This window comes from Typopeltis vanoorti, chromosome 15 (genome assembly GCF_054136105.1).
Source record: "Typopeltis vanoorti isolate ZY-2024b chromosome 15, IOZ_Tvanoo_1.0, whole genome shotgun sequence".
Lineage (NCBI taxonomy): Eukaryota > Metazoa > Arthropoda > Arachnida > Uropygi > Thelyphonidae > Typopeltis > Typopeltis vanoorti.
Genome location: NC_143563.1, coordinates 40,347,069 through 40,419,157, shown reverse-complemented (window position 1 = coordinate 40,419,157; position 72,089 = coordinate 40,347,069). Strand labels below are relative to the sequence as shown.

Genomic DNA, 72,089 nt, shown 5'->3' with positions numbered 1-72,089 from the left:
TTTCATTTGTGTTGTATCCATAAAAATTAGGCAAGATACAAATGGGCTAATGTACTCTTTAGAGATGAGAGTAGTTTTAGATTTTCCTGCTATTTTAGATCATATGTGATCTGGCATAAAAGTGGTACTGCTTACCATCGCGAGAATTTTGTTGAAAGGATCACATGCGAAGGTGCTCATGTCATGGGGTTGGGAAACATTATGCTTAATAGGCGCACTGAGGTAAAAGTGCTAGAAAAAGGGACAATGACTGGTGATCAATATTGCACCGAAGTTGCTCAACGTCATGTTCGATTGTTCCGTGGTTCTGTAGGCAAAGAATTCATTTTATGGAAGACAGTGCTACATCACATCGTACGCGAATAGTGGAAATACTTCTGAAACGAGGATATTAATGGTATCTAGTGGCCAGCACGGTCCCCAGATCTCAGCCCAATAGAAGACGATTGTGAGGCAATAGATAGATAGATAGATGCAATGTTGTTCGAAATTCCTCTCAAGAAAACAAAGAAGGCCTTATCCATGCTCTGAAGGAGGACTGGGCCTGTTTGCCTCAAGAACTCCTGCATCACTCTGTGCTAAGAACGGTACCAATTGTGAGAGCTGCATTACAGTTTGGGGTGGACATATTCCATACTGAAATGTCTCTACGCATAGTTTTCTGTAAGCATTGTACATTTTTTGCTTAACCATATCCTTACGAAATTGGTATCTTTTGCCAAAAACAAAATACAGTCTAATTTTTAAGAAATGTATGACACAGGTTTGTGTAATATAATTTATTAGTATACTGGTAATCTCCACATTTGATTGTATTCATGAAAATATTTTCATATACAGATAAGAATGTAGTTTGTCCTTTGCTTTTGGACACCAGTTTAGCTTATCTATGAACCCATTTCTGTATGTGCGTTCTTATCAACTTCTCTAAAATCATCACCACCACTCCAGAGATACTAGTAGGTGTGTAGTTAGGAATATCGGTATTTCCACCATCCTTATACATTGTTTCCAAACCTGTGGTATGTTTCCAGTACTGAGATTCAAGTTATAAAAAAATGTCAAGGTCTAGCCAATTTGGCTGTACATTCTTTTAGGGGATGTACTGATCTTTCTATTTCTGAATTCTTATACATGAACTTTTACATACAGGGCATTCAAAAGCTCTTGAACTTTTTTTCTCATGCACCCCAATCTCTTCATCCACTGTGCGCGACATTACATACTCTTGAATGTAACGTCGATAACTCCTTATTGATAGATTTTAGCAAAATCAGCAGTAATTATTTGTTCAATCGCTTCAGATTCTGACATAAGGGTATCAAATATATTAAGCAAAGTTATTCTTCCATATTCATTCCCCCCCCCCCTCTCTCTCTTAATTAAGGCATAACGATAAAATTCTTTTGGACTGGCTTTACACCTGCACAGATATCCAAGGAAATGTTTTACCATACCAGAATTTGAGCATGTGATCTTTTGCAAAAAAAAAAAAAAAAAATAATAATAAATATCTATGGCATTATAAAAGTCTTCTTGTCCTCACGTTTTCTCTGTATTTGTACTCAAATACAGAGATTTGTACTCAAGGATTGTTGAGAGAACCAACACCTGTTTTGTGTTCTCTCTACAATGTTTTACACTTAGCTAGTGATTATCCAAAGGCATGGAAGCAATCGCATATCCAGAGAGAGAGAGAGAGAATTCTACCTTCAAACTACAGGCCAGTCGCTATCAACTCTATCCCCTCCAAATTATCGAAAGACAACAACTCACAATCTAGTGTCCGAAGAATTAATCACTGATTATTAGTATTGATTCCGAGATTCGAAATCCACAGCTGACATCTTCGCCCAAAATTATCACAATTCGACAAGTGGGATGGAGAAGTTTCGAGAAAAGTGCTGTTGCTCCTGACATTTTGAGAGCTTTTCAACACGTATAGTACATATTTTCCACTTACTAAAATGACACTCCAGCCATGCAGTGTCATTCACTCTTTATATAAGTGACCTATAAAAATAGTTTTAATTCAGTTTAATATAGTTTTGTTATAGTGGTGATTGTGAGTATAGTTTTTTTTAAGTCGATATCACCAGTAATCCTAATATCAACTGTGCTCTCACGGTATACTGCAATTGACAAATTTTTGAAATTCCACTCATTTGACAAATGTTTGTATGAATTTGTTCATACATTGTTCAACTGAATGAAAGTTTGACAACCTGATACACAGGTAGCAGGATATTTCTGCTGGAAACTTCTAAAAATATATATAAATTATTTAAAAAATTCCATTTGTGGATGTTAGATGGTGTTTTGAATGGATTGTGAATAGTGGTACTGTGTGCTAAGACATTTGAAGGATTGTGTGGTGATGATAAAGGTGTCAATAATAATAATAATAATATGAGTATATGTTCTGTTATGTTATGTGGAAAAGGAACGTCTACGCTGATAAAAATACACCAACAAAGTTTCGACATGACAGAAATGATATATTTTTATAAAAATAAAATTGGAACAAAACGAGATATGTAAAAGAAATTTTACAGAAAACCAGCAAACACAATATATAATTAAACACCCCAATAGAGCAATTTGAGAACAAGGGAACATTGCGTCCTTCGACTGGAAGACACCCTGAGTTCGAATCTTCTTACGAGGAGAGAAATCTTTAGGTATTTTATGGAGGTTCGATGATAAGAGGGGTACTAATGAGAAACAGAAGAAAGCATGTTTTCCACATGATATCATCAAGGATATTCGTGAAACTTAATTTGTAGAAGGGAGAGGTGAAAGCGTTAACTGTTTTGGTAAGAACTAATATTAAAGTTGAGAAATATACAATCAGAGAGAGAGAATATCAGAGTTACTCAAGGAGGCGAAAATGAAGAGTGAGAAAACAATTGCTAATAAATTTGACTAGGTGAGATAGGACAGAAATGAGCAGAAGGGTTAGGATTGGTAATGAGTCAATGAGAAGATTGTAGAGGAAGAATGGTGTTTATTTTATAGATTTATGGAGTGAATTTCATACACGAATCGACATATGTATGCCGATGGAGTGCATTTAATTGTTTGGGTGTTAGATGTTTGAGGTAAGTGTTCATTGAGAGGATGGAAATGCAAATCAGCGAAACTAGACACCTCTAAGAAAAATAGTGTGAATTCAAAAATTGTCACCCATGGGATAAATGAATGTGAGTGCAAAAATGACAGCGAACAGCTGGGTACAGTTTCCCAGGTGTCATATCTGAATAGGCTAGTAATGTCATTATGAAAAGGTGAGTGTGGCCATCCAAGATAAGGTTGAAATGTATGCATATAAATTGGGAGATATATCAGAAATAAAGGAGAGGAGTTCTGGGGATTATCAGCTCGACGTGCCCAAAAATTATCCCCATAAACGAGATTTGGATGACACAGAATGATGTAGTTACAGGAATAGAATGTAAGGAAAATTGTAATTTCATAGAAGATAGACAGAATAGAGCAGGAAGGGAGGTATTATTAGTGATAGCTGAAGAACTAATGGAACACTGTACCCTCCCACGATGAGGTCTTCTATTCCTTGGAGGTGGCACTTCAATAATAATAATAACTTCGACCAACAAAAATTATAAGTTACAGGATTTGGAACTTAGGGAAATGGTTCATTTGATGCTTTTTTCCGTGAGAGATAGAGGACAATAGGACAAAATATATTGTTGGTTGTTACCATAAATCCGGGATTCAAAATAAGATGTGTATGCCATATATTGGGAGATTGGCACAATGAATGCATGCCAAGCAATTTTCTTCGGTGACTTCAACCATGGGTTGAAGTCACCCGTAGTTGATATGGATTCAAATAGATTGGAAGGTGGAAAGAACATATGGCATGTTGAAAATGGATTTCTACAGTTACACATAAATAATTATCTGAAACAGAATGTGATGGAGTGGAGCAGAGTCAGAGGGGATTAATCTGGTAACTCATCAGAAGATCTATCCATAATTACAGGAGTAGAACTATCTCTGATCAGGAAAAAGTGTCTATACAATCTTGTTCCAGAAGGTTGCTTAACATGCGGAATTTTCAATGAAGAAATGCTTTATGCGGAACTACAAAGCTGGTTTATGATGACAAACTTAGGTGTGGTTGGAGCAGTCCCATAGAATAAGAAGCTGCAAGTAAAAATGTCAGCTGTATATGGGAAATAGTCAGAGATTTTAAGAGAAAAAGCATTGCACTGTCGAAGGTCAGAAGGACAAGTGGAGTAAAGATTAAGTGGATGAGTAGAAATATAAAGCAGGAGATTTAAATTCTAGAAAGCATTTGGAAAGAATAAAAACAAAAAGGTGATCATCATGCTCACTAGCAGCACAAGGTGTAGGTAAGAAAGACGTCTAGTATGGGAAAGAAGACTGAATAAGATTGAGAGAAAATTGACTAACCAGATCGTAGTAAATCCAAAAGAGTTTTTAGTTATGTTGTTGTTGGTACGAGAAAGAATTATTACGAAAGGAAAACTTAATTCAATGCAAATGGTAGAAAAGTGATAGTCCCAGAAGAAAAAGCAACTTGTAATCACTTCGCAACAATGTATTATCCAAGTGAGAATTAAGGTTCAGAACTGTAGGTGCTCAGCACCTTGAAAAATATCAATGTGAATATAGCATTTAAACTGGATAGCCTGTGTGCTATGAAAATGCGCAAAAGAATGTACCGCAGTCAAAGTTGTTTAACCAAATCTGAGTTTTTGAAATTTCGTCCTCGTTGGATCTACGTACACCTTTCCATAAAAATACCGAATGTGGTATACTCCAGGATGTTCATAAAATGGAACGTTTTATTTAGGGAAACTTTCTAAGTTGTTTATTTTTATATTGTCTGATATTGGCAGGCTATGTATAAGTAAATTTTTCCTTTCGAAGTGAGGACCGAAAATTTTGATGCAAAAGACCTGTGATATCAGAAGAAAATAGGTCCTCAATAATCTATTGGTTCTTCCACAGAGACGTTTATAAACATGAAACTACTTGTATACTGGCTAATAGTTCTGATGAAGAAATTTGTGTCTTTGAAAGTTTATCTACACAATCTGTTGACTTTTTCAATTAGCACTTACTCATTCGTAGTTTCATATAAGACATTCAAAATGAAGCTTCGAATGATGAAGTGCCACATATGGTCAAGTTTCCTATATGGAGTTGAAACATGGTTTCAACTCCATATAGGTTGAAATACAATTAAAAAGGAAGTCTTTGAAATGTGGATATTTAGGACATGCTCAAGATCCAATTGAAAGAAAAAATGAAGATTCAAGAGGTACTGAGAAGAATAAATAAAAATCGAGAATTAATCAGTGTTGTGAAAAGAAGAAAATTGGCTCCTCAGAACATCTAATGAGAAACCATAAATATAACATTCTCCAAGTGATATACTAGACGGTAAAATCAGTCGAAAGAGAAAACCTGGAAGAAGAAGAAGAAAAATATCATGCTATACGATATATATAAAAAAAAATACTTGACTATGCTGAACAGAGAGATCTTCATCAGAGCCACTAAAGACAGTAGGAAATTTGTAAAGGTGGTCGCTGAACTCCGGTCGCTGGACATAACACTTAAAGAAAATGATATGAAGACTGAGGAGGTTTGATAAGTATTTAGAAAGAAATATTTGTATTAGCGCAAGGGGAAGATTAAGCGGGCTGGAGGCCCATTGGGGTAAAATTTAAGGCCCCAATTTTTTTATACATTTAAAAATAGTAAAAACTGTTCCAATTCATCATCAAAATGGATAATATCTATATCGTTCTTATATAATCTCTTAATTTTTCCACATTGCTCGGGGTTTCGGAAAGCCGCCAGGTCCGATACCCGCTTGATCAGACTCTGATTAGAGCTTCAGCCATCCACTGCAGGACGCAGGGATATGGCCCTTTCATGTTCTCAAGCACTCCATATGATTTCAGCGTGATAGTTTTTTTTTTTTTTAAGATCTGTAAAATTAAAAACATATTAGAGACTATATCATTAGTTTATTATACCTGACAATCAAGTGGTATCAGGGTCAATGTCTGAATATGTGGACAAATTTAGTAAAATGTAGACGAGCAGGTTGTCATAATCCACACTATTTAAAATGACTGTTGAATTCCCTTTACCAGTTTTTAAATAATGATTTCACTATTGTCACTTAAATTTCTTAAAGCATCTTTCTCCAATGCTGTTATATTTTTCAACGGATGAATTTTTAATAAAACCGAAGTGCTAAGTAATATTCTGAATAATGCTTCTTCACGTAATGATAGAAACTGGGTAGCTTTTTCAACAGTGTCCATGATGTCAACCTTTGGGATGCATCTTGGAGTAATGGCATAACTAAAGTCTTTATTTAAAGCCGAACCCTGCATATTATTACGATTATAGTTCGCAAAAATTTACAATAGCTGTTTTCGCAAATAAAACAAAATAGCAACTTGATAGTTAATTCTTCCATCCGATCTTAACTCAAGACAGGTGATGTGTGATCCACGCGACTGTTCCAAAACGTTCCACGTCAATTATGGATCCGATTCATTCCCTTGACAAAGATAACGGAGTTTGGTTTGCTGCTTTCCAGAACAGAAGCCAACAAGAGAAAAACAGTAGTGGTCCAAAATAGGAAAGAACACTACTCGATAGTTATCTTTCTTCTCGAGTGTTTCACAAGTCATTCACTTTTCTACCTTAAATCATATGAACACAGCGAATCAAAATAAAGGGATTTCAAAAGATATAAATATCCACTGTACGTACCTTCCTAGGTTGTATATTTTTCCCAAGATTATGTATCCCATGATGATTCGTTAACTCACATCAAGCCAAACATTTTCATCTTAATATCTGCCTTCATAGGAAAATCTTATATATTAAAAAAAAATCCAGATTTTAAAGCAAGATCTCAGAGCTTCGTCCTGGTGAATAAGTACGGTATATTTCAAAGGTATGTTAATAAACAACGAGACGGTGTCGAATGGCCTTCGTCCTTCAGGCTGAGCAGCATCTCAGGAGTAGTTTAAGGTGTTGGAGAAATTGGTGAAAAACAGAATCCAAATCCAAGACTGGGTGAATATGAATATAATACTCTATAAGGGACAACATAGCATTTTGAAAGGTTGCTATGGCCTTAGTAATTTGCTTATTTTTTATAATCAAGTGACAATGGAGTTGGATAAGAAAAATGGCTACTTAGTGATATTGCTAGACTTTGCAAAAGCATTTGACAAAATTCAACATAAAGCTCTCTTCCATAAATTGAAGCAAATGTGGATTGGTATAAATGTGGTAATTTGAGGAAGAGGAAGAGAGTGGATGTAATAAAGGGCCTTCAGAATTACCTGCATTAGTAGAAAATCTGTAGACAGAACATACCATTACAAGCAGTGTACGATCTAATCGAAAATTAGCAGTCTAAAAAGGATGGAAAACAGACACGAGATGCAGTTTGCTGAGTAGCACTGGATTTCAGCTTTAAGAAATGTTTTGGAATTATTAACTGCAAAAGAACAAGTTTCTTCACGTTTTTACACGATAATTGTCGATTCGGAGGATGCCAGAAGTTTTGACATTCAAATTGTTTTAGATTCCTTTGATGTCTTTCTGACGGAATTTCACAGGAGGCATATGGTGCAATTCTCCAGATATATTTGGAAGCCATTTGGATATTTTTAGGAAATTTGCCTTAGTCATCTATATCGAAGCTAACCTCCTGACAAAATAATGTCAGGAGGTTAGCTTTATTTGTAGCTGATATTGCAGACTAAGTTTTAACCTTTGGCTTTTAAGAGTTTGGTTCAGTTTTTTTTCTTTCTTTCTTTCTTTTCTTTTTTTTAATGCTATGGCTTCTTCAATTTAGGCTCAAATGACTCTGAAGTTCATGCCACGAGTCATTTCAAAATATGCTGTTTTTCCATAATTGGACTGCCTTGATGCATCTTGGAAAATAATGATTTAATTATGCTGAGCAGAAATTCTGAACAAAGTAAGAAATGAATGTATGAATTTAAACCTGGGTAATTTCTGCATCATTATCATCATGAGTATCTCGATCTGGAGGGGAAGGATCAGTAATCTAATAATCGAAAAGAGTAAAGTCAACTTCCCACTTAACATTGTCGCTGTATTGCCAAAGAACGAGTTTCTGAATGACTAAAAAAACAGACTTCCTTGAGATGAGATGTATAATATTTTTATCTGAATTATCAGTATGAAAAGCCAACAGTATACTTGAAAGGAGAACTCTCCTTCTTTTGATTCCGAATATCTCTCTTGAATGGTTCCCCATGTCACCATTCTCCAGCCATCTCTACTAGGTCATTATTCCAATTTCTCTTTGCTCGTTCAGGCATTCGTCTTCTTTCATATTAATGCCACCAAGTGATTGCTTTTCTTCATCTATCTTAATCATCCGAAAACTATGTCCTGCCCATATCGATTTTAGTTTTAACATCTTTCCCCTATATTCAACACTTTTGTTTCTCTTGTTATGTTTTCATTTATTATTTTATCTTTAAGTTTGATGCTTCGTATGTCTATTTCCATTCTATGCTGTTTTCCTCATTCTGTCCAGTTTTATTTTTTTTTATTGCTTTGGTTATTGACCATGTCCCTGATCCATATGTTCATAATTGGCAAGATGCACCTGTTGAAAAGTTAAGCTTCTTTTCTGGTTTAATTTTACTGGAATTTTTTCAGTTTTCTAAAAGCCGTCCAGCCTAGATGGATCTTCCTTTACGTTTCTTAACAAATGCTTCTTATCTAATTCATTCAGGACATATTCAAATACTGCATTGAATAATTTGGGTGAAAGAGTATCTCCATGGAGCAATCATTTATTTATTTAGAATTGGCTGCTGTGTTAATTTATAAGGATACTAGCAGTTGCTTTTTCGTATGTTTTGTTTATTAGTTGAATATAATTTTGGCTTTCTCCATGTTTCTTCGTTGCTATTAGGATTGCATGTTTTTCAACTGAGCAGAAATCTTCTTTTATCAAAAAAACCATCTAACGCCTTTATTCCCTTATAGAGAATAGGCGAGGTCTTTATTCCCTATCTAGCTTTTGGAGACTGAGTGGGCAGTTCAATCTCCATCGGTAGCCAATGTCTATCACTAATCATAGGCAGCCACCGATGAAGATGCTTGCAAACAAGTGCTGCCATCTCTTGGTACCTAACCCTAGCAAGATGTGTCACTGTCTGAAATAATATGAGTATTACGGTCGATTATCTTGAGTTTACGGAATGAAAACCCCGAGTTTCCGTGAGGAAAAAACCCCCGCTTTTCTGTGCCAGAAATCGACTAACTCGGGAATCGGTCGAAGAAAGGCTTAGAAAACGTTCCTCCTTGAACATAAGTCTGACTGCGAGCGACCAAGCGCAGAGCACACAAGCGTCACTTCCACTGAGCTACACAGGCATAACTTCATATATACATATGTATAATCTATAAAAACTTGAGGCAATGGTAAGTTGTATTCTCTGCATTTTTCTCTTAGGTGATACAATGGTTGCAGATGGTCGATTGTGCTATTCCCCTTTCTGAATCCGTCTTCCTCATTAGCCTGAGTTACCCTGCTCTCCAATAATCCCGTCATTCTGACTGTTATTTTTATAAATAGTTTATAAACTTGTAACAAAAAGCTTATAGGTCTGTAATTTTCATGTTTTTCTATTACTTTTTTTGTACAAGAGTATTGTGATAGCATTAATCCAGCTGTTTTGTATATCTTTTTTTGTTTGTTTTAGGGATTTATTAGACAGATTATTTAGTTATTAATATTATTATTTATTATTGGACCCAAGTTAACTATTATACATGCAAATCATCAAAGAACTTACAACCAATTCTGGCAATCCATTCCACTCATTCATCACTCTGCATGCAAAAAATATGGTCCGCACACCCTTGCTAACCACACTCTTACAGCAACTACATAGAGTCTGGACACTCATCATAGGAGACCCAAGTTAACTATTATGCATACAAATCATCAAAAAACTTACAACCAATTCTGTTAATCAATTCCACTCATTCATCACTCTCCATGCAAACAATATGGTCCGCACACTCCTGCTTTAATATTTTGAAAGTTTCCATCATGTCCCCTCTTCTCTGTCTATCAACTAAACTTTGTATCTCACAAACCTTCAACCTATCCTCGTGGGAATTCATCATATGCAACCTTTTCAACCCCAGGTTGAAAAGGTTGCGTATGGTATTGGCAACCATACATTTTGCAACGTTAAATTGACAATCATTATCCTTTACCCAGAATAACAATTTATTTAAATCATCCTACAACATATCTACATGACGTTTATGAACTATTGCTCTCTCATCAGCAATCATCCAAATATCCCTTCTTTAATATTTTTCTAAGTCGATGATATACAAATTAAAGAGTACTGACACTCGTACCGAATGATGGTGATTAGTGGAGTACCCTGAGGTACTCCACTAATCACCATCATTCTCCTAGATTCCATTGCACCATATACTGCTGTCTGGTGTCAGTCCGTCGGCCATCTCCTGTCCAAGCTACTAGCTTCATATCCATTCCCATTTACTCTATTTTTTGTGAGTGGTATTCTGTCAAATGCCTTCTTCTACAAGTTATTGTGTTAATATTTCTCTTGTTGCGTTCGACATTTCTATTGTAATTCCATCCTCTCCTAACATTTTATTTATTATTTTTTAATATCTTTCATTGCTTGATCAATTTCAATTTTTTTTTATTTCTGGAAGGCCTTCTTTATGTTCTTCTTGGGTTCCTTTATAATGTGTTCGACAATGATCGTGGAGTCATACAATCCTGAAAGGAAGGAGAACAGGTTAAGAAAAGATGTAAACATTTTTTATGACAGGGAGAGGTTGAGTATTCTAATGAACAGTTGCTTTTAATTTAGCCTCTACTCCAGCTTGGTCAAGAGAATTCGAAAGAGGGAGACATTTGGAGCTGTGGACATTAAGTCACTAGAAAGGATTGTGTAACGGAAAGTCAGGTTTCAGAAACGAGAAGTCAAAGAGGTTACAGTGATTTTCAGAATTCCAAGTGTTGTAGAGAACTTGAATTACATATAATAAGACATGGAAATCATAAGCCACGCAATGTTAAAAGAGAAACGCATACACTTCTTGGAAAGAAGTCAATGGGGACCATAGTGTGAGGAACAGGCAGTCAAGATGCAGGGCCTTCTTTCGTTCCGATGACTGCAGCAATCGTATTGGCCATATCAATGGGAGTTTTGAATCATTCCTATGGCAGGCATGTAAGTGGTCCTGAACTGTTGAAGGGCAGACGTTTCTTGACTTCACCCGACACTCTATTCATTCAAGTGGGTACCTTATTAATTATGGTTCAGAACAGCATTCTGTAGAGGCCAGTCAAGTGTGCTAGCATCCAGTCCAAAATCCACACAGTTATAGCAGCAGCCTTATGGCACAGTGTAGTGTCTTGCCAAAATAGACAATGGTCAGTTTTATAGAAATACCACAAAGTAGGAAGCATTGCATTGTCCATAATGTTCAGATACCGTTCAGAATTCGATGCTCATGGTACCCCAAATAGATGTCCGAGGCTAAACCAGTAAAGACCATACCATCACACTGCCACTTCCGAATTTAATAGTTCGGGTTATGTATTCTGATAAAATACGTTCACCATACACCATACCCCCCCCACCCATCTATTTGCTCAATAGAGGGTGTATCAGGATTCAGCACTCCATAACAGGTCTCCACGCTTCCACATCTCACTGTACACACTCAATGCACCACTGAAGGCTACGCTGCATGTTGGTCTGGGTAATGTAAGGCTTGATGTTTTGGTCCTACCATGGAAACCCATGTGGTGCAGATTTTTGTGCAGATTCTTGTTTCCAATTCCAATCCATGTCGCATTCATGGCGTTGACCATCGAATAGCAATTTTTACACATTATCTTTCGTAACACCCTACAGTCACATTTTGTAAGTGTAGTGAGTCGTCCACTACAGGTAGCACTCACAGTTGTCTCTTTGTGTCTCATTCTCAGTATTATATTACCATTGTTGAACTGGGATGGCCTAATGTTTCAGCAATTTGCTAAATAGATATACCTGCAACATAGCTTCTTATCAATGCCTTCTTTGAACTTCGTTAGTTCCCTTCTCACAGACATTTCATCCAGATGCAGTTGCACTGATTTGGGAACGTCATATTCCTCCAGTTTATACTGGCTACTTTAATGTTTCATGTCATGATGCACTTCGATCATGGGCTTCTGTTAACTTCTTTCCAAGCAGTATATGTATATCTATGTATATCTTTTCTTGGAATCATACAGAGTGCTGTTTTGACAGTTACAGAACACTGTAATTATAGTCGGAATTTGAAGTTCTTTGGCTTGGATTTAAAGTAAAAAATCAGCTAATGACTTTTATTCCCTTAGTGGGAGTAACAAGTTTATTTTAGCCCGATCTACCTTTTAGAGAGTGAGGGGAAATTTATACTCTACCAGTGGCCAATTAAAGATGGCAGACACAAGTCTATTACTAATTATAAGCAGCACCTGGTGAAGAGATTGCAGACAAGTATCGCCATTTCCTCTTTCTTAATCCTAACACAATATATTATTGTTTGAAATAGTGTGGGTTTATGGTCGATTATATTGAATTTATAGGACAAAAACCAGAGTTTCTGGGAGAAAAAAAAAATCCTGCTAGCCAGTGGTCGACTTACTCGACTTAGTCGACAGAGGTCGACTTACTCAAGAGCCTGTAGAAGAAATGCTTAAAAAAGTTCATGTTGTTGGTGCTATTATGAAACCTAGCTCATTCTTTGGACAGCTTAGAACAAAGGATGAAAATACTACTTCCACTGAGCTACACAGGCTGAGTTTTTTAATTGTGTTTTTAATATTTTTTGGAATTTTTTTGTTTATATTTACTGTACTGCCACTATGCATATCTGAGGGTAAGGTATGTTAGTGTTTAGGAGGAAAAAAGAGTACAGGAATATGTACTGAGAGGAGAAGGGATTTTAGATATCTTGTCCATACTGAGATCATCCTATCTCAGTTACATGACTGTCCTCCAGATATAATTTTATAATATAGATCGCAACATGATTCTATGTTATCTGATAGGGATCCCTGCTGAACATGGTACTATCAGAATCGGTCTCCGATTTCCTGGTCGCCAGTGTGCAGAACTAGTTTACTTTTGTGTCCTTAAAGATGGGTGTAATGGTCTGCATATCCATAGCATGGCATGTGTGTGGCATGCTTCAAGATCAGGGAAGCCAAAACTCCAGCTCTATGGATCAAGCCTGTCAGATCAGGTTCCCCATTATGTGTCTGTTGGTAGTGTTTCATTGGGTGGTTAAGGTAATCTTTCATTTAGCAGGTTTAGCCGGCATTTCTTCCCACTGGGACGGTATGCTTTTAGTGGAAATGCTTATTAAAAGTTGCAGAGATCCTTTAGCAGAAATAGACCATACTTCGAGTAGAAGTGGTTGACTTGGCCAGGAGAGGTTGAATATTGGCACTTCATGGCCTAAGAACCATGTTGGAAGAGTCTTCTGTTAAAGAACATGCTATCGCCATTCGGCACACAGTTCACCTGAAAAGACTAAAGTACTGCATAAGAAAATTTTCTATGTGAAAATATTATATAATTGGCGTGAAGCATTGCCATGTCGGCCTAATCTCATTAGATCTCATGAGTAATGTAACCTTTATTCTTGTTGGATACAGTAATCCTTAATGATCTTTTAGGGCATAAATGTTCCACAAATTTATGAAGATTTAAAAACAATTCATTAGAACAATTAAAAGGGTTGATAGAAGAATTTGGAAAAGGGAAGAGAGAAAACAGAAGTGTTGTGAAAGTTTCAGCTGAAAGAAGATCAAAGATAAAAGATTCAAGAATTGTTGCTAGCATGTAAAGAATGAAAATAAGATTTTACGGGTAATGCCCACATTTAACGCAGACAGAATCATAGAATCCTGAATTTGTATGGCTGTTGAATGCGGTAGCTGTTTATTGCAGTTCAATTAAAGTTCAAAGGTAGAATTTTAATAACTGTAATGAAAAATACTTCACTTATAATCTATATTATTTCTGAATTTATTTATACTATCATTGAGACTGTGTATATTTGCAAAATGGATGTGTACACTCGGGACTTTTTGTTTATATAATGAATTGTCACAGGAATTATTTAGTTGTTCAAGATTTGGAAATAATTTGATATTAAAAAAAAGAATAATAGCATTTCCATATTCCGATCGTGATTCTATTGATGAGGATGATTACGACTCTAATTGCTTTCGTTAATTTTTTTTCGCTTTGATAAAAAATATCCACTGAATTTTATTTAGAATTTTTAAAAGTGAAGCGTTTGTAGCTTTTTATACCATAACGGCGCCTTATGTAATGCAATTGAGCAATCAGCCAGATCATAAACCCCGAAGGTTTCAATTTTATCCGACTTAACAATATTCGTAAACGTTTCTGTTGTACACGCCGCCTGACAACGATAACATTTCAGCTGTCTGCGCCAGTCTGCTCTTTGTAGACCGACCAACCGAGTTGCGTGGTCACATCATGCACGGTGACTGTAAGCGTTGATCTCTGTTTATACCCAGTATGTTCGAACTCATGATGGGACACTCCTTACCTGCATGTTACCACCGTTGGCTTCGGGAAGGGATGAGGATTACAGTGTTACATTGCAAAAGGAAAAAAAAAAAAAAAATAGAAACGAAAGATAGTATTTTGTATTGTTAGAACGTGAAATTACGAGATGGCGCAGATAGCTGAAACGATATTTACGTTTCTTTGATTAGTTTGATTTATATGCATAGTTCTGCATTTTAGTGTGCTTGGCTTGGTAGATTGCAGAATTACGTGTCTTGCCTTCCACAGTAGAATCGGTGTATTTCGACGTTATTGTGGTTAGTTTTACAATAACTTAAATCACGTGTGTGCCATTATATTGTAAATACCCGATCAGCTTTACATAGCAGTTGGAGTATAAACAGAAATCGAGAGGTAAGACGTTTTTGAAAGAATGTTATTAGCGCCATAATTCATATCTTAATCATATTAAGTAATTGATTATGTGAGTGTAGCGATGAGCTTAAGAAGGAATATATTTGTAATTATGAAGGTGATAGTTGCTGTCGAATTTCCATTTTCACAATTTTAATCAGAAAATTTATTATCAAATTTGTTTACGTAGCCGACATAAGAGCGACATTGCCAAAAGAGCCTTTCACGCTTGATGGGAAAAATTCTATTTGAATTATCGCCATTTCGACCCATTTGGTGTGGTCCTGCGAAATTGCAATGGATAAGAAAAAATTACAATTCGCAGGTTGATTTTTTTTTTTTTTTTATCCCATCAAAATGACAATTCTTGTTTTGTATAATAGGATGATCAAGAGTTCTTGCTAATTTACGCATACCAAGAAAACTAAACAGAAGATGAATGGTAATTGTATTTTGCAGAATTTTTTATAATTATTTTTATTTAGTTCGTTCAGCGAAGTTTTAAAATACGAAAAAAATATTATAGCTACCACATTTTTTTTTTTTTTATTGTCATCAGCCTTGCAGTTTGCTTGAATACTAGTTCATAGTAATCGGCATATGCTTAATATAAGTAAAAAAAAAAAAGCAATGTGATGAATGATTTGCAAGAACAATTTGTTTTGCAGATAAATAGAAGGTGCATTCTTAATGTTTCAAATACATTAATCATGGAGCTCTTTGCAAGGTGGAGGATGATTTGTAACTTCGGATGATTTGTAAGCACAATTATTTCCGATGTTATATGTGTGAAACTAGATTACATAACAAATGTACTTCACAAGTCAGTGTAATTAATCATGTTAAGTATATCATCCTCAGACTGCAGTAGCATTCTGGAACATCATTCCTATCATATTCTTGAGTTACATAAATACTGCCTTACTAAGCAGCATTATGCTACTCATTACCGGTATGACAAGCAAGATGACCAATGTCATCTCGTTACACAATAACTGTTCAGAGAACCTATGCAATTTACAGATGTCATTCACTCACTACATACTTTTGTGAACCATGCCCTTTGGTTGGAAAGATCCACGAGTGAATTCTTTCTGGGAGGCAAAGAACCTTTGTGAGAGTTTTTTAATCTAAAGATCAGTTAAGTATATGTAAGTGGCAAGGCTTTCGCTCCCAGAAACTTTGATTTTTCTTCCACAGAATGTAGTGTAGTGAGCAATAGATGCCTAGTGAGCAATAGATGGATTATGTGGCTGATTGTAGGTCATGTATATATATGTATATGGCAGGCCATAGCTTTGTAATCACTTTGTAATCAAAATGACTAAGAAATAACTTTTAATGTGAGGTAAACTAAACTCATCCTTATACAAAACCCATTATGAAAATGTAACTTTTATTCTGTAAGTCTTTCATCATTCAATATCTTAACTACTATGCAGAGACTATTTTATTTTATTGTTTATTTATTTTTGAAATGAGAAAGTTTTAGAAAAGGTTGAGAGATCAGCATTTTATTCATTGGGGAAAATAGTATAAGAAAAGCTGATCCAAAGAAGAGGTGGATGAAATGGAGGAAGAGGATGAAACAGTTCACTAAATTTGAAGCTGAACTGAGTATGGATTGAATGGTGGCTGGTTGTGTCTTGCATAATTAGAGGAAAGTGGAGGAATGGTGGTGGTCAGTTCATGAGAACAGCACATATGAAAATATTTAGACATGCAGTAACAGAGTGTCTATGAAAAAGTAATTGGAGGGAGTTTGTGTGAGAGGGGTTATCTATCAAGTGTATAGCCCTCTTCCGGACACATTTGAACATAGAATTTGAGTAACCACCCCAAATGTAAGAATAACATTTTGAGGATCTGGTGGATTTACAAAGTGTTAGGAGTTTAGTAGAGAGAGGTAGTGTTTTAGAGAAGAATTTAAGTCTGAGCAGGCTGTTGATATATGTTTGTACCAGGATAGGTTAGATATGAAAATCATCCCAAGATGAGAAAACTGATCTTGATTAGTAATTGGAATATTATCAAATGTAAGGGAGTGAAGCAAGAGCTTTCTTCCAAGAAGTAAGACTGGGTTGTGTTTTGATAGCATTGAAATTCACTAGATTATCTTCACTCGAGAATTAATGAGGTCACTTTGAATCATTTCAGCCATACAAGAAAGAAGATGGATGGTATGCACTGTTATGAGCAAACTATGAATAAGATTTCAAGTTAGTTTGTCATTGGTGTATAGCAGCAAGAGTGTGCTTGAAAACACAGAACTGTGGAGAACACCATCATTGGTATAGAAATCTGATGCAAGGACACTGGCCACCATGACACAATGAATCATCAGAGGAAGCTAGCATTCATTCGCAAAGGACAGGATGGAAACTTTAAGATAGTAGCTTGGTAGAAGCCCATGTTGACCAACTCACCCAAATGAAATATGGAATCAGAAGATGTGAAAAGCAGTTCTGTGAGTTTCTCCAAACTTTTCCATTACTTGTGCTGAAAAGGGTAAGGTTATTTTAGTATACACTGTTTTTCAAACTTTTCTGATCATAAACCCACCAGAGGAAATGTATATAATGATATGCAGTGTTCAAATTGTTCCATAAATAATTTGCTAGGAGAAATCAGAGCCTCTATTGTGGGGTCTCCAATTTCTCCTCCTCTGGCAAATATATTGAGAATATATCAAGAACAATATTATTATTATTATTATTTGACACCTCCAGGGAGTCCAAAGACTCATCGAGGGAGAGTGTGCCAACAGCATCGAATGATTGGTCCCCTTCCAACTACTAACCGCGCTCAAACTTACTTAACTGAGCCATTAGTAGCAGAGGCTCTACCAATCGACCAACCTTTGCCGGCAATATATTCTTAATATTTCTTAATATTTTTTTCTTCTAAGCCATCTACTTTGTACAAATATGTTGGTGATGCTTTATGGAACTCTTCCTTGTCTGAACTTATGAATTTCTTTAGAAAATTAATTCAGAAAACTCAAGAATAAATTTACACTTGAAGTAGAAGATAAACATTTACCTCCCTTTTTTGGGCCTTCTCATTTTGTGGCATTCCAATGGCAGTGTACATTTCTCAGTATACAGAACACCAATTCATGCTGTTAAATGCATAATGCTACCAGCAAAGATTGGTCGATTGGTAGTCTTTGCTACTAATGGCTCATGCAAAAAGTTAAGCAAGTCTGAGCAGGGTTAGCAGTTTGAAGGGGAGATCAATCATTCGATGCTGCTGGCACTCTGCCGAGGACTGGCCATTCTCACAGGGTTAACTTTGGCCTGTAAACCGATGTATGTCAGACCTCAGGGCAGGTGGGGATATGACGATAAAAATAAAATACATAATGCTGCTTCACATCATCACATCTATCAGAAATAGTGTGATTAAAATTTCAGTTCACAATGCACTCCAACTATTCTCTTCTGATACACTTTTAAATAAGGAACTGTAATATATCTGAACTACTTTGATCTCTAATGGTTATAATATAAAATTAATCAATAAAATAATTTTGGCCTTCATTCTCATCCTTCACCAGAAGAAGTTTCTAGAATGTCAATTCCATATGTTCAGGGACTGTCAGAAAAAATTGAGACTTCTTTGCCATATTGACTACAAGTTTCTTTCTATCCTGTTCATAAACTAAATTCCTTCTCTTTCTAATCCTGAAGTTTATAGGATCTCTTGTTCAATGCAGCTTTTGTATATTTTACTTCAAGAGTCTGGTTTGGCCAACCATGCCTTATCACTAAGCATAGAATTCATTGAAATAAAACTCAAGTCCTACACAAAAGTTATTTTCTTTATGAAAAATTATGTAAAGAAGTTCTGAAGCCTTCATATCATGATGATTTCATATCACTTGCCTTAGTATGTATCCCATAATGCAAAGCACCCCTCCCCCCTTTCGAACGTGTTACTTCAAACTTAGTATCTTTCCCAGGTCTGGTCGTCTGTCTTTCGACCTTAACTGAAGAGACCTCAGTTAAGGTCGAAAACGGTCTGGGTAGTGGCCCTTCCCATTATGCATTGTATTATACACATCCAAAAGGTGGTGTGCTTTGCATTATGGTATATATACTAAGGCAGGTAATATGAAGTCATTAGCCTCTATATACAAGTACCTCAGATGTGAATATATTTCATGCGGAAAACTTTGTTTTGCTTACTTGGGAAATGGATTAAAACCAAGTATAAAATTTCTTGTTATCTTTAACATATATATGTGTTTTTTTTATATATATATATATATATATATATATATATATATATATATATATATATATGTTAAAGATAAAATATATCGTGCATGTGGCATTTTCAATTTCTGTACCACTCATCTCTGGGACAGTTTCTGTATTAGCCAGTAAGTGGCTTATAGTTGCACAATGAAGTTAGTTGGGATTTGAGTAGGCTTTCTTATAGAAATTACTTACTATTTACTATATTTGCCAGCCTGGTTGGCCGAGTGGATATCATATCCGCTCTCCAGCCATAAGGCTGCAGGTTCGAATCCCGTCGTGGACATGGATATTTGTGATTGTGTGTGAAAATACTAGTGATGGTCGCCGGTAGATGCCGATGGTGTATTTGCAGTCAGTTTATGACCTTGAACTTGAAATGAGTCCTTGGACTCCTGGAGGTGTCAAATAATCATAATTTTTAAGAATTTTTCTCTGTTGTTTTTGTGGGTTCTCTTTTTTTCATTTTTTGTTGGTTGGTCCATGTCTTGCCAGTACATATCCCCAATTTTGCTATTTTTATGATAGTGTTTTACAAAGCATCTGTTTTTAATGCAGTGTTAGCATTCTACATGTTTCTTATTTCTTTTTACAAGTTTGTTCAGCTTAGCATATTCAGTTTTAATTTTTGGCGAGTTAGTGCTTCAGTTTTTTCAGTAAAATCTTCATTACTTGAAATACTGAGATGGGAGTGTTGGTAGCTTGCTCCACCTTTGCAAGGAGTTGCCCGGTGTTGTACCACTTTACCCCAGTCCTGAAGATACTTTCACGGTGCAAACTTTGTTTGCACACACTTGGATAAACGATTAAACTAAACTATAGGAGCTGCCAAACACCGTTTGGCAGCTCCTATAGGAGGAGATGACCTTGCTAATGCTTCTGCCTGGTATCTCCGCTCGGGCCTGGCTCCCACTGAAGAGACCTCAGAGTTAATTTAGCAAGTTCATTTAGAGAGCACTAAATTAACTTGCTTAAATCTGCGCATACAAAAATCCATCTGTTTGTACGAGTTCAGGTGGCTGTACTTTTTAGACAATAGACAATCATATATCAACAAATATGCCTCTGCAACTTGTCAGTGTTAATTCACTCACGCAGTGGGCTAAAAGTAACTAATTAGAGTTTAGTAATCAGAACTAGCAAGTGCATAGACAAAAATATTTTGCATGCAGTTATTAGGCATGTGTGCTCCATTTTATTTCTTATTAATGGAAGAGTGAGAGATGATTCTTGGAAACTGAAAGGCCATGTGAATAAAAAAGTGATTTTTTTTTCTCCTCTCTCTCACATGAAGAATGGCAAATGAATGTGTTAACAGTGTGTGTGTGTGTGTGTGTGTGTGTGTGTGTGTGTGTGTGTGTGTGTGTGTGTGATGAGTTGATTAATGCCAGATGTTGTAGACAAAGCGTGATAGGTATTATGGTCTATAGGAACTTCTCATAATAAATCTTGTTTTTTTAACAACTTGACACTGTTTGAGAACATGATGTATAAGATTTGTTTGTAAATAAGACAATGAGAACATCATCCAGACAAGTCAGTTAGTAAATCTCTGTATAAAACAGGAAAAAAAACACCTTTTTATTTTATCATTACTCCACTTCATGTTAGCACACTGTATCTCGGCAACTGTAATAGACATGATCATTTGTTCACATTTTTTGCACATTTTGTTCTTCTATTTGAATATTAATTACTTTTCATTTTGCAGGTAATCATTTTAATAAACGTGTGCATTTTTTAACTGAGAAGAACAGAAGAAGCATCTTCATAAACACTAAGGTGATTTTTTACATACACAAGGCTTATGAAAAGTAAAGCCAAAGACTCGGATAAATCAGATTATTGTTTAGATTTGCATAAATATTTTTATTTTGTTTATATTGATTTCACATTATATACATAATTGCACAGATATTTTCACATCTGAATGTATAGCATAAGAGGAAATATTCAACAGAATATCTAATTTGAGAACCCATTTTTTATGAATCTTGTGAAATTCATGAAGCAAGTCATTTCTTGAAAATTGAAAAATCATAGATTAATTCCAAAAGTGTAAAATCTTTACATCAAGTTTTTAAAATTTAATAATCTTAATACATGTATAAAGCAGGTTAACTTTTTTGATGTATGTTGAATAACATTTTCATGCCCAGTGGATGTAAAAATTCACATAATAATGTCCACTTGTGATATGAGAGAATTGCCATTGTTTATATGTGAAACTTGTGGAGAAACATTTTCTCAATTAGACCATCTTGAAGCACATGCCAAATTTCATGCTGATCAAATTTTTAGATGTGAAATAGGTAATAAGCCATTTTCAGAATCAGGAGCTCTTAAAGCACTTGTAAAAAGTCACACTGATGCAGAACCTTTTGTAGGTGAGATATGCAAGTCATTTTCACAGACACAAAATCTGGAAATGCATGTAAGAAGTCATAGTATTTCTAGGCATTTCACATGTAAGTTGTGTGGGAAGACATTTATTTCTTCAAGGAATCTGAAAAAGCACAGACAAGTTCACACTAAACAAAAACCTTTCATGTGTGAAATATGTGGCAAGCCATTTGCCTGGGAAGGAAACCTTAAAGTGCATATGAGGCTTCACACTAACGAGAAACCTTACACATGCAAAATATGTAGCAAAGCATTTTCTCACTTAGGAGACCTTAAAAGACATGCAACCATTCATAATGACAAGACACTGACATGTGAACTATGCAGAGAAACATTTTCCCAATTAGAGTATCTTAAAATACACCTGAGAATTCACTATAATGAGAAAACCTTAAAGTGCAAAATATGTGGTAAAGTATTTATAAATTTAAAAAACCTTAAAATACATATTAGAGTTCACACAAATAAGAAACCTTTTGTATGTGAAATTTGTGGAAAGACATTTGCATTCTTTGGAAATCTTAAGGTACATTTAACTACTCATAGTAATGAGAAACCTTTTTCGTGTGAGATATGCGGTAGGTCATTTTCACAGGCAGGCAGTCTCAAACTGCATATAAGAATTCACAGTAATGAGAAACCATTCACTTGTGAAATATGCAGTAGATCATTTGGTCACTCAGGAGACCTCAAAAGGCATATAAAAATTCACAATAATGTAAATCATTTTCCATGTGAACTATGTGAAAAGACTTTTACTTCTTTGGGCAATTTTAAAAAACACATGGAAGTTCACAGTAATGTTAAACCTTTTATTTGTGAACTATGTGAAAAGACTTATACTTCTTTCGGCAATCTTAAAAAACACATGGAAGTTCATAATAATGTTAAACCTTTTATTTGTGAACTATGTGAAAAGACTTTTACTTCTTTGGGCAATCTTAAAAAACACATGAAAGTTCACAGTAATGTTAAACCTTTCATTTGTGAATTATGTGGTAAGAAATTTTTGTGGGCAGGCAATCTTAAAGCACACATGAGACTTCACACTAATGAAAAGCCCTTCATTTGCATAATATGCAGTAAAGCATTTTCTCACGCAGGAGATCTTAGAAGGCATGCAGCAATTCATAGCAGTGATAAGCCATTTATGTGTGAAATATGTGGAATGGCATTTGCAGTTTCACAACATCTTAAAACACATTCAAAAATTCACACTAATGATAAACCTTTTATATGTGAAATATGTGGAAAATCGTTTGTCAGATTAGAACATCTTAAGTTGCATGTAAGAACTCATACCAATGAGAAACCTTTCATATGTGATACCTGTGGCAAGTCATTTTCACGCTCTGGGAATCTTAAGACACACATAAGGGTTCATACAAATGAGAAACCTTTTATGTGTGAAATATGTAAGAAAGAATTTGCACACTCAGGAAACCTTAAAACTCACATGAGGTTTCACATGAAAGAAAAACCTTTTGCTTGTGAAATGTGTGGTAGGGCATTTTCGCAGTCAGGAGATCTTAAAAAACACTTAAGAATTCATACTAATGAAAAACCTTTTATATGTAAATTGTGTGGGAAAGCATTTTCACGTTCAGAACGTCTTAAGTTACATACAGCAAGTCATGCTGACCAGAAAGTCCAAGTGAATAGCACATTGTGCTGAGAAGATTAAAAAAAAAAATCGTACCATTGTTTTTATGTATAATGTGAAACAGAGTACAGTAATAGAGAGAGAGAAAAAATACTTTTTTCTCATATTACATCCTTGTAATATGAGAGCCATTTCAGAAATTTTTCACACTGTGCTCCTTGTTGAACCAAACATTTATTTAATAAAATATACTTCGAGGCCTTCAATATAATCTCCATTCTGCCTTATTGCTGCCGTTTGGAAAATATTATATTCTTATTAGTAAACGTTTTTCTTAATATGTTTGATAATTTGAGCTACTTTGGAAAAAAAATCTCAGTAGTGAAGCATGGAATATTTGTTTCAACTTAGGGAACAGATCAAAGTGGAGAGCTTGTATCTTGTAATCCATACTTTTCCTCAATATAAGATGCTTCACATGACTGTGAAGATGTCGAGACCTTTGCAAAATATCTGTTAGATTCCTCTGTTTTGAAGTATTATTTCATGAAACAAGTACACTAGAAAAAAGAAAACAAGCACATTTTTACTCAAAATCTGGCTCTTGACCAATGTGTAGAATTGGAAACCTAAGTGATTTCTCTACCCTTGCGATGCATGCAAAGTGTGAAGAACTCAAAATGGCTCTCATATATTAAGCATTTATTCTTAAGATATCTATCCTTGAGATCTTGATCATTAAATATTTCTGTATAAAATTAATATTGTTTTGAAATTGTTTACTTTTGAGGTTGTATAATTTTGAAATTGTTTCAATATTCAGGATTTTTGTGTCTTGAAAATTTGCCTTAACACATTCATTAGTTACAATAACTCATTCCTACTGGCCTCAAATTATCTGATAACTGAAATTACAAACCACAGTTATTAATGGCATGTAACTGAAACTGCAGTTGTATATAATTAAAAGGAAATGTTTTACACAAAATAATTATATCTGATAACCAGTAGTTTTTTTACTGTTCTACAGTTACATTTCTGTTGCTGTATGAGATCTAAATAAAGTAATGCCAAACTTTTCATGTTTGTTACTGTTGTAAAATTCTGTGGAATAAGAAATATTGGAAAATATGACTATATAAATTATGTGATCAAATTATATTTGATTATGATTCAATTTATTTTTCAGTGGTAGTTTTTAATTATTGATTTCTTAATTCTATCAGAAATTGCCATGAACATTACAAATATGTTATTAGCTTATGAAGTTAAAAGGATGAGTATGGTGTGAATTTTTAGAGATTAAGAGAATTTAACTAGTAATGCTTTTGGTCTTCTCTGCAAGCATCCAGATCACCAGTGAATAATTTTGTTGCTGGAGTTCTGTCAGTTGTTGGGGGGGGGGGACTGATTTGCAACATATCAGTTTCCTGATATGTATCCTCAATGGCTTTTCACACTATTATTATTAACATTTGACCTCCATGTAGTCAGAGTAGGAGCTACACACTATTGAACACAATGCTCACATTGCACTTCTCTGCAATGTGAGCAGTGTGCACACTCCTCTGTTCACACCCTCCTTATACAGTTTCCAGTGATGACCTGTTTTCCTCCTCCCTCCCCCACATTCTATAAAAAATCGTCGTGTTGACGTGATTACAAGCCCTGACTAGCGTATATGTCTTAATCATATCCCCCCTCTTCCTCTTATCCATGAGGCTCTGCAAACTTACATTCTGTAAACCTGTCCTCATACTCCACATTACAAAGACCACCTTTGAATTTTCTCTAAACCCTTTCCAACATATCCTTGTTACCAGAAAAACCAGCTGACTGAATCTGTGCACAGTAATCCATATGAGACCTGATCAAGACCTTTTACAATGGTATATATCATAACCTCTCTATTTCTGCATGTCAGGGTTCTCTCCATCATTGCCATTATCCAATGTGACATCTTCACAACTTGTGCAGTGTGGCCCCTGAATTTCAGGTCCTTGTCCACCATTACTCTTAAATCTTTCATCTCCTCTACTTCTGTTAGTTTCCCTAGTGCAAAGTGTATATAAATTGAAACAGATGGGATTGGCTAACAGACTTCTGAGTTGGATTACTGACTGGCTGTCGGATAGCTATCAGAAAGTTGTATATGGGGATGCAAAGTGTATATTTTGCATCCCATCGTTACTTATCAAATTTCAAAACCTTTGCAACATTGAACTGACAGTTCCGCTTACCTGCCCATTCATGCAATCTATTCAAGTCCTCTTGTAAGGCCATAACATCCATTTGACTCTGCATTACTTTCCCCATTTTTACATCATCTGCATATCACTAGTTAAACTCACCTCAGTATCATGAACATACAAATTGAACAACAACGCCCACAAAACTGACCCCTGTGACACCACTAGTGACCTTTCTCTTTTGAGATACAGCACCCCCATATACAACTTTCTGATAACTATCCGACAGCCAGTCAGTAATCCAACTCAGAAGTCTGTTAGCCAATCCTCATCTATTTCAATTTATATAAGAGTTTGTCATGTGGCAGTCTATCAAAAGCCTTAGCAAAATCTAAGTACATGACTAGGCATCTCCCCTATCCAAGATATTTGTCACCTTGTTATAGTACATAAGTAAGTTAATGAAACCTGATCTCCCTTAACAAACCCATGCTGATAACCAGAGAGAATACTATTGTTATCAACCCATTTCTGTATACTACTTCTCGCCAATCTCTCCAGTACCTTCACAACTCCAGATATACAGACCAGCCTATAATTGGAAGCTACAGCCTGATCACCACCTTTATGCAGTGGAACAATTTTACCTGCCTTCCCCATTGGAATCTGTGCTGTTGTAAGACTTATTAAACAGTCATGCCAATGCTATGGCCAATTCCCTGGAACATTAAGATGTGTGGTGATGTATCATCAAATCCTATCGATCTTATTTCCTCGAATACCTCCTGCTTACAATTAAGCCATCCCCCTCCTATGTCCTCTACACTTAAGGTCCTCATGATTCTATCCTGATCAGGATGAAACATGCTGTATAAAATGATCACTGAACACCTCAACAATGTCTTTTGCAACAGTTACCATTGTATCACTTTCTTCCATAACTTAATCTTACCATGATCATTCTTCTTCTATTTGCCACATATCTAAAAAAAAAACTAAGGTTTTTCTTTGCTTAATTTGCCAGTTTCTGCTCATTCTCTACTTCCTCACTGAGTCACTCTCCTGGCTTGTTCTTTATACTCTTCATGAGACTGATTATTACCATTATTTTTCTTGCACTGTCTCCAGAATACTTTCTTTTCTAGATTTCATGCTTAAGCTCCACATTCATCCATTTTACACCTACCATATTCAGCCTTTTGGCCCATGGAATACATTCACACATTGATGCTGTTATGTATTTCTTTGTCAGTTCCTATGCAGCATTTATTTCCTTATCACTCAACTCCTCATTCCATGTTATAGCTCCAAGCTGTCTCCTAAGCTTGTCATAATCACCAGCCTTATACTTCGTGTGTAGAGGCTTAAGTGCTGTGAGGACATCATGTTGGAGGCTTAATGGATTTTTTACAACACTCAGAAAGGATTAAAAAAGAATTTAATACTTCCTATATTTCGTCCTAGTCACTAGGACATCAACGGAGATTACAAAAATAAAATGTTCAGTGATCATTTTATAAGCATGTTTCATCCTGATCAGGATAGAATCATGAGGACCTTAAGTGTAGAGGACATAGGAGGGGGATGGCTTAATTGTAAGCAGGAGGTATTTGAGGAAATAAGATCGATGTCAATAAGGCGATTATTTTTGTAATCCCCGTCGATGTCCTAGTGACTAGGACGAAATATAGGAAGTATTAATTTCTTTTTTAATCCTTTCTGAGTGTTGTAAAAAATCCATTAAGCCTCCAACATGACACCAGCCTTATAATTCCACATATATCCTTTACTCACAAAAGTGCATATGACTAGCCACAACACCTTGAGATACTTACCGATAATGAAAAAAGAAAAAAAAATGACTAGCCAAACACAGGTGATTAATTCATTATCACTTTCATCAACTGGAGAAAATGTGAAACCCCCTCTCACAATCACACCCTCTGATGAAATGATCAGATCTAGAACTCTTGATCCTCGCTTGCCCTCATTTATGTGCTGCCTGAGATAGTTATCTCTCAAGAACTTGAGAAGTTCATTTACCTTATTCCCAAATGCTCACTCTTCATTTCAATCTATACCGCTATAATTAAAATCACCCATAATAATTACCCTTCCTTTGTTCACGGATCCAAGTTGTTCAAACATTTCTTCATCACCACCCTCCACATTCCCAGGACTATAACTCCAGCTAAATATGTATTCCTCTCAACCTCCATGTTACACCACACTGCCTCATAACCATTGCCACTATTTCTCTCTTTCATATCTACCTTATGTGGACTTAATTCCCTTGCTATCTTCAGCAACACTCCTCCCACTCTCCCTTCTTGCCCTTTCTATCATTGCGAAAAATACTGTATCCTTCCATTTCTATTCCCATCACAATATCATCTTCATTCAACTGTGTTTCACTTATTTCAATGATTTTGGGATGAATAAACTCAATCATTGAAACTATTTCATCCCACTTATTTCATATTTCTGTCATTTGTAAACAAACAGCAGTTCATTTTTAGGTCTGTAGCCAGTCTTATCAAGCCATGTGTGGGTTGGAATTTCCCCACACTTGCGCAGTCACCATATCACCCCACATATATCTGCTCAGTCTCAACTTCCACCCTTATTGCTATATAATCCATCTTCAATTCACACATGCTATCACTTTCAACATCCACTCTCCCTCTCATATCTTCCTGCCCATGCTGGCTCCCCCTATTTCCTCTTTCTCTTGCATTCCTGTTCACTCTTCATCTCTCACACTACTACTGTTTCCACTGCCAAACACTTCTGTCCCTTCAGTACCACTTTCCTGATTTTTTCCTTCATCAGTCTTCTGATCTGTTGTACACTCACTCCAGAGCCATTTAAATACAACCAGTTGTGGATGTATAGCACATGTTTGAGGGAAGAATAATTTCATTCTTCCCTCAAACATGTGCTATACATCCACAAACCTCACTCCCTTCTCACATAGCTCTGCAAGCATACCATTTGTGATTTTGGTTCTCTGTTGCAACTCATCATCATTCCTCAGCAACACATTGATAATCTTTCTTACTACACTTATCTTTCACTCTTCTGGATGGTCTGATAATCATCCTTACATCCACTTAGATCATTCATGCCTGCAATCATAACTCTCTTGCTCGTTTCTTCCTCATGTCCTACACCTTAATTATCCTACTGATTCTCCCACCTGGATAGCAGACCTTATAGACTTTCTCACTAAACTAACTAGTCCTCTAATTACGGAATCTCCATATACTGCTATCCTGGAATCATTCGTCACTTCTTTTTTTCTTTCTGTTCTCTTGCACACTTTCATCACTTTCCACTAGATGTCTACCATTACTCCACATATTGTTCTTTTCATTTCCATTAACTGTTTCGTTAAATCTTGCATTCTGACAATTTCACTCTCTATCAATTCGGCAATTTCGCTACCTCTTTTGCCATACCTTACTTCTGTCGAAAGAAAGTATGAATGAGGAAATCATTCATACTTTGTTCTGCTCTCTTATCATTAATGTTCGCTTCTACATCTTTGCAATCTTTCACTCCCTCAGTATCTCTATCTTTGGTTTCATTTCCGTTTTTCGTAACTTTTTTCCGCAACTTCTACATCCTTGCATTCTTTCATTCCCTCAGTTTCTTTAGCATTCTTTGCATCGTGGTCCAATAGTATATCGCACTTCCGACAATTCCTTACCTTCTCTCGTTCATTCTCTCTCTCTCTCTCTACAAACACATCTCTTACACCCCACCATGCATAAATATTTTACGACATCGAATCAGTTTCGAAAAGTATCGCCAATGCTAATTAACTTTCGCGGCGCTCGCGAAGTTGTACCGGTCGACGCTAACGTCGTTGACCTCGTGACCGCCATTGTGTTATACTTATTAAAAAGGCAATAAATTGAACAGGATTAACACCAAAAATCACACACACTTCGTTATAAAAAATAGATAAAAATTATGACAGCACTACATGATTAACTTTACATTATTATTAATCTACCAACACTTTTCCTCCATATTAGTCTTGTCAACACTCCAATATTGTCAATACTAACATTCTTTTCTAAGACACTTCTGACTGAATCACTCCACTTATTATTCGTCTTCCTGTGGTTCTTTTTCCTATTAAAATAGGAAATAGAGCTGAGATCTAGGCTTTGTTGACGCCAGTCAAATGTGGTGATGTTCATGTGCATAAACCATGCAGTTAGAGCAGTAGCATTATGACATGGTACCCGTTCTTGCTAAAACTGTCAGTTCCATAGAAATGCCAAAAGTAGGATGCATTGTATTGTTCAGAATAATAAAACCAGGAAGAATAGGACAAACAGGCTACCTCCAAATTTCATAGTTGGTAAAAGACATTCACAAAGCATCTGCGACATCCACACTCATACATCTGCTCAGTAGAAGGTTAGTGTGATTCATCGCTGTATAACAGCTTTCCAAGCTTCCATGTCCCACTGTATATGCTTTTTGCGCCACTGAAGATGCCGCTGCATGTTGATTCGGGTAATGAAGGGCTACCATATTTCAGCCCTACCATGGAAACCCATGCTAAGTTCATAGCACCTCACAGTCACGTTTGGTGAATGTGGTAGATTATCTACTGCTGGTAGCACTTGCAGTTGTCTCCCTGCGCTTCCATGTCAGTATGGTGTCACTGGTTGTTGATCTGGGATAGCCAAATTTGTCAATTTCCCGAATAGATGAGCCTGCAATATGGCATCGTATTATGATGACTCTTCCACATTCCTTTATTGCAGTCATTCCACCCTGCACACAGTTGCACTGACTTTGGAAAATCATATTCCATCAATTTATATAAATACAAACACATGACTCATTATATGGTATGATGCAACTTGTCTGTTGTTGACTTCTTTCCAAGCAGTGTATATATTAATATACAGTATTCCATCCACCACCGACTGTATGAGATAACGATACCTTAAGAACTCAAGAAATTCTTTTTCCCTTCTGTCATATGCCTTATTCTTTCCAGTTGGTATGTCTAAAATTAAACTTTACCATTATTATAATCATTTTTTCACTAGCTAAACTAATTTTTGTGTACATTTTGTCATTATTTCCAGATCTGTAACAAACCCACAACTAAATATCTCTCTAGTAACGTTTCGAAATGACTCTCGCTATTAGTCCCTAGTTCTTAATTAAATTAACACAACTCATTTGCTATAATCAGTAATACCCCATCCCCTATTTTTATTGTGTGCCTTGTAGCATAAAATAGCTCACTAATGCCAGAAGTATTGGGGACAAAAGCAGTTTTTGCCATTGGTTAGTGCAACCTCGCCAAAAGTTATAAGGCATTAGTGAGATTTGGCTAAACAGCAGATTCACTTAGAATGTGAAGGATTTCGTCTTTTCGGAGAGGATAGGATGGAGAGGGGGTACTGCTGATGATTTTCAACCAAAAAGAATGGGGGATAGGCAAGAGGGTAGTTTCTCGTTTGAAGCAATGGGCGTAAGATTAAGACCAGTAAGACAGAATGTAGAGTTCGTTGCTATAGGCCAAGGAGTTCCATGAATGATATGGAAGACATACATCGACAAATTAGTACAATCAGTGCAGGTCGAGTGTTTATTATGGGACTTCAACTATGGAATATAGACAGGAACTTGTTTTCCCTTTCATTCGTTTCCAACCGAATTTGTGGACTATGCCTACAACGTCACGTTGTAGGCATAGTCCACAAAGTATACTTGGAGATTTTTACAGGGTAGTTCAGCACTTTCCCCAACTCCATCTGGGCTCGAGACGCATATGACTGGGACGTATTCATGACTGTTCATGTGTGTTCTGGAGGACGAAAAACCCGAGTTTTCAAGTGAAAAAAATCCATACCTCCGTATGAGATCGGTAACTCACCTTTAGTCGAAAGAGACCAGATAAAGATTCCTCACATCACTGATGGGAATCGAACGCAAGTCTTTCTGACCAAAGGGCTTCGTCTATACTGACTGAGCTATGGAGGCTGTTATAGACAGGAAATAATGGAATTTATGCACTTAATGAGAGAATTACTTGAAGCATGTAATGAATGGGACTTCAGGTGCAAGAGTATATCACCAGGTCATAGAATCAGAAGAGTTATCTATAACCAAGGTGGCCGCATTGCCTCCGATTGGCGAAATTGACCATGCAGTCGTGATTGGAAGATTGTAAACATGAGGAATATTCTTTCAAGAAGGGGTATATGTGGAACTAAAAGGCAAGTGGTTATGACAAGTTCAGGAAGAAGCTTAAATATCTACCATGGCTGGCATACAACTGCAAGGGAAGGATGTTAGCATCTCTAGGGAAAGCAACATTAAATTGTGTACCTGAAGAAAGGAGAGTTAATCGGGTAGGAGTTAGATGGATTAATAATACTAAGCGCATGAGCTGCAGAAGAAGATAATGCTATGGAGGATATATACGAGGAGGGTCTGGAAAGTTCTTATAAGCACCTATATCTTCTTCTTTCACTACGCGTTATTCCCGCTTCCTCATCAGGGTCCGCAGGTTACTTAGATTCGACTACTTGTTAATACCACTCCCAACCGACCTGTCGCTGGGGGAGAGGATATATTTTTGGCTGTATAGGCGTATGTTCGCGGGGCTGGTTTGCCTGCTTGCGGGATGAAAAACGCCAGATAAACTGGCAGAAAAAACCCTACTGCCCGTGCCCAAGACCGGCTAATTTGGCTATGGCTGAGGAAGATCCTCAAATTCCTCAAGTCTTCGATGGGAATCGAATATATAGATATAATATACACATACAAGAAAGCAAAATTAATTTTTGTTCTGTTGTTTATCAGAACTTTCCAGGCTTCCATTGTATAAGGAGAAAGGTGACCAGCGAACTCATGAACAGCTCAGGTAAGAAAGGTGAACAACATGGGAAGGAAAGTAAAATCCGATTATTAGAAGAATCTAGCTGAACAGACCAAAGGAAATCCCAGAGAGTAAGAGGATGAATTGACTGAAAGATTAACCTTAATAAGTGCTGATGGTTACAGAAACAGAAAAGTTGAATTTCTAAGTGCCACTTTGCAAGCATATATCATTCAAGTGAGGGTTCTGTTTTAAAATATGTGGCAGACACTAATGTTGGAACAGGGAGATGATTTTGGGATTGTTCTTAAGATAAGATATTGCAGAATCTCAATGTAAATACAGCTGCAGGATTAGATAGAATGTCAGCTCACGTTTTGCGAGAATATGCAAGGGAACTGGAAATGCCTCTGACGGCTCTTTAAGTTTCAGTTCTGATAGAGTTCCAAGGGAGTGGAAATAAAGCATAATTCCATTCATAAGGGAGGTTCTGATTGGTCTGTAATTGCAGTAGCAAATTACAAACCAATCGGCATCTCAGGCGTGGTGGTAAAAGTGAAAAAGAGAATTCAGGAATGTGTGGATACGAATATGAAACTGTATGAGAGGTAACATGGCTTTGTGAAAGGTCTGACATACCTTAGAAATTTACTAACTTTTTATGATGGGGTAACAGCTGAGTTGGATACAGGAAATGTACGCGATGATTCTTCTGGATTTCGCAAAATCATTTGACAGAATACCACATTGAGCTCTGTAACGCAAATTAGAACAAATGGGGGGGGGGTGGATATCACACTGGTAAAGTGGATACGAGGGTGGCTACTGGACATATATCAAAAGGTGGTATGTGGAGGGGGGAAGTTTCATTACTAGGACCACTACTCTTTAATTTGTATATAAATGAAAGAAAATATTCAGTTGTTTGCTGATGATACGAAATTTCGTATAGTAATAGTTAATCAAGGCGATGTAAAAAGCTTGCAATAGGCTGACAGTATGGGCAAAAGATAATGGGTTTCAGTTTAATGTGAAGTGTAAAATTATGCATTTTGGAATAAAAAGATTACAAGATGTGTACCGCGTTGATTTAAGTGTACTCCAGGAAATTGATGAAGCTAGAGATTTATGTGTGGTGGTAGACAGAGAGTTAAAGTTCAGAGAACATATTGCTAAGATTGCTAGAGTAACTCATGAGATTACTTCGCTATTGAAGAACACACAAGTAGAGATAAGAAAGTTGCTATTCCACTTTATAAGGCCTTGATATGTCCACATTTGGAGTACTATGTTCAGTTCTGGTCTGGGGTTTATGGGATTCAGGAAGCGTTGGAGAAGATTCAGAGGCGAGCAACCAATATGGTTAGTGGTCTGTGGAATGTTCCCTATAAGGTTAGATTGTGTGTGTGCAGAATTTGGTTGATAGGAGAAAAAGAGGGGATATGATAGAAACATTTAAGTTACTTAAAGGGTTTTATAGGATTGATGCAGGGGATGCAGGACGTTACTATAAGGTACTATGAAAGAAAATATGTAAAAAACGCAATCCATCAGTCCTGTAGGTTGAATGCGAAATTCCGGTCATCGACAGAACACAAATGTGCACAAAATTTTCCGAACCGAGGCTCAAAACGGGTTTCCATGCTAATCCCGCAATACGCAAGCCCCACATTAAGGGAATTAATATATACAGCGTCGTTTTCAGTAGTGCAACGAGCATGTAAAGTGGGACGTGGAAGCTTTGGAGGTTCTCTTATGGAGCGACGAAACACGCCACATCCTCTACCGTGCAAACAAATAGGTGTGGATGTGCTGTGAACGTCTTTTACCGGATTGCATAACTAAAACTATGAAATTCGGACGTGGCGGTGTGATAGTATGGTTCTGTTTTTTTCTGGTTTGACCTCGAACCTTTGTGTTCCAGAAACATTGAATTTCAAAAGATATCTGAATATTCTGGACAATGCAATGCTGTCTACTTTGTGGCGTTTCTATAGAACTGACCCCTGTCTTTTTCAGCAAAACAATGCACAATGCACCATAAGGCTGTTATTCTAACTGCGTGGTTTGTATACATAAAGGTTGCCACATTTGACTGGCCTCCTCAGAGCCTTGATCTCACTTCATCCCACAGATATTGAATATCTGTGGTATGAACTAAAGCATCCGGCGAGGTCAAGGGACGTCCATAACCCCAACATTCTCAGACTTCATTACATGCCTACAGGAGGAATAGTCCAAAATTCCCATCGATCGCTGCTGTACGCTTGTGGAAAATATATCCCATAGGATTGCTGCAGTAATCATAGCAACAGGAGGTCCTACATCTTATTAAGGTTGGGGGGTACCATTGCTGTTTGTTCCTCACACTGGTGTTCGTTGACTTCTCTCCAAGCAATGTAGTTCTTCAGAACTTCTTCTATTAAAAGAAATAATTAAAATAAAATTTTCTATATTACTTGATGGATACAGAGAGACCCATTTGAAAATTATTGTAATTTTTCCAGATTACAATCTGATGCTAAAGAATCAGAGTATCGTAACCTAAAGGAACATGCGAACAAATAGTAAGGACCCTTCTCAAATATAATTTGTATACCAACTTCAAACCAGTCTGGAAGTTGTCATCTTTCCTTCTGCCTATCAAAGATATATTATCACCTCTATCCCTTCACTAGTGTTTATCAAATACTCCGTTCTTGTCATCTTTGCTACTTTGGACAGTGAAGAAGATACGGATAATGTTTGTTTGTTTTTTCACTGAAATCTTCAGTTACATAGCTAACAACCTCTTTAGTAAGTAGTGAATTTGGTTCCTTCACTAGTGGCGAATTTGATCATGTTTGCAGAGCTTCCAATTAATGCCAATCACTTGTACAAGGCCATTCACCTCAAGCGTTTCAGCATTTTAAAGAAGTTCTGGCAATGGATCATGGGGTACACTGACTTCGCCACGATACCTGAAATCGACAACTACTTTGAAAGCCACATATCCTATATTTTCCTGTATTTTTAATGATTGAATAAGATCCTCATATGGTTTATTCCAGAAATAAGATTTAAAAAATGTTCTGCCAGCACTATTTTATGGCTTTTAAACTTAATCCTTTAGATACAGGGTCTGTATCTAAAGGATTAAGTTCGTAGATCACTGGAAGGAAGAGTAGCGCAAGTTATATTCTACTCGCCGACTAGAGGAAATCTTACTAAGACTTTTGTGACTTAGTAACGAGTTAGTCGATCTCTGGGCCAAGCGGGCTTTTCCTCCCGAAACTCGAGTTTTTTCGTCCCATAAACTCAAGAAAATCGACTTTAGAACCCATACTATTTTCGAACAGTAAAACATACTGTTTTACTGTTCGAAACTATTAGGAACCACAAGATGGCAGCACTTGTCAGCCGCATCTGTTCACGTGCTATGTATAATTAATGATAGTCTTGGGCCAACTATCTCTGATTGGCTACCAGTGGAAATTGCACTGTCCCCTCAGACTCCAAAAGTTAGATAGGACTGAAACGGCCTCGCCTACTTCCTATAAAGGCATTATCTGTTTCCTTCACATGCCACAGTTACCTGAACCAACTCTTTACTAGAAATCAGCCATGCAGTTGCTGCTAACAAACTGGTCTGCTGATTATTCCATTTAAAAATAACTGCACTTCCACTTTCATTTTCCCCTAGTAAAAAATAATAATGTGATTTAAAAATCATTAACAGTTATCCAAATCCATTAAGCATACATGAGTAATTAATTTCCTATAAACCATCACAGATAGCGAGATTAGGCTTAACAACATCGTTTCAATACTTATACAGTCTGATGCTATACCAAATAAATAAATAAATGAAAAGGCCTGTGTAGCTCAGTGGAAGTGGCGCTTGCATCCTCTGCGCTTGGTCGCTCGAAATTAGACTTAGGTTCAAGTTTAATTGCCGACTGGAGGAACATTTTTTTCTAAGTCTATTTTCGAGCGGTTCACAAGTTAGTCAATCTCTGGCATGGGCAAGTTGGTTTTTTCTCCCAAAAACTCTGGTTTTTCGTCCCGTAAACTCAAGAAAATTGACTATAGTATACCCACATTATTTCAGATATTAACATATACTGTTAGAGTTAGGTACCAAGAGATGGTAGCACTTGTTTCCCAGCCTCTTCATCATAGGCTGAACGGCTTATAATTAGTGATAGACAAGGGCCAGCTATCTCTGATGGGCTACCAGTGCAGATTAAACTGCCCACTCAGTCTCCAAAAGTTAGATAGGGTATAAAGGCCTCGCCTACTCGCTATAAGGGATTAAAAGGCATTAGCTGATTTATTTATTTTATTTATAAATAAATAAATAAACAAATAAAAATGGATAAAGCAAATTTAAAAAAAAACATACACTTAACATTAAAGAAGCATCTAAATGAGAATTACATAATTATAAAATAACATCGTTTCGATTTAAAGAGAACCCAGCCTACACACACACACACTGCATATTTCATTTTCAGGCACACATAATTAAATTTAATGAAATAAATGCAACACAGAGAAAATGAAAGTACGAGTTTGATCACTCATTATTTCGTCCCTGTCACATAGTCCTTGATACTGAGTCCTACATTTTGTATTGATGGGGAAGAGAGAAAGTAAACAAGTCTGTAATAAAAGAAAAACATATGAACGGCAGAGATACAATTAACACTAACGTTGTATAAAATTATATTTTGAGGTGCTGCAGTTCTGCCCAGTGCTCAAACGTTATGAAGTCTGAAAATTATGAATTAAAATATAATAAAATTGAAAATAATTTAATTATTATTAAATTTTATGGAATAAATATAGCACATAGAAATAATTATACAAGAGGTTTAGTCGTTCCCATATTTCGTCTGTTTGTGTCACATCTTCAGAAATACAATATTAAAACTGTAGTAACGCACACAAAAACATGGACAACAGTAAGTGAAAGAAATAGACTATTTTAAATTTGGAGTCATGAAGATCGCCCTCAATAGGTGAGGTTGGCTAATATTGGCTGTTTGAGCAGGACTAGGAATTCAACTTTTCCGAATCTAGGGGAGTTTACTACTGCCGTATTTATTTAGGTTACCTTTTTTAAATCTGCTGCTGAATCTATAAAGCCTTTCAAGTTTGTATTTGCTATGATGAAGTATAGTAGTATCTTTCCATCTGAACTGTGCAAGATATCCGAGGCATGGTGAGTTAGATCTAGCTGACCATAGTTTTGGTGGTAGTTATATTTCTTGTGCTTCCCAAGGCGAATAATTGAAGATCTCCCAATATGACCATGACATGATATAAGTTGCAAGAAAAAGAAACCTTGTAAACACCTGCAAAAAAGAAGGGTAGAAGTGGATATTTAAGAGCACAGGAAACGGAAGCCAGCTTTAAATGAAGTTTGAAAACAGTGCGGAGATTACATTTCTTTTTTAGTTCTGGCAATTTTTTCTGGAATGGCCTGGATACAGGGAATACACAGTGGCATTACTGTAGTTTTAATGTTCAGAGGAATGTGAAGATATAGAACGGAGAGATAATTCAGATCTTTCTGGCATTGTGATCATTGGACAGGAAGAGAATGTGAATAAAGGCGAGTTCCACAGGAAGAGAAGCTTCGGTGGAACAAAGGTGGGAGGCATTGTTAACAAGGGTTTTGAATATCTTGTTGAGAAGGAGGAAGGTCTGAGAGATTATGTATCTACTTTTGTGGGTGGGTGTTGGATTGAGAAAGAAAGGAGGTCATTTGGGAAAACGTATGATTATAGTAGCCAGAAAAGGGTCTATTGTTATTTTCTTCTTCTATAGTGAACTGATTCTAGGATGTTTGCTGTTGAGGTGGAGGAGGAATGTGTCTGAGTCATGAGCCCAAGAAGAGAATACATTGGCAATATATCAGCCAAATAGATGGTATCCGAATGGCAGTATCATGAGCGTGTTTTTCAAAATGCTCCACATAGAAATTGGCCAGTGGAGGAGGAAGGGGGAGAACCGATGCATGTAGTTTCTGATTCTTAATAGTTACCAGTGTAAATGTCAAAATTAAAGAGATCAATAATGTCCCCGGGGAAAAAGTTTTCAGTAAATGTAACTAAAGTGTCAGAAACTTTAAAGGTCACCATGATATTATTACTGTTCGAAACAAAATTGGATTATAGATATGAAATTATTGGATTTGTTTAAACCAGTAAGTGGAACTAAATATTTAGCTAGCTGTTTAGCTAATTTAAAGGAGGGGAGTATTCGGTATCATCTACTATGAGTCGTAATGGGTAATTAGGTTTATGAATTTTAGGCAATCTGTAGATCTGGGAAGGGAAAGCAACTAAAAGGTTTGAGTTTTTTTAAGATCTAAACGAGGCCAAGGCATTTTTAAGTTGTTTTATTTTAATAGAGAATTGGTCAGATCATTATCTAGGTGGTTTATAAGTAGTGTAGTCTCTGAGCAGCACATTAATTTTTCTATTATAATAACTGGTATTGAAAAAACACAACTCATAAGAAAACAGTATTACTCTTCTCAGCTCTAGCAATGATTATGTTGTTGTCCTCGCAAAAAAACATTTTATCCGTTACTCATCTCTTTCTTTCAATACACACAGACTGTAGTAATGCATCACTATTCCCTATAGCTGTGGAATCTTAAACGTTTTCCAGAACTTTAAAGAAATATCATCTCTGCACATCATTTTCAAATCCCATGCAAAACTGACTTTCCTTCTCTGCTCTCCTAAATATCCACTTCCTACCTTTTTTCTTCCCAGTATTTACAAGGTTCCTTGATCATACAACCTGTCATATGATGACAAAACTATTAGATTTGCTAATATCCGCCTTGGTAAACACAAGAAATAGATAAGCAGACACAATTATGACCAGTCTGGTCTTTTTGACCATATCTTGATACCATGCAGAGGATCAGCTGTGATAAGGGAAAAAAAACTACTATGCTTCATCCCAGCAAAATAAACTTGAAAGAACCTTTTCGGGGATCAGCATCTTATTTTAAAAAATCAGCTTAAATTAAATAAACGTTTATTTTAAACTTCACAATATTTGGGAAACTTGAAGCTTTTAGACTTTGGTCTAACTACTAAAGCTAGCTAAGAGCATCCATAAGAACGCCTAGCGTTGCCTTAAAATGGCATATTTCTTCCATTTACTATTGCGTTTATGTTGTGTGTGTGGGGGAGGTACTGTAATTTTAATATATTTCTGAAAATGTCTCTGTCACTGGGACGAAACATCGAAACGATAAAGTCTGTCGTTTAATTATTTCTCTGCGCTGTATTTTTCCATTAAATTTATTTACTAGTATAAACCATCAACTAATCCTAAATATACATCATACATTATCGAGCACAAAAATAATGAGCTAAAAGTTATGAGTGCCCTAAAATGCTAAAGTCAGAATCTTCTTTTATAGATAAATCTTGCACTGGGCAATAACTAATAAAGGTTATGTATAGATTCTGTATGATGATTTCAATATACTATGTAATTGATTTAAATGAACTATGTAATTTCATCTTATTCTAAGATGAATATCATTAATATGGAGTGGTCAACCAATTTGTTGCTATGGGTTGACCACTATGGGATACTACCCAAAATCTGATAGTTATCCTTCAATCTTCTTTGAAGAATTACAGTACAACCAAATTTTTGGTATGTCGCCACGTAATTTCCATTCCTTCGGAAGAGCATTACTGAAGTCGGTCATTGATATCAAACTTTTCGACTTGAATCGCAATTGGCTTTCCATTTCATCCCACAGGTGTTCGATACAGTTGAGATCAAGAGTAGCGCAAGTCAGTCAAGTCATTCAACATTCATCTCATGAAACCATTCTGCACAGATCTGCCTTCGTCCTTAACTAGCTTTATGAATATTTTTCTTGTAAGAACATCAGCGGCTGTTACTAAAGGATTATTTACTATCCAGCTTCAAACTTTCCGCACCAACTTTTCTTCCTTGTCTTTTATTTCATTTATTTCTTATCTCCCAAACAGCATCTTTCACTTTATCTTCCTGTAAAGAACACAACTTACAGCTGTTTCAAGGAACACATCAACAAATCCCCCTTCTTTATTATTATTCTGTGGTCCACTCACAATAGTAATGTACTATAGGATTTGCAACCCTGTATGGAACTGATATGAAAATAAATAGATGAATAAAAGCTTCTACTCTGGGTTGCTGGTCCAAACCAAGAAAAACATTCCGACATTCCAACGCAATTACGGCTACTGCATTTAAACAGAAGATATCATGTATTGAGGTAAACAGCCACGATACCGATATGCATCCGTATTTTATATACGGACGGATGTCCGTAATAAATATATACTGTAACTATATACAGTATATATTTATTTTTATTATTTCATATTGCATTTGCTACGACTCGATTCCACTTACTTAAAGAAATAAATAAAGAAAGAAAAGCACTCTTTTGACAAAACGTATTTTTTTTTTATTTTTTTTTTTTTAATTTTTTGTTTCATTGCAATGTAGTCTTCCTGGAATGACAATCAAATTTTGATAATCAAATTTATCGCAGTACCACTATACTTAAGCTGTCTGAAACACACACCTTAACAGAGATAATGAACTAATGTTGTCGTCTATCAATGACTTCAGCAACAACAGAATATAGAAAAGACGCAAAAGCTAGCGCTATGTCTCTTCCTCCGCTACTGGCTTCATTAAGGTGAGTAGGTTATTACTTGCGCTGAGTATTTTGAAAGTTTTTCGTCAACCTTAGTTCATTGACCAGTGTGCACACCTTTGCAAACTAAATGAATAGTTATACCCATAAATAGTTAACAGCTATAAAGTACAAATGCGCATAATCCCATCAATCACTGACTTGCGTTTTATCGGTGGTTCGAGTTTTTTTATTTTTTTTTATTTCATTATTATTATTCAATGTTTCTTTTCTTTCTACTTTGCAATCTAAATTTATTTATTTATTCATATGGAGTTTTCCCCCCCTTTCCCCCCGTTCCTATTGAAGAGAGAGTTGAGCCTCCCTTCTGGGGGGGGGGGGTTAAGTTTTTATGGCTGTAGATCCGTGTGTTCACGGGGCCAGTTTGCCTGCTTGTGGGATGAAAAACCTCCAGACAAACTGAGGAAAAAAAACCTGCTGTCCACGCCCAAGCCCAGCTAACTTGGCTATGACTGAGGAAGATCTTTAAGCTCCTCACGTCGGCGACAGGAATCGAACCCAGGACACTCCTTCCCCAGGTATATGGTTGGAAAGCGCATAGCCACTAGCATTTCTCGCAAAGCTGTTCGTTATTTTTATTTTCATTTATTTATTTATTTTTATTTATTTATTTTATTTACTTTTTATGTTTCTATTTTTTCGCAGAATGTTAGAAATCTGTCATCAAATTTATTCGAGAGTTCATGAGAATAAATCATCGGTATAGAAATTGCCTTCATTTGTACTACTTAAAGGGTATGGACCCTGTCTAGGAGCACATACAGTCATCTTTTATTAGTGCATTGCTTAAGTTCCACTAGCATAACAGCTTTTTGAACTGTTCACTCACATCCCAACTGTATTGGATTATATTTGACAGTCATAACAATGAACTTGACAGTGTATGTCTGTCAGCTGAGCAGCTTTTCTTAAATTTGTTATTTTTGTTGTTTTATTGGTCGAAAATCCTAAGGCACTTAGAGAAAAAAAAACTCACGGAAAGAAAAACTTAAATAATTGTTCCAGTCAGAGAAGGATTTTAAACAGCCCCATTCCTAGACACCTCGCAAGGTAGAGGTGTCACGACTTGAGAACATTGACGCCTTCAAAGTTCAGAGAAGTGTATATCCTACTCTCAGGATATTTTAAATTACAGAGAAGCATATATCCTACTCAGATAAAGTATGCAACTATTTAGAAAAATACTGGTTATCTTCCACGAAAAGATTAGTAAATCCTCCTGTCATATTTATGTAACTCACAAGAAATGCACGTGCTTATCTCTTTGATGCATGTCAGTCAGATATGAGCAGATAGTATTCATATCATTAGCAGAAACGAATTTGAGAACATATCAGTGAACCTTGACAACGAATGATATTTCTTCTCCTCTCTCTCTCTCTCTCTCTCTCTCTCTCTCCTCTTCCTCTCTAATAGTTTCACCTCCGACACATACATAATTATTATTTTATGAAAGTTCATAATTTCACAATTGAAATTATAATAACCATTTGAAAATGACATTTTCACTCACAGCACTAAGCTACCCAAAGAAAGACCATTCTGAGTTCGATTCTAATATATAATAACAGCTATATATAAGATAAGAATAATAAGATCTTTATATCTTTATAATAGGATAAAAATGGAATAATAGCATTTCGACGGTGTAAGCAACAGTCGCGTCACTCATTCCAGCTGGATATGTGGCACGTTACAATGATAATAAGAATAATAATAACTAAACTAAAACAACAACTTCCGAGAGACAGAATTTAATGTAGTGATTGAACTCACAGGAAATAATGTTTTATTCATCCGAATGAAATTCTGGATTCATCAGAATAAAACTTGCACTGCTTTCCATCCTCAGCCTGGTCTGACTCCTAGTGATCCAGTTTCTTCAAACTTCTTAATCATAGCTCTCAGTGCTACAGCTGACTTAGGACCTGTATGCAGGTTATGAAGCCTTCTAAATTCCCGAAGGGCTGCTACGGCATTGCACTGTTTAAGATAAAACAACTTAATAAGTAAAGCACGTTGAGGGGCAAGGTAGGAAGCATATTGAGCACAATTCGTCAGTCATTCGAATAACTGCCTGAACATTCCCATTCCATTTTTAAGTGGAATTGGTGTCGCTACTCTCACGTACGCACAGTAATATTTGCATAATCTTTTTGCCTGCGTTTACCAAATATTTCACAGCTTTCGGCTTCACCAGCGCCAAAATTTTTCCTATCGGCTACTTTTGGTACTAAATCTTTTTTTCGAAAATTTTACTATTAAATAATATTTTTCGTGAGTTTTTCCGTTATTATAATTTTGAATTAACAAAGTTCCACTCAGACCCGTCGTGGATTCTATTAGCAGCCAACTTACAAATTATCAAGATTTCTATCTAACCTTCTCCATCCTCACATAGGCTACTCAGCCTCATCAATTAAAAATTCAACAGAGTTTCACACAAAAATAAAGGACATTCAACTGTTGGAAACTGACATGCTAATTAGATTCGACATTGTCTCCCTCTTCCCTAATATTCCCCATAAGGAAATGGTAGACTTGTTAACTCAAAAATTTACATCTGATATTGTTGAATTATTCAAATTCGTTATTACGTCCTGTTACTTCACTTGGAAAGAGAAAATTTACAAGCAAGAGGAAGGAGCAGCAACGGGGTCTCCCTTATCACCAAACTTAGCCAACCTGTTTCTTAAACACCTTGAAGAAAAAATTTTTTCACGTTTAAACCCAAACCAAAAATTTGGCTACGATATGTTGGTGATGTCATTGCTGTTCTGGGGTCATTCCGAACAAGAATTACACCTGTTTCTAGATAAAATAAACCTTCATTATCGCATCAAATTCACGGTAGAAAAAGAATCTCCACAGGATATCTCCTTTCTGGCTTTACACATCCAAAGAAAAGAAGATGGTTCCATATCCACTTCTGTCTATCGTAAGCCGACATTTTCACGTTGCTACATTCACATTTCTGCTCATCATCCATCTCAAAAATTTGGCATCATTAAACCATTAGTAACTAGAGCACACAGATTCTGCTCCTCTGAAGAATCTCTAAACTAAGATTGGAAATAATCAAAAATACAGGCATACTAAATGCATACAATCTAAAACAACTCAAAAATTCATCAGTCACTCTCCCATACATCAACCTAGAAAAGAATAAGCCCATTGGATTCCCATACCTTATGTCCAAGGCATCTCCGAATGTCTTTCAAAAATAATGAAGAAATACAAACTTGCTACTACCTACAAACCGATCAACCAGATCTATAACTTGTTACCTTCTACTAAAGAAAAATTCTCACCTCTGATGCTACCTGGCATGTATGAGGTTCCATGCTCCTGTAAATTGTCTTACTATGGACAGACAGGTAGATCTGTTCATAAATGCATTTCGGAACATCAAGACCATATCCGTCTTATGAAACCACAGAAATCTGGCCTTGCACAACATGGAGTTGAAAACCCAAACTACAGGATCCATTGGAAAAAGACCAAAACTTCTACATAGATCTTTATATAAACATGAACGTTTCTTTAAAGAAAGAGCTGAAGCCCTACTTCACAGACCAAATCTAAACCATAATGATGTTCTTGCTATTCCTAAAGTATGAGAAATTGTCATACAAAAATTGTGCAAAATAATTTTTATATATGTTATCTGATTTTTAATGTAATCTACATTTTCCCTCCAGATATATTTAAATTTAATTTTATAACACTCTACTGCACACATATTGGGATTCCATCGTAATCATGCACCTTAACTGTATGTTATTCCTGGTATTGTTTGAATTAACTGTACTGACAATGTCCTAAGATATTTAGGATGAAATATTTACTTGTTAAAACTTATTACTGTGGTTATTACATGTGTTTGTTTAGTCAATTTTTATTCCATTTTATTATTACTACGATCGGTTCCAAAGCGGGGTTTTTTTCTCCCATAAACTCGGGTTTTTCGTCCGGTAAACTCAAGAAAGTCAACCCCAATATTTTCAGACATGAAAATATTGTGTTAAGATTAGGGACCGTGAGATGGCGTGGCACTTGCTAGCTGCGTTCTTCACCGTGTATCAATTAATTAATGATAGCCTTGGGCTAGCTATCGCTGATAGTCTACCAGTGGAGATTTAATTGCCCACTTAGTCCCCAAACGTTAGATAGGACTAAAACCGCCACACCTACTCCCTATGCGGGAACAAAAAGGTGTTAGCTGATTTTTTTTATAAATAAATATTTAAAAAAGTTGATGGAAGGGGACATCCTTATTGGACTCCTTGTCTGACAAGGAGGAGAGTAAGGGAGACAACAGGATATTATTGTCTAAACTAGTGTGATTCCTACGTCGATTTTCTTCGGTTCAAGGAATGAAAAACTTGAGTTTCTTGAAGAAATCCAACTTTTCTCTATTCTATTTCTCAGAGATCATCAAATTCTTGGACTGATCCAAGAAATGTTTAGAAAAAGTTCCACTAGTCAGCAACTAGAATTGAACTTAGAATGGGTTTCCTCCTAATGCAAAAACCATTTTCAGATGATTATGCAGTTAAAGCTTGCATTATGGAGTACTGTTTCTCCTAACTATTATATTTCAACCCTCCAATGCCTGTGTCACTCAGTGGAAGTGGCGCTTGCATCCTCAGCACTAGACCACACGAAAATAGACTTATGGTTCGAGTCTGGTAGCCGACTGGAGGAATTTTTTCTAAGCATTTCTTCGATCGGTTCCCGAATTAGTCGATATCTGGCAGAGGAAGACGGGTTTTTATCCTGAAAACTCGGGTTTTTCATATGATAAACTCAAGAAAATCGACCATAGAACCCACATTATTTCAGACAGTAACATATCCTTTTAGGGTTATGTGCCTAGAGATGACAGCACTTATTTGCCGGTCTCTTCATAGGTGACTGCCTATAATTAGTGATAGACTTGGGTCAGTTATCTCTGATTGGCAACTGGTAGAGATCGAACTGTCCTCTAATCTCGAAAAGCTAGATAGGGTTTAAAGCCCTCGCCAACTCCTAATGAGGGAATAAACAGCGTTAGCATATTATTTATTATTAATTTTTTCTCAACTTTATTTCAGTTTTAATAAATTATTTTTTACGCATACAATAGATTTTAGAATTAATCTAATATTAACTGCTGTTGATTGCAATTTTCATATTCAATATAATTGGTGATTTCCTAACAATGAGTAATTTTGTTATTAAATGTTCGCTTTACTGATTCCTTATAGTATGACGGGTTGCAAGTTTTGGCAGCAAAATAAGACTTTGGCTGAAAAGGGAAAGTTTCTGTTGGATACCGGGTATCTGTCTGATGTTACATTTTACACTGGAAGTAATTCAGCTGTTGTGCCAGCTCACAAATTGGTGCTTGCAATGGGAAGTCCAGTTTTTGAAGAAATGTTCTACAAAAAGTTTTCAGTAGAAACATGGATGGTTGTTCCTGACGTCAACGAAATAGGATTCAAAACAATGCAAAGGTAATAATTTTAATGAAACATGTTTAAGAATCTCACTAATCAGCACAGTTTTTATACAGTGAGTGGATAGTTTATTAGCGATACCCATCTGATAGCATGTTCGGTGACATCAGTTTGAAAATGATTTCGATATGACAAATCATCAGTTCCACAAAATTTCATAAACATTCCACGGGTATCTTGCCCTAGGTAGATATTCTGGCAGTGGGGTTCTGTAATGAAATATCTAGTCCAGCCAATAACGAAAGTTCTCAGTGGAGGTGAAATTTGCTTACTAAAAGTGCCAGTTCATTTACGTAAAGTCACTGTCATGTTTATGTAACCATTTTTAGATGACACTTATTCTGATAACAACGATGGTTTTTTTTTTTTTTTTCATTCTGAGAATCTCTAATATATGATGTTTAAATTGTTCAGGTTGGCTGCACCGTTTACTTTTCTTGGAACTAAATGATGCAGTGTCGCTCCTGTTTATACTGAGCTGTCATTTGAACATTTGCAACAGTTCCATAAGATTTCAGTTGACTATGTCAATCTTCGTCTGCTTTCGTTTTGATCAGCTGCTATCGAACCGCTCGACATTGATGTCTTAATTTCTGTTTATCATATCTTTCTTTGCATATCATTGACGCTGTTCTAGAGTATAGAGTAATCAGTTTTCGAGATAATCTTACAAGCCGATCTGGTTAGCACTGGTAGTCACTAAGCCTCCTGTAGCCTTATTGACTACCAGTGCTTTTTATAGCTGATGCCTAGCATATATTACTGGTGATAATTAACATGACCACCGTTTCTATACCAATACGTGGCAAGACGCGAGTTTGGAAGTACATGGTATTTCCGTGTGGTAGGTTGCCTTGAAATTGATTGATTGAATTGTTACAAAAACCAAAAAGAAAAGGACATTAACAGTTATTACAAATACATGAACTGCCTCAGAAAATAAGTTTTAATTTCAGTTATTTATAAAAATACACGGAATACATAATTGTGTATCACGTGTCATATTAGGAGGTGAGAGAAAGACAGAAAATTGAAAATATGTTTAGCGTACACTACTGATCACAAGCCTAGTTCCATTTTCAGATTTCCCATGATCCTAGAATTAAAAAAAATTTTTTTTTTATTATTATTTTTTTTTAACCGACGCAGAATGTACACTTTTTCGAGGAGTAACGGCATCTGTCATTACCTGCAGTCCCACTGAACATACATTCTGCTTTCAAGCAAACTTAAAAATTAATTTCTTTATTCAATACTTTTTTGTACCTCCATATTCAGATGTAGTGATTCGTGTTAAAATTTCTGGAATAAACTACGCATACACATGAATGAAACAGCCAATTTCATAACTAAATTTAGAATTTACAATCTGATTCTTCGCCATCTCAGACGAGCAATATTAAAGGCATTTTTCAGATACACTCATTAGAGATAGGATAACAGGACTTACAGGATAAGGACAACTACGTGCATGAAAAACGAGAATGACGCTCTCTGCGGTGATGCTTAGTGATGATTGTTGACGAACGAATGTAGTAAAATTTATGTAGAATTACGCCATCATTTCTGTTGCAAATCAACGGTTTGGTAGCACATTTGTATCCGCTTCTAGAGACAATATTTTGTGATTTAAATAGAGATCTGTTACTGCTTGGAATGAAGTCAACGGATACCATAGTGTGAGAAACTAACAGACATGGCACCCACCTTAATAAGATGTTGATCCTCCTTTTCCTGCGATGATAGCAGTCCAACAAGGCATATTTTCCACAAGTGTACAATAGCGATGAATGGGAATTTTCGACCATTCTTCCTGTAAGCATGTAATGAGGTGATTGACTGTTGTGGGGCTGACGTCTCTAGCACTAGTTCGTACCAATAATATATTCAATAAGGTTGAGATCCGGGCTCTCTGGAGGACAGTCAAATGTGGCGAAGTTCATATCCACAAACTATGCGGTTACAGCAGCAGTCTTATGACATGGTACGCTGTCTTGCCTAAAAGAGACAATGGTCAATTTCATAGAAACGCCACAAAGTAGGAAGCATTATATTGACCACAATGTTCAGATATCCTTTCAGAGTTCAGTGTTCATGGCACTACAAACAGAGGTCAATGGCCAAACTAGGAAAAACAGGACCGTATGATCACACCCCCACCTCCGAATTTCATAGTTTGGGTTACGCGCTGGTAAGAGACGGACTGGTTACGCTCTGGTAAGAGAAGGTCACTGGGCTTCCACCACAGTCATCCATCTGCTCGGTAGAGGGTGTAGCGTGATTCGTCGCTCCATAATACAGCTTTCCAATCTTACACATCTTACTGTGACCACTCTTTGTACCACTGAAGACAACGCTCCATGTTGGTTCTCATAATGTTGGGCATGAGTATTGCAGTCCTTGTGTGAGCATTGGCTCTGAATATTTTTGTGCAAATTTGTGTCCCAATTAATGCCCGCAACTGTATATTCAACTTGTTGTCTGACGAATGGCAGTTTTTTCATATCATCCTTTGTAACACCCTATGGTCATTTTCGGTGAGCATGGTGGATCGTCAACTGCAGGTAGCATTTGCAGTTGACTCTCTGTCCTTTCATCTCAGTATTGTATCACTGATTACAGAACACCATTACCGAACAGATAGGCCTGCAACAGGCATCCTATAGTAACGCCTCTTTCAAACTCAATCAATTCTCTTCTCGCAGCCATTTCACCCAGACACAGTTTCAATGGTTTCAGAGCATTATGTTCCTCCAATTTATGCCAGCTACAATCGCATGACATGTTACATGCCACGATGCACTTTGTCCATGAAGTGATTGGACGAATCACTTCATGGACAATAACAAATCACGTTATTATCTGTTGAGTTCTCTGCAGGGGTCCAGAACGCATGGCCCACGGAGCTCTTTGCTCTGGCCCTCCGGCCATTTTGAAAAAATCACTACATAACATTAAAACGCGATTAAACAAAAAAAAGTTTAATTAAGCCGTAGCCACTGTGCTATACTGCGGTATTTAGAATTGTAAGATGCTTTCCTGATTCACAAGGAACGCTGTGCATTTGATACTTTACATAAAATCCCATAAAAATAAATATTGAATAGACATGCTTCTTAAGCCATCTACCAGCACCGAGCGGTACTTAAGTACTAGTACTAACGTTGCATGTAGATGGCTGAAGCAGTAGTTCGTTCGAGTGCGCTGTCTAGTGCCTTCCAGATATATCTCGGAGGTTCTCGATACTTCGTTATTTTCATATAAATACAAGAAGACCTCATCCAGAGTCAGTCAGTCAGTCAGTCGTGAACAGTGTGATATTCGTGTAGAAGCGCACGCAGATTCATCATGTCAGCTATAGCCTATTCAGGTTTTATATTGCCAGACATTTTTCATTAGTGTGAAACATATTCAGTGGATAATAACCGCTAAACGGCCATTTTGGATCATTTCCATCGGTGTACAATGAGACAAAGCATGTGTCCAGTTTCGATCATCTTCAAGGGCGGCTTCGTGTGGACAAAGTGAACCATCTCCAAATTGATTTAAAATACCAGCAGGGTACGTATAAAAGGCAGAGGGAAGAGAGCAAAGCGTGCGTCAAAGTAAGTTATGTAATAGATTAAAAAATTGCTGAAAAATCAAAAGCCTTCGTGGACGGCGAGTTTGTGAAAGAGTGTCTCATCGTTACTGGGGATATTATGCCCAAATAATAAGACAGTGTTTAAAAAACCGAGTTTGTCTGGAGTAACTGTAGCACGATGTGTCGAAGAACTTGCCAATGACATTGAAGGAACTTTAAAAAAAAACGATCGTCCGAATTTACGTCATGTTCACTTGCTTTAGATGAGAGCACAGATGTGAAGGATAGAGCACAACTGGCTATCTTTGTTTGTCGCATTTATGAACAGTTCAATCTGACAGAAGAAATGCTAGCGCATTACCAATGAAGGGAACGACGAAAGGCACTGATATACTTGAAACTGCGAAGAAAACGCTCCAGCGATTAGACCTCATCCTAACCAACCTCAAGGGTGTGGTAACTGATGGTACCTCTGCTATGGTGGGAAAGAACGAAGGGTTTGTTGCGCTGCTACGGAAAGAACCGGAACTAGAAGGAAAAGATTTCGTCCATTACCACTGTTTAATCCACCAGGAGAATTTGTGCGCGAAAACTATTGCATTTGAGAATGTCATGAAAGTTATTGTGACTGTCGTCAACATTATTAGGGCAAGAGGATTGAATCATCGTCAATTCCAAGAGTTTTTGAAGCAAGAGTGCGAAGCGGATCACGGCGATGTGATTTATTATAGTGATGTGCATTGGTTGAGCTGAAGGAATGTTCTTAAAAGAGTCTTTGAATTAAGGAGCTAAATACAGCAGTTCACGTAGACCAAGGGGAATCCGATTGCGGAATTTAACGATGCGAAGTGGATGATACACATTGCCTTTGTGATCGACATCTCGTTGCATATGAATGACCTAAATACGCGTCTACAATCAAAAGATCAACTCGCGCACACTCTGTTTGATCACAACAAACTTTTGTGGTCAAGGTCAAATTTTGGGCGGCACAACTCGTAAAAAAGACTTAACTAATTTTCAGCTTCTCGCTGAGTCCAACTGTTCATCTCTCTTGATGAATATACTACAAAATTAGCAAAGTAAGTTCGAAGAGAGATTTTGTGATTTTCGTAACCAACAGTTTTCTTTAGATTTATTTTCAAAGCCATTCAGTGTCAATGCTGCCGAAATGCCAGGCTCGGTATAAATGGAGCTGCTTGAACTCCAAAACAACTATTCTTTGAGAGAAAAATTGTTCAATGTGCCCTTGCTTATTTTTACAAAGACTACATTTCTGACTACGAATTCCCTAATCTTCGCCGGCATGCTTTGAAGACGTGCGCTTTGTTAGAAAGCACATGCTTATTTGAGCAGTTCTCCAGAATGAAACATGTGAAGTCCAAGACAAGAACTCAGATTATAGACAAACATCTCGAGAATACTCCGCATAGCGACTTCCAACATTGATGCCAATATCGACAAGCTGTTCAAGGAAAAACATTGCCAAGTTGCCAATTGATATTGTTAAAAATTAATGTTTTCTTCATTAAATTATCTTTTTACAAGTATTGATTGTATTTACTTATCATGAACCCGACTCCTACCTACGCTCTTAAAGCAGAGTTTGTTTATTTTTATAGGATTTTTATCAAATGCACAGTGTTCCTTGTGAATCTGTAAATCATGTTACAATTCTAAATACATCAGAATAGCATAGTGGCACGCGGGATTCATTGAATTTTTTTAATGCGGCCCGCACTGTCTGAAAGGTTGAAGACCCTTGATCTAAGGTATGTTAGGGTGGATCTCTTTTTGGTTGTCCATAGCGAATAGATTTTATACGTTCTTTTGTTCTGGTCCGTTCTGTTTGTCCAAAGCATTGGATCTGATATTGTTAGGAGGATATTGTAGTAAACCCTGAAATTACTAGGATCTTGTATTCGTTAATTTGTCTGAGGAAATGGGAGACTTTGCACAAAATTTGTAAACTGTTCTTATTTTGTGTTGTTTCAGGAGTGAGCACAGTATATTATAAAGTATAATAAACACCGTATATATAAGATATACAGTATATATATATGTAGTCTGGTTGGTGGATGTTCTTTTTTAGAAGTTTAGTGATTTTTTGTTGTTGTTGTTGTTGTAACAGGTCTAGTAAAAAAATGTAAATAAACTTCTTATTCTAGATGCCACTGCTATATATAAAGGTTTTAATTTTGGTTTTCAAACTGTTACACTTTTTATTTAATAATGTCTTTGTAGTCGAGTCTACAGTATACTTGCAAAAGCTGCTCAACTTTAATTCTTTTTAAAACTTGCTTGCTTGCTGTTCTTGTCGACGTGGTATTCACTTTTATCCTACGTAAAACTAAGTATTGGTCACTTCCAATTTCAAAGTTTCTGTGCACTCTTCTATTCTGTACCAGCATGATGATATTTACCGTTATTATTAACTTTGTTCTTTTCTTCACATTTCCTAAAAACATTCTTATATGTCAGGTAGGATTCATCTCCAACTCCGATGTTTAGAACTCAATAAGGTCCACTTTTTCCATTTTCTTTATCAGCTGTTTGCTGTAATAACTCGAAAAATTCCTTCACTTCTTCCTTAGGAGAACCTTCTGTAAATCTAATTTCTACGACTAATGTTAGATTGAAAGAGTGCTTGTTTTTGACTAAATCCTGTATATCACAAAATAAGACAAGAAAAAAAAATCAGTTAACACCTTTTTATTCCCGTATACGGGTGTAGGCGAGGCCATTTAGCCTATCTAACTTATTGGAGACTGAGTGGGCAGTTCAACCTCCACTGGTACCCAATCAGAGATAGATGGCCAAAGGCTATCACTAATTAAGCTGTACGTAGTGAAGAGAGACGGCTCAAATGTGCCGCCATCTCGTGGTCCCTAACCCTAACACAATATATTTAATGTCTGAAATAATGTGGGTTCTACAGTCGATTTTCTTGAATTTACAGGACGAAAAACCCAAGTTTCCGGGAGGAAAAACCTGCTTGCCAGTGCCAGAGATCGACTAACTCGGGAACCGATCGAAAAAAGGCTTAGAAAAATTTCCTCTAGTCACTGACTAGACTCGAAACCTAGTCTTCCTTCGTGCGGCCAAGCGCCGTGGAGTGCAAACGCAACATCCACTGAGCTACACAGGCTCCTAAGACAATAAGACAAGAAGGAAAAAAAAAATCTGGTGTTTCATTTTTACTTTATGACTATATTTATTTTTCGATATATTTTTATATTTAAACATTTCATAGTTTTATTTTTTTTAGAGCCTGTGTAGCTCAGTGGATGTGGCGTTTGCACACCATCCAAGCGATGTTCGTCGGCAGGTGGGTAAAAAGGCCTACCATGCCGAACGACATAAAAATAGACAAACACCTACCACTACTGGGGATCGTCATAGGAGAACAAATCCAACACAACACACAATGGGAGCTTGCACATACAAAAATAACCAAGAAAATTACACAGATGAGACACAGATAACTATCACTAACAAGTAAAGCTAAAATATGCAATCAATACCTACTGTCTAAGATATGGTACCTCATGAACAATACCAACTACAACGGTCAAGCAGTAGACAGAATACACAGAGAATGCGCAAAGTTCATCTGGGGTTCCAAATACGAACCCATCAGAAGATCCACAATATTCCATGACATTGTGGCGGGAGGACTCGGCTTAATAAACGTACACCTAAAAACTCTAAGTGCGAGAGCAAAAATCATAGAGAGAGCTTACACAGAGGAAAAAGCATGGAGCGCATATATAATATATTATATGCAGAAGATAATGCCCGACAAAGTAATATGTTCCCTTCCGCGCTCGAGTGGCAAAACACCCAGAATGTTCCACGAGATTGCGGAAGGTTACAATTTCATTAACAAATACATAGGAATAAACGAATTCTTGAAGATGAGACCTAAAGCAGCACATATCAAACTCACGCGCACAGTTATACCACCACCACAACACCGGGAGATTGAAAGAGGGACATTAAGACTATCAAAGGCACTTAAAAAGCTTTCAATCTGCCCATAAACCCCAAATTAAAAACCTTCTACTACAAAGTACACCACGCTTGTTTGCCCACCAAAATGTGGTGCACAGCGAAAGGGATCCCTCTTCAAGGCCCCGCCAGATGTCATTTTTGCCCCCAACCAGAAACACTTTACCACTTAATGATGTACTGCCCTCACACCTCCCGAATATGGAACACGGTTCAAACATTCATAAAACACAAACAACCCTTTACAGAACACACATTATACTGGTTACACGAAGGGAAAATTAGCACAACTAAAGCAATCATTATTATAACAACCATGTACTCGATTTGGACATACAGATGCGACAAAATTTACGGAAGGGAAACAGGACCAGACATACTCAGGAAAATAAACAACATACTAAAAGAAACAATCACAGATACCATAAACAGAAACAAAATAACAAAACACCAATGGCGACAAATAGGTCTCATCTCAGAATTCGAAGAACAACTGCAAATCATAGAAATAAAGGACCCACCATAAATTAAAAAAAAAAAAAAAAAAAAAAAAAAAAAAAACATATACACGATAAAATATACATAAGCGAAAGAAAAGCATATTGTAAACTTCTTCATTAAGCTGTATAACCACTTGTACATTAATTGCTTTATGCTATAATTAGTTGTAATTCTGTGCATAATATTTGTCAATTATAGAGGTAGTAGTTTAGTTTTATGTATCAAAAAATGTCAATGACAGTTTATATAGTGGAAGAACCTGATGACATTTTGCATCCGGTGGGTAACTCAAATATCTGCCAAAATGTAACCCTCTCTTTCTATGTTAAAACAAATACTACACATGTATATAGACATTTGCAATCTGAAAAAGATAATAATGAAGCAATAAACATGTAATGATATGCAAAAACAAGTTTTATTAATTATATGTTAAGAACATTTATGATATGTAAAGTAACTACATGTGTATGTATAAACATGGTATATGTAAATAGCGCTTAACACTTCATGATAAATTAATAATGTATAATCCAAACTGTATATGTATAATGTACAATCCAAAATGTTCACAGCCAAATATAAAAGTGTCAAGTCAAACATAACAAAGGGCTATAAAGAAGTGTCTCCGAAAGAATAATTATATGTATTATAAGTAAAATAGTCATATGCACAGAAGACGTATTGTAAAATATATTATATATTATATTACAAAATATTATATATATTATATTATGTAAAATAGTAATAGGTATAAATTGTACATAATATATATTATTAAGATCAAGAAATGTAAATCAAAATGCCAATTAGAATAAGCATTCTATGTACAAATGTATATATATTTATTTGGATTGTACGTAGATGCTTCATGGTTAATAAAATATTACCATCGCGCTAGGCCGCACGAAGGAAGTCTTGGTTTCGAGTCTAGTCGGCGACTAGAGGAAATTTTTCTAAGCCTTTTTTTCGACCGGTTCCCGAGTTAGTCGATCTCTGGCACGGGCAAGCAGGTTTTTCCTCCCGGAAACTCGGGTTTTTCGTCCTGTAAACTCAAGAAAATCGACCGTAGAACCCACATTATTTCAGACATTAAATATATTGTGTTAGGGTTAGGGACCACGAGATGGCGGCACATTTGAGCCGTCTCTCTTCACTGCGTACCGCTTAATTAGTGATAGCCTTTGGCCATCTGTCTCTGATTGGGTACCAGTGGAGATTGAACTGCCCACTCAGTCTCCAAAAGTTAGATAGGGCTAAATGGCCTCGCCTACTCCCGTATATACGGGAATAAAAAAGCGTTAGCTGATTTTTTTTTTTTTTTTAGTTTTATTTTAAATATTTTAAATATATTATTGAAACTCCATATTAACAATATTTTACAATATTCGATGAATTATATTTTAAAATATTTTAAACTATATTTTAACAGTAATTTTAACCAGAATATAATTTTATTTTAGATTTCTCTACACTGATGAAATATGTGTTGATTCTATCGATATCGCGATGCATACCTTATACTGTGCCAGAAAGTATGCTGTCGTTAAGCTGGAAACCTACTGTGAAAATTACATATCAAAACATATTGGAGACCCGACAGAGAAGATCTGTGGCATTCTCGAATTTGCAATGAAGATGAACCTGAAAGGAGTTGCATACAGGTGCTTAATGGAGATCGAAAAGCGCACTGATGAAATTCTTAAGACATCAGATTTCCTTGACAGTGATCACACTGTCGTCTACTGTATTGTGCAACAGGGATCACTAAACATTTGCTCCGAATACAAATTATTTGAAGCTATTTGCCACTGGGGTAAAAGGCAGTGTGAGAAGCGGAATGTCGTATGTAACAAAGAAACCATGTTAGCTGTACTGAATGATATTTTGCCTCACATACGATTCCTTTCAATGAATCCTGGAGAAATCTCTTCGGTCATGCTTTTGGGCTTGTTTACCCAAGAAGAATTCTTTCAAATCATGTATAAACTGTCCAATCCCAGTAACATGGCTGCAAGCATTGGAATGCTTTGTCAGAGTAGAGATAAAAGAAAATATCAGTGTCAAAATCTTGCTTTGCTATATCCAGTTAGAGAATATTCTGCAACAAATTTAATGAATAATAGCTCCAAACCAATCTTGACCCTGTCGGCTTCAGTTACTTCTGGAGCATGTTTCATTACTAAAATTCTGTTCATGTTTTGTGATTATCAAGAATGTCAAATTTTGTTGAAAAATCATTCTTTGTGTTTGATGTCTCCAACATGTCAAGTATCTGTTCTGGAACACATAACGAATGAAGAATTAAAAACAGAATTAACTAGTAATTCAATTCACTTCACATTTTCTCATCCAGTTCTTATACGTGCAAGTGAACCAGCGACAATCACATTGACTTTCCGTAATTTATGTTCTTTTCCTTCGAATAAAAAAGATGAAACAAGAAATTTTCAAACTACAACTAGATCTATAAAAACCAGAGGTAATAATTTTGATTTGAAAGTTTTACTGTCAGCCATTACTTTGAATGTGGTGATATGTATCTTGTATAAAGCCTACTCTTAACTTAGCGCTTGAAGTCTGTAATTTTTTTTGTTTATTATTTCGGTATATGATTGAAAATGCGCTATGCAAAATCGCAATATGTAAAGTGTGATTATTTGAATTGCAACACATTGCAATCCTGATGGAAAAAAAACAATGGTAAAAAATACACTTTAATTCTTAACTGTATTGTAGATTACTACTGACCATGCCCAAAGTAGGGAGAAGAAAGAACATACATTTTTAAAATACTTAAATCGCAGGCCTGTGTGGCTCAATGGAAGTGGCACTTGCATCCTCTGAGTTAGGCTGCCTGACATCTAGTCTCCTAATGAACTGTTTCTAAGCCTTTCTGCGACCGGTTCCCAAGTTATTCGATCTTAGAAACGGGGAAGCGGCGTTTTCCTCCTGAAAACTCGGGTTTATCATCCAGTAAATTCAAGAAAATCGACTGTAGAACGCACATTATCTCAGATAGTAACACATCCTGTTAGGGATAGGTACTAACAGATGGCAGTATTTGTTTGGCCTTCTCTTCATCGGTTGCTGCTCAAAATTAGTAGTCATATGCCAGGTATCTCCGATTGCCTACCAGAGATTGAACTGCCCACACAGTCTCCAAAAGCTAGGTGTCACCTACTCCCTATAAGGGAATAAAAGATGCTTTCTGATTAATTTATTTAAAAAATCAGCTAACGCCTTTTATTTCCATATAGAGGCAGTAGGCAAGGCAGTTTTAGCCTTATGTAGCTTTTGGAGATTAAGTGGGTAGTTGAATCTCTGGTAGCCAATCAGATAGCTGGCCCAAGACTACCACTAATTACGTGGCACGCAGTGAAGAGACAGCTAATAAGTGCCACCATCTTCTGGTACCTAACCCTAACACAATATCTTTAATGTCTGAAAAAAGTGTGGGTTAAACGGGCGATTTTCTTGAGTTTATGGGACGAAAAATCCGAGTTTTCTGAAGAAAAAACTCGCTTGCCCATCAGAGATCGACTAACTCGAGAACCGGTCGAGAAAAAAGGCTTAGAAAAAGTTCGTCTAGTCAACTAGAATCGCACTCTGACGCTCTTTCTTTTTGCGGTTCAGCACTGAGGAGTGTAAACACCACTTCAACTGAGCTACACTATTTATTTAATTACTTAAATACTGCAAATATTCAAAAAGAGTTCAGATATGAAAGAAATTAAGCCCTTGATATGTTACTTACGACACTCACCAAATACCCATATTATTAGATACATGTATCAAATAGAGAGTATAAACACTTTTGCTACTTCCTTTGTACTCTCTACAGTCTTAAGTTTAAGTTACATTATTAATGCTGGTCTGCAGATTGCATTGTTCAGCTGTTTCAAATTGGAGAGTGAAAGAATTCTCTTGGGGAAAGCTTTGACCTCTTCACGTAATTGACATGTTGATAGAATATTCTAAGTATTCCAAAATTATCCTCATGCTCTTCAGACCATTCTCAATGATCTGTGCCATGTACCATGGTGGTGCATGTAGCTATTAGTAGATGAATAGCAGTGCAAGCATAAAAGGCTGCATCTCAACCCATCGATTCAATTCCGTCCGTCAGAGACAGGTTTCGTCCCTTATTTAGGAGCTTATTCAATTAGTGCAACTGGCTTGCCACTTTCCTGCTGCTTCTCCTAAGGATCAGTATTTTAAAGTCTATTCACGAGAGGACCTATTTGCCTTTTTTTGAGGGAATAAAAAACACCACGAATTTCCGAAAACAAAACCCTCCACTCCCTGTACGAGATCAGATCACCTTTAACTGGAAAGCCCCGATAAAGGTACTTCGTGTCAGAAAAAAATCAGGAAATCAGAAATAAAAACACAGACTGGAAAACTATTTTTTCACTTTCAATAATAATAATAAATTTATTCAGTTTTTTTTTTCTGACCCTCATGGAGTCATAACTCATTTTGGAAGATCAATGCCTGACAACAGTCTTTCACAACAATCTTAGACGGATTCACCATTTGCACTTTTACTACTGTAAAATCTCTCACGATTCGTTAAATTAAGTAACTCATCGAGTTTGATTTTACAGAGGTGTCCAAACATATATAAAAAAAAATCAGCTAACTCCTTTTTGTTCCCTATACGGGAACAAAAAGGAGTTAGTAGGCGAGGCGTTTTTATGCCCTATCTAACTTTTGGAGACTGAGTGGGCAGTTCAATCTCCACTGGTAGCCAATCAGAGATAGCTGGCCCAAGGCTATCACTAATTAATCGGCAGGCAGTGAAGAAGGCGGCTAGTAAGTGCCGCCATCTGGTGGTCCCTAACATAATATATTTAATGTATGAAAATAGTGTGGGTTCGAAGGTCCAAACATATAAAATAGAATTTTTTGGTAATTAAATAAATTTTCTGTAAAATTCATAAAATAATTTCCATTAAGTTGTATGTGAAACGGAAAAGAGGGGATTAACAGAGATTAGAACGATGACTTAGCAAAAACAAACGTTTGCAAAGTTTTGCGAAGATGAAAATATGCGCCCAAGATAGAGACACTCGTACGAAGGGAGCTGAAGTGATGTCATCATGCTGGCGGGTAACCCTGGAAACTATAACGTAGTAACAAATGATTAAAGAAGATATATAAGAGGACTTTTACGCTTTTCTGAGGAACTGTTACTTGTTGTCTTTTGGAAACTTTTGGCGGGGTTCCAGGTGTGTGGAGGCGAAGCCATTATCGAATGCAGTTTCTATTTCAATATATGGACGTGCTAGAAGAGTGTAATTTCCGTGGTCATAACAGAGGCTTCGGCAGCTACCGATGGGAAATCGCAGCGGCAGTACCAACGTAGTAATCACTGCGACCTTGTCCGACAAGTTCCAGAGCGAGAACAGCCACATCGTCCAAGCAACGATCGTAACTGTGTATGTGATAGGTTACTGTAAGCAAGCACATTTTGTTAATGTTTTTGAATAATAAAATTGGAATTAGTATGTATAATGATTCCGCGCGGTTAGCCTAGTGGCTGTGCGCTTCGCAACCATATGCCTCGGGAAGGAGTGTCCTAGGTTCGATTCTCGTCGGAGACGTGAGGAGCATAAGGATCTTCCTCAGCCATAGCCAAGTTAGCCGGTCTTGGGCTTGGATAGTATGGTTTTTTTCCTCAGTTTATGCTGAGGTTTTTCCCTCTCGCAAAGCAGATAAAGCGATCCCATGAATACATGCTTCGACAGACATGGTATACTACTGGGAATAAGGAGCAACCAAACTATTCCCCTGGATTATTGGTTACGGAAGCTTACGCAATAAAATGTGTACACATGCGCGAAAACGTAACATACGATGATGTGTAATGAAGGTGCTGCTATGTATTGTTAGGGAAATATAAAATAATAAAGTGCAAAAGGGTAAATGGATTGTAAATTTGTACACATATCGGAAGAATTGAGTTTAGTTGAAACTTAGGGAATAATTTCATGCTTAAAATAGATAGGTTAGCATTGTGATGAGAATAAATATTTGTTATGTGCAAAGTTTAACTGCTACTGATCTTGTAGCTACTGCATACTTGAATAGGCTGAGAGACACCACTGTCCTTAGATGTGTGTGTATTGTATTTTCTAACTAGCTTAAAATAAAACGTTTTGTTTGTTTAACTATCTTGCCCAATCAATTGTCAATGCACTGTCTCTAAAAAAAGCTACGAACCTGCGTGCACTTTACACATTGAGAATCGCCACAACTTGTTATAGGAAATTATGTGTAATAACTATGATCTTGCCTGTGTTCCTTACCTTAATTCTCAAACTTCGTGAACTTCAATTAGAATGGTGCAGTCGTTAATCAAATAAATTTTTCTGATTCATTATTGCGAAAATTGGTAACCTCTTTATCAGAAATACTCTGATAACTTAAAGTCTGTTTATTTACTAGCAGTAGGAGCAGGAATAAGATTAAATAAGATCAACAGTGAGATATATGTTAAGCAGATTAAAGTTAAATTAAGAGTAAAGCAGCATACAGTTAGTTATGTCATAAGATGTTGGGAGCACAGTTAAATTTACGATACAAGACAATAAGGAAGAAACATTTTACAATGGTGCAGTCGATGACCATAAAATATAACACTACCGATTCAATCAATGCATTCCATGCTCCACTATCCATGAAAAAACTTTCTTTCCCTCTTTCTCACTCATTCCTTTTGCAACATCAAGGGATGGCCCCTAGTCTTGTCCCCATTCCTTACTCTTGGTACTACCATATGAAAAATCTCGTCAGTGTCAATCCAGTAACTTTTTGGCAGCTTAAATGTTTCAATCATAATCTATCCTTCTCTTCTCTCATCAAATTCTGGTTTGCATGCCTTCAGTCTATCCTCATAACCAAAACTGTACATTCCTTATATCAATTTCAATATTCATTTCTGCATTTTCTTCAATCACTCATCCCCCTTCAAATCCCTGTCACCACATAAGAGCACAAAACTCCATATCTAATCTGATCAAACCTTTATACAATTTAACTACGATCCTTTTGTTTCTGTTCGGATGAACGTCCCCCTCACTCAGTACCGTCGACAGGATGTGGCATAGAGGCTGCCTGCTTCATAGCGCCGTTTAAGGGCGCTCGTTCAGCCATATTGCGGTAGGAGCCGTCGCTGTGCTAACAATTTCTGTTAGCGTAGCAAGTGCGGAAAGAAGTTTTTCCAAGCTTAAACTGATTAAAAATTATTTGCGAACACCAGTGACCCAAGAAGGATTGGTTCGTTTGCAACTATATTGATAGAGGCAGACATAGCTTATAATTTAAATTTAGAAGAGCTTATAAACAGTTTTATTGTGCGATATCCTCGCAGAGCAAACATTTAATTAATATTATTATTTAATCGTTTTACATTAATGTTTCTCTTGTAATAAAAACAAAACAACAATCGGAGATTTTCTTATATTTTTGTCTTATAATCCATCGGGGATATTTAATGGGCGCGATCTAATCTGCCAACGCGATGCCCTCAATACCGTACCAATTTTCTGCATTTTCTTTACAACCCGTGAAATACAATTCCACAAATCCTTGTTTCCTCCACTTCATCTAGTATAACTCCACAGAGTAGGAAGAATTCCATTTTTTAATAACAAATTTTAAAATCATTACATTTAGTTGCATTAGACTGAACCTCATTTCATTCTCCCACCTTTCCAGCTTATTCAGATACTTTTGAACAACCAAATATCAGTATTATATTATTACCAATGCCCCTTCTTCCGAAGGTTTACTTCACCTGCAGTCAACTGAATATCCGCCAGTAGTCCAGACAATATCGCTGACCAAGAACGCAAGTAATGGTCTATATGGGAAGATATCTTTATCTTCCATATATTGGAATTCTACTTGTAGCCTCTGTATTCCCTGATACTGCTATGCGTATATAACTCTGATATCAGAATCCAGATACCAATCCAATCCGCACTTGATATCCAATTCCGTATGCTATAAAAAACCAACTCGTCATGTGACACCCTGTCAAATGCTTTTGCAAAATCCTTATCCACTGCTCTTATTACTCAATTATAAAAGGTAACAAGATGACTAAAACAAGCGCATCTATTAACAAAGTTATGCTGTCCTGCATAAATATTACTCTCATCATCTTGTCTATACTTTTTACCAATTTCTCCAAGTGATTTGCCACAGAAGAAACACAAATTGGCCTATAGCATGATACATCCATTCCATCATCTTATGCAATTGTTCTCCACTTCTCTATATGCCTTTCATAATATCTTTTTCGCCGCAATTTCTGTTAAATTTCTGCAATCATCCATTTAACTCCAAATATCTCTTATTCACTACACATATAGTATCTGCCACTGTTGTCAATAATTTTTTCTTAAGTATCTCCCATGTGTTACTGACCACTATTCCTTAAGAAAATTCAAATGCACCAGGTCGTAGCAATTTGGATAAGTACCGATTTATCGAGTAGAAAGCGGGAACACATTGAAATTTCTTAATCGTGCGCAAATTGATCATGTGGTAGCACTCCACAGGATAAAAGACAAAAGGATGCGCTACGCGAATTGTGTTTGATGGAAGCTCTTTTCTTGAAGAAAAAAAGGTACAAACTTGGATTCCTTACAATGTCTAAAAGACATCATCTACATGATTTCACTTGGGGAAGAATTACTGGAAATCTTGAAGAAGACTGCAGAATTATTGATATCAACAGAGTTTGGAATCTCACATATTATCCAAGGTGTGGACATTGTTTCATACTAATGCAATGCGTTCCAGGCGTTTCCTGAGAGGTTGTACTAGCTCTACCAAGGAGTACCAAAGCAGATTTTTGTTTATAACAACAAACCCAATCGACTTACTACGGCAGGTCAGTTTGAAATTCATTCTATTCAATCACAGGTACGTTGATACCTCGAAAACATGTGACAACACGTCTGCAACAAATAGGCCTATACTCCCGAAGGTCTATAGTTTGTGTCTCTTTATCCACAGCGCATTGTAAAGCCCGTTTTCAGTTGTGTTTTATCCATAATAATTGGACAACACACCAATGTGCGAATGTACTCTTTGCAGATGAGTCATTTCAGTCTTTCCTCTGATTATAGACGACACTTAATCTGGAGTAAAATAGTATAGCTTTTCATCGTGAAAATATTCTTGTAATTGATAGATATGGCGGTGCTGGGTACATGGTGTGGGGAGTCATTGTGCTTTATAGATGCATCGAACTACAAGTACAGAAAAAATGAACCATGACAAGTTACAGATATTGTAATGAAGTTCTTCAACTTTATGTTCGAATTTGTTGTGCTGTAGCAAAGAATTCATTTGTATGGATGACAATGCACACCACATCGTACACAAGCAGTGAAGATACTTCTGGAGATCGAAGATATTAATCGAGTCTAATGGCCTTCACGCTACCCAAACCACAACCCCAGAGAACACGATCGGCATGCAATAGGGACACGCATTGTTTCACGAAATTTCCGCTCCAGAAAACAATCAAATCAAGGCTTTAACCTTACTCTGAAGGAGGAATGGGCCAATTTACTTGAAGGATTGAATCACTTTGTGCTAAACATGCTAAGATGCTGTGAGAGCTGCATCGTAGTTCGGGATGAACATATTCCATACTGAAATGTAGCTCTGCATAGTTTTCTCTAAACACTATACATTAATTCCTTAACTACACCCTTGTAATTTTGAGAAAATCATATTGTAATTTAATTTGTACGAAATGTATAACATATATTTTGTGTAATATAATTTATTAGTATGCTGGTAGGGGTGCTTAAGGGTCAAAGCTGTATAACTGAGAGGAGACCTCCACATAGCCTTTAAAGGAATGCGGAGAACCGACCAGGGCTTCTGACCTAATGTCCAATCCTCACCTTCTCGTGATACACCCTGTTGGGTATCTACTTTGACACTGAACGAACGAGGATGGGCTGGCAATTTGGGATTTAGCCGACCAAATTGTATTCTTATTGGTTAAACCAAAATAAAAAATGATGGTACAACATGAAAAAATTTCATGCCGGCTGGGGTGTCGCCCGGTTAAACAAGGCCCCCATTGTTTTCGCCAGGGAACCAGGGCGAACAGCGAAAAGTCAGCTACTGGAACAAATCTGAACAAAAACCTCAACTCAACATCACCAGAGTTAAAGATCGGTACTATCAACGTAAGAAGCCTGAATGGCAAACAAATGAGCTAGCTGAGGAATTAGATAAGTACCAGATCGACATAATAGGGGTGACTGAAACAAAAAAGACCAAAACTGGTGAGATCTTTCTGAGCAATAAATACAAAATGTTAGATTCAGGCAATGACAATCAAGGAAAAGAAGGAGTAGCCATAGTATTCAACACAAAATACGAGGCTAATCTTCTTGAATGGCAGTCAGTCTCAAGTAGAGTAATGTTGGCAAATATGAGAATGGGAACTGAACAATAAGACTTATTTGTGCCTATGGTCCCACAGAAGGTTCTACTAAGGTAGAAGTGGAGGAATTTTTTGACGCTTTAGAAAAAGCAACTGACACAATGAAAAAAAAATGTTGGTTCTTGTTGGGATCTAAATAGCAGAGTAGGAAATGATTGTGAGACATGCAAAAATATTTTGGGAAAATTTGGTGAAAAGAGCAAAGCTAATAATAATGGCAAATATCTGTTGGATTACTGCTCAGGACATGGACTGGTTATTACTAACACCATGTTCCAACAAAAAAATGTGCACAAATTCATATGGAGAGAAGAGGCAAGGAATAAGAAAAGTCTCATTGACTATGTTATTGTTGATAGTGATGTTTTCTCCCTGGTGCAGAAAACAGAGTGTACAGAGGATTTGAAATTGGAAGTGATCTCTATTTAGTCTTGAGCAGGATAAAATTGAATTTCATATTGAAAAGAATAACATGTGAGAAAGTTTTAAAGCGAATAAAAGTTGAGCAGCTCTCAAATGTGAACTGTAGACTAAAATACAGAAAAATTATTGAAAAGAAAATGAAAGAGTTTGAGAACAGGAATCAAGCCTTGGAGATTCAGTGGCAAACTCTGAAGAAAACATTGATTGATTCTGCCAGAGAGGCATGTGGTGAGGTTGTGTGCAAGGATAAAAAAATCAGAACTCCCTGGTGGACACAGGAAGTTAAAGAGGCAGTGAAGGAAAAGAAGAAAGCATATCAAAAGTTCCTGGCAAATAAGTCAGCTTTCACTCTTACAGAATAAAGAGACAAATGTAAGAAAGCTAAACAGTGTGTAAAACTATCTAAACAAAAGTCATGGGAGGATTTTGGCAAGAATATACAAAATAACTATCAATAAGGTGGCAAAATATTCTGGAGGTTGTTGAAGAAGCTCAGGAATGGAGGAAAGAGTGCTGTAAAAGGAGATAGAGATGATAAAGGTGACATCAAAACAGGAGAAAAAGATATCCTTGAAGTATGGAGTAATTACTTTGAAAAACTGCTAAATGAAACAAGCAGTGATGACAGCACAGTGATAATAAACACTGACCAGGCTTGCAGTCAGGAATACATATCCATATTTGAAGTAGAAAATGCCATCAAAGGGTTGAAATGTGGAAAGGCAGCAGGAGTAGATGATATTCGACCAGAAATGCTGAAGTATGGTGGAATAAAAGTCTTACAGTGGCTGCACTGCATAGTTCAGAAAGCCTGGACAGAGGGACGAATTCCCGATAATTGGAGTAGAGCTCTCATAGTACCTATATATAAAAAGGGAAATAAAACTGAATGTGAGAATTACAGAGGTATTTCCCTACTGAGTGTTCCTGGCAAGATCTATGCAAGTATACTTGAGAAACGGTTGAGAAGAATTGTGGAAGAAAAGCTTGGTGAAGAACAAGCTGGATTCAGACCAAATAGAGGCTATCAGGATCAGATCTTCACTTTACGATAAATAGTCGAGAAAGCCTGGGAATATAACAAAGATCTGTATTTAAGTTTTGTCGATTTGGAAAAGCCATATGACAAGGTGCCAAGAGAGAAGCTATTCAATACGCTGCAATTATATGGTGTCAATGGGGCATTATATCAAGCAATACTTAGTCTTTATTTGAGTTGTAAGTCAGCAGTTAGAACTGAAGGAAGTACAGGAAGATGGTTTAATGTTAAATCTGGTGTGAGACAAGGATGTACATTATCCCCTCTGTTATTCATTATCTATATGGATCACATTATGAAGGAAAGTGGTATTAAATCTGATATCAAAATTGGAGATGTTAATGTCAGCTCTTTGCTTTATGCGGATGATGTTATACTTCTAAATAAATCCGCTCCAAGTCTGCAAGATTCTCTGACTAAATTGAATAGCTGTTTTAATAGATATGGTATGAAGGTCAGCAATAAAAAGACAAAGACAATGAAAATAGGCAGAATCATTGAAAATGTCAACTGTCTTGTGAATGGAGAACCTGTGGAACAAGTAAAACATTTCAGCTACTTAGGCACGAATTTTACTGAAGATGGTAAATTAAATATAGAAATAGACAACAGAATCCGTAAAGCTGGTATGGTGGGAAGTCAATTGAATAAATTCATATGGAGTAAGAGAGAAATTAGTCGGAACACTAAATTAGCTGTATACAAGACAGTGTTCAAACCAGTTTTAACTTATGGATCAGAGCTGGGTCAGAAATAAAACACTAGAGACCGCAGATATGAGAGTCCTGAGAAAGATTCGAGGCGTGAGCAGATGGCATCAATGGCAATATCATATCAAAAATGAGGTTATTAGGAAAGAACTTGTCATTGTCAGCATCTAGGAATGCGTTAGCAGAGCTAATCTCAGGTGGTATGGTCATTTAAATAGAATGGGAGAGGAAATATTAGCAAAACAAGTGTTCTCTGCCAGGTTGGCAGGAAAACGACCCAGCGGAAGACCAAGATATAGGTGGATTGATACGGTACAAAGTGCCTTAGACGATAGAAATATAAGATCTGATAATGTTGGAGTCTTGACAAGTAACAGACTGATTTGGAGGAAAATTGTAGATAGGCAGTTAGTAATGATGTAATTTTTTCATGTAGTACTGCCATATCCTGTACACCCCTTGAGGGTACATGGCAGGAATTTGATGATGATGATGATGATGTATGCTGATAGTAAATTCATGTCCACAAGAAAATATTTTCATGTGGAAATGAAGTTCGTCCTTAGCTTTAGGACACAGTGTACTTCTACATGATGATAAATCTCTGACAAGCTGACTCATAATTTCACATAAATTCCTTATGGCATGGCACTTCTATATGCCTATTCATCCTCCAAGTTAGGATTACATGGTTCCTCTCATTAACTTCGGGATAAAGTATGATCTCAGTAGCAGTCATTTTAGCGGATGCTAATTAGCAAAGTCCAGAACTCGATCCTCGCGTTACCTTCATTACATGATATACCAAGAAATCCAATAACTCAGTTCTCTTGTTACAGTGCTTAGAAAGAACTCAACGCACACCGCCATGAACATGGTGAATCGTGCTATGTAACGAGTCACGTGTTTGTAGTTGAATTGAAGGAATATACGCTGCCAAGTTACTGCAATTGTGCTCGGATGAAATGGCTGCGAAATCGGAACAGGTGGTCTTCAAAAGCTACCAGGAATGGCATCGACTGGAACTCTGCATTCAATATGGATGCAGGGTTCTGCATCCATATTGAATGCAGACTGGAACGCGAAACTGTCATTTTGAACCAAGGCTTACAACACGAGTTTCCGTGGTAGGACTACAATATTCAAACCCTACATTACCCGATCCAACATGCAAGGTCAGTCTTCAGTGATACAAAGAGTGCGTACAGTGGGAAGTCGAAGCTTGGAAAGCTTTCACTTCCCACATTTAAGGAGCAACGAATCACGGTACACCTCTATTGATCAGATGGATTGGTGTAGGTGTGGATGACGGCCGGTGAACGTCTCTTACCAGATTGCGTAACCCCGACTACAAAAACGGAGGTGGTGGTGTAATGGTATGATCCTGTTTTTCCTGGTTTAGCCTTGGATCTCTGTTTCTGGTCCCATAAACAGTGAGTTCAGAGAGGTATCTGATCATTCTGGACAATGCAATGCTTCCTACTTTATGGTGTTTCTTCGAAAGTGACCATTTTCTCTAACAGAAAGACAATGCACCATGGCATAAGGCTGCTGCTGTAACTGCGTGGTATGTGGACATCAACTCCACCACAGTTGACTGACTTCCACAGAGTCTTGATCTTAACCCAACTGATCATGTGTAGGATGAACTGGAGCGTTGACTGAGATCAAGGGACATCCTCCTCACAACAGTCCAGGACTTCATTACATGCATACAGGAGGAATAGTCGAAAATTTCCATTGATCGCTATCGTACGCTTGTGGAAAGTATACTATGTACAAATAATTGTCCAGACACTTCTGTTATTTGAAGTTATGGATTATTTCAGGTTTCTTAATAATATAAAAACTGGCATACAGATAATAAGAAGCAGTATTTCTTTGAAGCAGCTGGATGCAGAAGGTATGGCAACACAACGTGAACTCAGACTTCAAGATGTGCCATCATGGGCTGTCACAATGGTGGCATGTCCATATGTGCATTTGCTGCTCAACTGGACCATCCAAAATCAGTTGTTATTGATGTAATCAACAAATGGAGACGTTCTAGCATCACCAGTGAAGCAAAACACCCAGGGAGACCGCAGAAAAAGAATGACAGGGACAAGAGTGATGTTAAAACGGATGGCACTCCAAAACCGGCTACAATCGGCACAGACCATCCGTGATGAGTTCCACAGCGCCAGTAACACCGTTTTAAGCAATAACATTGTATGAACTCCATTTACTCCATTTACAATTGACAATGGAAAAAGATACTCAGGAGTGATGAATCAAGGTTCACCAGTTTTCAGTCTGATGGCAGGGGGTGGAGACAGCCTGGCAAACGCTTGTTACCACTATGTTTTAACCACAGTAAAGTGTTTGCTGGTGGAGGAGTAATGGTATGGGGGTGCATTCAGCAAGTTTGGAGTGGATCCACTGGTGGTTGTTGTTGGTTCCCTGAAAGCAGCTCAGTATCTTGATATTCTGGATAATCAGGTGGTGCCTTCACTATGGAGGTTTTATGGAACGGATCTATGGTACTATCAAGACGACAATGCCCCAAGCCACAAAGCTGCAACTGTTATGGAATGGTATGAAAAGATCACTGTTAAACGACTGCCTTGGCCTGTGCAGCGTCCTGACCTCAACTCGAATGAACACCTGTTGAATGAATTGGAGTGGCGATTGAGGTCCAGAGGAGCACGTCTTCGATCTGTCGCTGAACTCGATGTTGCTTTGATGGAGAAATGAAGACAAATTCCACCTGTATACACATTGGTGGAAAGCCTTCCTCAAAGGGTGAAGGAGGTTGGTTATCAAAGCCAAAGGTGGACATACCCGATATTAGGGTTCGCTTGCTGGCAGAGCCGGGACATGGACGAGGCAAACGAGGCACTTGCCTCAGGTGAACAATGGGAAAGTGCGGAAAATTGGTGAAAAATGAAAATTAATAACTTGCAAAATAAAAAAATAAATAAAAAGCCAAATGTATCTTGCAATGTTCGTCAAATGCTTTAAGTAAACTAACGATTTGCGTCGGACGCTCTCGTTCGATATACTCGTTTTCTCGTATGATATCGCCCTAGTAAGCGGTATGGTACGCGAGTTTGGGCATGTTCATTGTACATTAATGTGCATTATTTGTGCAGTATGCTAGTATGACAGCGAGCAGAAGGTATTATTTTAAATACGTTAAACTTAAGGTAAGGTTTCTATTATATAAATTTGTAAAAATGTTTCATTGTATGTTACATTATATTACGACTGCAATATTATTTTCTATTTTTATTTGTAATGTAATGAAGCGATTACATTACAAATATATCATTTTTCTTTTTCAGATGAACTAATAGCGTCAAGAAAACCCAGTGATGCTGAATATAGGAAAAGAAGAAAATTGAGAAATGAAACAAATCAACATAGTGTAAAACAGTTGCAAAATTGGCTAGAAAAACCGAGTACTTCAAATACAAGCAGTTCACTCGAGACAATACCGGTCAAGGCTCAAGAAAAGACGATTGAATCTGAAGAAAACACTACCATTGAAGATCAAGAAAAAGGAAGGGTAGTTGAAGAAGAAGAAATTGAAATACGAGAAAATTCGACAGAACAAGAAAAAGAGGTATTTAATTCTATTAATTTCAACAATCCTCCTTCATGGCCGCTTATTACGGATAAAATGAGATGTGTTCTAATTGAATATGGACCAGAACAAGGAGAAGACACAGATTTTAGGGAATCTGCTTCAGAGGATGGCAGGAGATTTTCGAAGGAATAGCTTTTTAAAAAATGTTCCAATGGACAGCGAGTCCATTGTAACTGGCTCATTTTTTCAAAAATATCTATGTCGATATTTTGTTTTCTAAAACGGATTCTGCCATCTAATATTGGAAAAATTAGATGAATTTTTAGTAAAGAATTTAATATTGGAAAAATCTAAATAGAATTTCAGATCATGAAAATTCTGTATTTCATCGCGACGCGTATCTCCATTGGAAATGCTTAAAACTGTTGGTTTTATAGACGATTTGTTGCAAAAAGCAATACAGAAAGAAAAGGAGAGATGACGAAATATTTTACCTGTTGTGTTGAATGTAATTTTATTTTGTGCAAAGAAATATTTACCTCTTTGAGATACGCAAGAAATTATTGGTGATTCGAATGCAGGAATTTTTCTAAACTTGATTGAATTAATAAGCCGATTTAATATGCCCATCATGTTGCTAATCGTAAGAAGGGGTCTGTTTCATACTTATCTAATAAGATTCAAGACGAATTTCTTTTACTCTCAGGGAACCATGTTCGAACTAAAATTCTTTCTAGAATTAAAGAATCGAAATACTTTTCCTTGATGTTTGACTGTACACCTGATCTATGGCATCACGAACAAATGTGCCAGATTATTCGATATGTAGTTATTAGGAACGATTCTATTCCGATTAAAGAAAGCTTTATAGATTTTATAGCGATAAAAGAAAAAACTGGTAGCGGTTTAGCCTATGAAATTGTCAATAAATTAGATAAAGATGGACTCGATATTCTAAGTTAGAGGTCAAGGATATGACAATGAGGCGAACATGGGTGTTTATAATAGAGTACAAGCCATAATTTTTCAAAAAAAATGAACAAGCTATGTACATTCCTTGTGCGGCTCACAGCCTTAATTTGGTTTGTAAAAATGCTGTTTCCTCAAATGCTAAGATGATCACATTTTTTGGAATCGTTC

The 72,089-nt window shown here is 36.7% G+C and overlaps 2 protein-coding genes across 3 annotated transcripts; both read left to right on the top strand.

The window, feature by feature from the left end:
- The first annotated feature begins 14,507 nt into the window (after positions 1-14,507).
- On the top strand, positions 14,508-24,416 carry LOC150098680 (uncharacterized). Of its 2 annotated transcripts, none has more exons than XM_090404754.1 (2): positions 14,508-15,068; positions 21,042-24,416. In XM_090404754.1, the coding sequence occupies exon 2, from the start codon at positions 21,513-21,515 to the stop codon at positions 23,406-23,408; it is 1,896 nt and encodes a 631-aa protein (XP_090260880.1). In that variant the 5' UTR covers positions 14,508-15,068; positions 21,042-21,512; the 3' UTR covers positions 23,409-24,416. The 2 variants fall into 2 exon arrangements, with proteins under 2 accessions (XP_090260880.1, XP_090260881.1); XM_090404755.1 differs by lacking the exon at positions 14,508-15,068 and adding an exon at positions 15,325-15,510.
- A 16,610-nt stretch (positions 24,417-41,026) lies between these two features.
- On the top strand, positions 41,027-71,141 carry LOC150098679 (uncharacterized). Its single transcript, XM_090405732.1, has 4 exons — positions 41,027-41,106; positions 46,374-46,622; positions 56,184-57,202; positions 70,705-71,141. Exons 1-4 carry the CDS (start codon positions 41,027-41,029, stop codon positions 71,139-71,141), a joined length of 1,785 nt encoding a protein of 594 aa, XP_090261858.1.
- The last annotated feature ends 948 nt before the right edge of the window (positions 71,142-72,089 follow it).

Excerpts from the sequence above, each read along its gene's own strand:
- LOC150098680 (XM_090404754.1), top strand. The coding sequence starts at position 21,513 with ATGTCCACTTGTGATATGAGAGAATTGCCATTGTTTATATGTGAAACT.
- LOC150098679 (XM_090405732.1), top strand. The coding sequence starts at position 41,027 with ATGACTTCAGCAACAACAGAATATAGAAAAGACGCAAAAGCTAGCGCT. Across the intron at positions 46,623-56,183 it reads GGATTCAAAACAATGCAAAG|ATTTCTCTACACTGATGAAA; the intron begins GTAATAATTTTA and ends ATTTTATTTTAG. Across the intron at positions 57,203-70,704 it reads TAGATCTATAAAAACCAGAG|ATGAACTAATAGCGTCAAGA; the intron begins GTAATAATTTTG and ends TTTCTTTTTCAG.